Below are 72,089 nucleotides of genomic sequence, written 5' to 3' on the forward strand. Positions count from 1 at the left end.
GCGGGGAGTCGTCCCGGCTCGTCGAGGCCCTGGTTGATGACGTATCTATGTGCGACGGCCCAGGAAGCTTCCCGTCCTCCTCGGAGCCTTCCGTACCTCTTTCCCCCGGCAAGGTACACGGCGTGGAAACAGCCTGAGAGGGATTCGTTCCTTCTATTATTAGGCCTACAGAGTTACGAGGAGTGGATATTAGTACACCGCATTTATTATCACACCAGTCTCGCCCTAGTATCACCGGAAAAGGTGGGTAAGGGTGAACCGCCACGGGGATCTTTCTCACTGTTTGTTCAAAGCTGATGACACACAGGGCGATTTTATATGACTGTGTTTCGCCGTGTATACAGCGAATACTGGTCTTTTTCTCGTTTTCTGTCGCGGTAGTACATAACGACAATCAACAATGGTTATGTTGCTGCCGGTATCCAACAGTGCTGTAACCTTAAAGCCATTTAATATTACCACCCTCGTATGCCCAATAGCCAGGGGGTTCGTAAGTGCACACAACCGTCCTCCCTCCTTCCACTCGCATTCCCCCGTGCTCCCGCGCGAGCGGCCCACCCCGCGCCCCGGGGACATCGGAACAGGCTTCGGGTTATATGGAAGGGACTTATATAGTGGGACATAATCCCTACGGAGTCCACTAGAGGACCGTTCTGCTCTCACAGATTGTGAGGCTGGTTTGATGCTTATTTGAGCTATGAGCTCGTCCATTGAATGGAAGTCTCCCCAGACCGGCTGGGCAAAGTTCTTGGGAAGACCTTGTAGCAAAATAAAGCAGGATATCTGCTGCACAATTTGCCGGGTGTTTAATTCAAAGGGCCTCAGCCATTGAGCCACTGTTTCCCAGAGAGCATAAGCTTGCTCCCGGGCTGATCTCTCTGGATCATATTCCCATGTCTGTAATATTTTTGCCTGCTGGTCCGGTGACAGCCCATGTGTCTTTAGGACCTTGGTCCCAACGGGCGGCCCAGTCCTCTCCTCTGAGAGAACATAGTAAGCCCTTTTCGTTTTCCCCCCAGAGACCAGCCCACGTCGGTGGGTCTCCTCCACATTCTCCCTGTGTAGGATTAGGGGCTCATTTTCCCTTGGTGGGAGCGAAGCCTGCACCGAGCCACTCCGGACCACTGAGCACGCCACCCACCCGGAAACACGGCCCCGGTACTCTCCTACCTGAGTACTTTTAGGGTTCTTTCCCTGTCTCTTCTGGGAAAGCTGCATCCTGCCGACTACGCCACTGTAAGAAGAATGAGTCGAAGACATCACAAAGGTTTGGGGCAGCCACCCGTATATTATGCTTGGCTGCAATTGCTCTTTTTTAATTACACGAAGTGAATCGTTTGGAGTCCAAAACAGAACTGATTCTTAGGAGACAAGATGGCAGCTTTAAAGGCCCAGAAGGGAAATGACGTCTTCATCACAGGAAGTGGGAGTGGTATCCTGGTGTTCGGAAGTGACGTCATCCTTGGGGCCGTCCAGAGGCGGGATTTCCCGGGACAGGTCTGCAAGGGACTGAGAGAGATAGTCAGTACACTCCGCCGCCCCCTGGCCTGGCGTAGAATTACAAGTGTCTAGGCCCTTCAGCTGTTTCCCATGCGCACGTGTGTGACAGTGTGTATTGATTTATTTATTCATTCATTATTATTTTAATTCTGATTTGTTTCTTTTCTTGTAGCTATCTATTTTGCATCTTGTAAAGCACTCTGAGCTATATCATCTGTATCAAAATATGCTATAGAAATACATGTCATTCTAGTTGTGTGTTTATGTCAATGAGTTTGTTGATTGACCATCTGGAAAAAAGCTTAATGTATTTAGCAGGGGAGTATTACATTTGCTAAAAGACCCAGTTTCCACATCTATGTGGTTATCAAAATTCCCCAAACACTACATGATCACAATTTATAGCAAAACCAGATAAAAGACTGTAAAATGAAGTAATGAATAATGAATTTGGCCCTGGTGATATGTAGACTAGTGCTACACTTTTGCTGAAATCTGTTTTAATATCAGAGAACTTAATAGTATGTAAATTTGTCTAAATCTTTCAAAGCAGTATAGTTCATCTCTTAGAATTATCCCAAGGCCACCTCCCCAATCAAGATCTCTTGATTTATGAAGGAATTTATAAAATATTTTGATGCTGCCTGAGCTAAAGGAAAAATGTTAGGCTTACTAAACCAGACATGCAGGTTAGATGCATTGGAGATCCCATATTGTCCCTAGTGTGTGCTTGATGTGTGGGTGTGTATGTGCCCTACGGTGGGCTGGCGCCCTACCCGGGGTTTATTCCTGCCTTGCGCCCTGTGCTGGCTGGGATTAGCTCCAGCAGACCCCCGTGACCCTGTGTTAGGATATAGCGGGTTGGAAATGACTGACTGACTGACTGATGACTTAATTTGAATTAAGTTACTAATACAGGTGTCTCTAGTTAATATTATCTGGCTATTAACTGATTTAGAATTTTATTTCATTAGAATTTTTATAAGATTCCCCTCAACCAGGGATTGTGGGTTGTAGCTATAGAACAATAAAAGACAGGACTAAATAAAAAAAGCATGTGATTTAAGATCACAAGGCTTGCAGCTTGGGTGGTGCTTTAATGAGTTGAGTTAGGTAATGGCTCAAACTGGTAGGAAAGTGGTGCAGCCAAAATTTGAGTGAGAGTGTGTTGGTGTTTTTGGAAGTATGTGGCAGACAGATTTATGATATGTTGTGCAATTTTTTCAGATATGAGTTTGTGGACCAGCTACCCCACTAAATAACCTAGGTCCAATGCCATACAGCGGACTTATTTTCTGTTTTAATTTCTTACTAACATTACCTTTATTTGGGAAAAAATGTCATTCATTTTAGTAAAACCTGTTTTGCTCCTTTTTTTCAGAACAAGAATGGCACACAGATGTACTCATATGTCATTATAAAGTGCCTATAAAAAGTATTCATCCCCTTGGAAAGAGTTGTTTTCCTTGTCCTTAATAAATATCAGCCAGTACTGTTAATGAATTTTTTTCAGGCCTTTTTTATAGCATTTAAATGTTTGTGTATACTTTCCAAAAAAATGTATAGCAGCCTTGAGAGGCATAGGCACCCAGGATGGTTCAGAGTCATAGTCCTATACCTTCACTCTCTCTTTCTTGATCGCTCTGTCTGCCCTGTATCTTGGTTGGGCATTTTACAGTTTTTCAGGCTGTAGAAATGCTATAATGATATTGTCTGAATCTCTTTTCTGCAGGAAGTCTATCCACATAGGATGTCTATGCACTGCTATACCATACTTTTTTGCATTAATTGCTATTGGAAAATATATTTAGATTAATTATTATTGGTTAAAATATATAGCTGATTAAATAGTGGTAGTACCATTTGTTAATTTGTTATATTTTCCTTAATTTTATGTCTTGACATTTGTCCTCTCGATATGTCTAGCTTATTAATCTGGACATCTCCAGAAAGGTTTGGTTCCTTCCCTCTTTATTAAAATTAACATGATAAATAGATATAACCTCATATCACCTCTTGCGACCTGCAGTCTTTTTAAGTGCTGCTGTCCCATGTATCTCTTATGCCACTTCAAACTTTATGTGAAGCAATGATGCTGGATAGCTTTGCTTGTTTCCACTGCACTACAAACTCCTTTGGGATTTTTTTCAGGCAAACATATAAAAAAGTGGAATTTCCAAGCAGCAATTTAAAATATGTATTTGCACCTACCCAAGTGAAAAGAACAACATGATACTACTATATCGAAGTGGTTAATTACCATTTCACTGTGCTCATCTCTCTATCATTAAAAGGCAGTCTTCTCTTTTAGGCAGAAGTTTAATAAATCAGAAGGCAGAAGTGAAAGAAATGGGTGTGCAAACAGAAAACAAGAGTCAGGATAAAAACATCTTGCAAAATCTGCACACACAAACATGCAGAAATTAGTCTTCTTTCTTTGTTGTTTATGACTAAAACACTGTAAGACATTCCTAATTATTTAACTGCAAAGGTCACACAATAGCGTTTGGGGTCACACGGGGATCCTTTTCTTCGATCATGTCTTTTATATCATGAATATTTATAGGAATTCCTTAACCATCTTAAATAGACGCCAAAAAACCAAATGTATACTGTTTTCTGTATCCAGGCTAGGGTTACAAGGGTCACTGTCAATCACCACTGCAATGCTTCATGTTATACGTATTTTTGGATGTTGCTAACTGTGAAAGGTGTTATATTATAGAAAGTTGTGTATAATACTTTTCATTTGTAGTTAATTTATGTAGCATTTCAGAATTTTGAATAAATAAAATGATTTAAGACAGAAATAACTTCCATTGAAAAGTATAGCACAATTTTGGCTTTATTCTATCAGATTGTATAGCAACAGCCTTGTTTTGGGCATATTCAGTAAGGGTGATTTATTCATGTAACTGGGTGCATAGAGAAGTACCAATATGCCATCTTCATCTCTTTTCTCATGCAAGAAGTGTAATTCTGAATGGGTTAAGATAGGTATTTGTTCAGTAGGCATACCTTTCAAGAACATTTTTGTCACATATAAGAATGTTTTGATTCCAAGACAAATTATGTATTACAGTTTATACAGCCAAAGGTTCTGAAACTTTAATAATCACAGTCAGGTATGCTGCACCATAGAGTATGTACAGTACCTGAATAATTATTTGCACCTTCCTATCTTACTTTATTATTGCAGATTTTTTAAATAGATATTTTCTATGTGGATAGCGCTTTGAGTACCGAGAAAAGTGCTATATAAATGTAATGAATTATTATTATTATTCTTCAGCCAATATATAGTATCATATAAAGTGCATCTGAGTTAATGAATTTTTACTGATGTAATTTTTTGAATGAACAAAGTTGTTCACTACCAGCTGACACTCCTTGAAAAAGTAATTTACCCCACTAGTTAAATTGACATCACTAAAAAAGTTAATTAGGATCAGCTGATTGAACACACCCAGTCTACGTTAAAACCAGTCCCGCTCAATATAAATCCAACTTTGTTTGATCCCCCTACCACCACAGTCAACATGTCAATACCAAAAATGATCAAAGTAATTTTTTGAAGAGAATAGTAAAAAAAAAAATTAATTGTTGATATCTTCAAAGCCAACTCTAGACTTTCAGTCTCAATCTAGTCTCCTTTACAGGTCCTCTTGGATATGTCATGCTTTTTATCATCAACTGACCTCTTCTGATGTACCAGAAAAAATGTAGTTGGTGGAATGTCCTCACATTTATTGAAGGGTCAGTTTAGCCACTAACTAACTTAAACCTAAGGACTGGTCCATGAAGATATCCCTAGCAAGCTTGGTGACCTATATGGACTCTTAATTTTACAAAGCACTGCCTATTTATTAGACAAGTGCAACTTTATCTTGCAACATAGTAAACAAAAATGGATGAAGAAGTGAAGCAGTTATCCATTCCGTCCAGCATAGATGGAATTAAAGGGGTTGCTGGCGAGGAGGCCTAGCTCGCCACAATGGGTACACTCTTGTACTAAAATAAATCTCAGATACAGGGTACTTGAGATTCATTTTTAAGGCTGCAGCCAATGTAAATATATAAATAATAATTCATGAATATGATAATTAAATCCATTCTGCCCTAAACAGCTTTCTCTTGCTTGTCACATATCCTTAAACAGACTGTTGTTCTGGACAGGCCTTAAGAGGTCATGGACTTATCAAACTAATAGACCATGTCCATTAACGTATCACTGTGTGGATATTAGAAAGCATATCAGAACACTTTTAAGACAAGACATGATTGAACTGGACTTTGCCTCCCAACTTCTTATTACAGCAGAAGACCCTCACAATGATTGTGATTTCGGACAAAATGAAGCTAACATGTTTTGAACGGGGCTTTTACTAACATTAGCTGTGAAGGAGGCACCAAGCAGAACCAGACTAAATATGGATGACGTACAGTAGAGAGAGACAATTCTACAGTAATACTGAACACATACTGAGGGAGCACCAAACGTGGTGAGTTATCATGTTCTTTTTTCTCTGCTTTGCTGTATGTGGATGTATCCTGCACCCGCCATGGTGTTTGCACTGCTTAGACTGTATGAACGTGTTTGTGTGCCTTGATGATGGTGTGAAGTGCATAATTATTATAGAGTAATGAATAAGATTGATATTAAATTTGATAAATGCATTTTTATACTATGGCTTCAGCACCCGCTATGTGTTCAGAATGTTTAATGCATTTATTCTCAGGTTGAATTTTTGTGATTTTCTTTGGTTAACTCTGGTGTGGCTTTGAATTAAATAATCTATTCTGTTGATGTTAGTTTGTCTGCTGGATTGTATGATGTCTGCCCATAGTGGCATGGTCGTCTTGTTACAATGATGTCTTTAATCTAGTGCCTAATTGATTACAGTGTCCGGGTTAGTGCTGTTCACAAACCTGAATGTTACATCATGCATATATTTTAGAAGACATTTAACGAATGGGAACGTGAATGTTTTGCTACAATTACAATAAGTAGACAAGCAAACTAAAAAAGCTATGTTTCCTGTCACTTAAATATCATTAATAGTATTTGTGTACTTCTTTATAATTTTGATGTTTGAAATGTTTAATGTAAGTCAGATTTACTTTGTATTGTAATTTTACATTCAAAACAATTGATGATATTTGATTTGGGATGTGATGTAAATATGTAGCTCCACAGTTGTGACTTTAAACAATGCAGTTATCTTTATGGTTCATCTGCCAATGTCTTTCAGGCTTTAAAAATGTAAAATCCATGATTAACTTTCTCACAGGAATTAATATAGAAAAAGGTTAGAAAGCCTTGAAAAAGACATAAAAGACTGAAAAATCATTTCTGTATTTCAGAAACTGACAAATTGTTAATCAACTTTGGCTCTTACCTTGGTTAAATCAATAAGTGATCAATACATAACCAATATGTGAGGATACTTGCTCACCATTAATGTCATTCTTCATAAAGTTCTTTAAAGGAAAAATATCACGTTCATACCTTTTTTAAAATTTACCTCCTCTACAAATATAGATATGTTCACAACATTTAACTGAAAGTTGCTTAAGAACAACATATTATGCCGTTGAGCATGTAAATAAAATGAAGAACTGCCTTCACAAGACTAAACAAAAAATAAGTAAATGAAAAATTAAATAAGAATGATAATATGGATATTCAAAGTTTGAGAAGAGTTTGAGTCATGTCAGAGAATTTCATGTTGTGAATGGATTATGGAAATTTAAATGAATTGCAATAAACTATAGAAAAGAAAGATAGCAAAAACATAAAATGGTACAAACTATGATATGTAAAGAATCTATATAAAGAAATGTACAGATAATTAAATAGAAATTTAGAAAATACAAGAAAATTCAAATGCAAAATTGGAAACATGGCAACATTAGAACCTCTCAAAATAAATTGTAACTAACATGGGTCTATTTGTGTCAAACAGAAAAGTTTATACTAAATAGTAAATAAAACATATTAAAAAAAGAAAATAGTTCAATTCAGTTTTCAAAGACCTAGACTGTTGGACAAGATAACTGCACACAATGCAGATAGAATTAAGTTCACTGTTCTCTTCCACTATGCCTGCTCCATTTTATGTGATAAAACATATCCATAAAAAAGGGATCTTCCTCAGATTCGAGGATTGGTACAAATGATGAAAGAAATGAGCAAAAGATAAACAAGGATTATTAAATCTAGAGATGAGAAACCAGGGGAAGAAGGTCATAACTCAACTGAAGCACAATAAGTGTAGAACAGTTCATGAAAAGGCTGAAGACAGGAGCAGATAACTGAAAATTGCTTATTGGGTAAATGGACATTACCAGCTTAAATGTCAACGTCTAATTAGTAAATGATTGAAGATATCTAACACGTTAAGATTCTCTGTAATATAAGAAAGGATAAGAGCACTGCCAATATGCTTTTAAACTGCTTTCTGTCATCAGCTATGTATGAGTCATGTACGAATACCAAAATCTAAAAGGACGTGCATATCTGAAGAGCCTGATATTCAATAAATTTTACATCTTAAGGTCAAGAACTATGTTAGGACTTTTAATCTAGTCATTCTGTACTTTACCACTTATGAAAATGGCGTTGTCCTTTCTTTTATGTTAGGATTGCTTCTTGTGTGATTTTCAGAACAACTGAAATTTCATGTTTACAGTTGCATCTACCAATTTCCTGTTTAGCCAATTTTGAAATGCTATTTAAAGTTCTAACAAAGATTACAATTAGATGTCACTAATTTATTATTTTGAAAACACATTCCTCCTTTGCTTTAAATTATGATTGCTTTTGATGTGATCTTCAGATTATCTAAAGCTTTACTAAATGTGTCTACACATGCTTCTGCTAGCTATTTAACAACAGCTTAAATTTTGATGTTCTTATCTTGGTTTCACTTTTATCATCAGCAGTGTCAAACAGATTCAGAATACTGCATTAACAGTCTTGATACATACCAAATGGCTTGACAACATAATCCCTCGATTTATCCCCTTATGTTTTTTTGATTCATTTCAGAGGCATCCTCAAGACCCTGCTACTCCCTTTCATAGCTAAATGCTCTGTCCTGAACTATATAAGACTAATCACTCTCAAGTTGACATGTAATTAATGGTACTTAAGTGTTTTGGCAGAAAGTATGAGGCTATGGTTCTCGTTCTTGTCAGACAGAAAAGTTACGATAAACAGTCCCTAATATAGTCTTATTAATTATCTTACATTCTGATTGGAGCCTTAATGCATTTTCATATTGTAGTGACAAACAATAACTATACTGTTTTTCTGGGTATGGCTTTGCAGAGTTCGCCAAAGCAAGCATATATAAGGTTTTTAGGATGTTGTAAAAATTTAACTAAGTACTGCATACGACCAAATAATCACAATTAAGTACATGAATAAGTTGATGGGGTGTAAAACTGAGGCAGTAGGCACAAAATAAAACATACACATAAAAATACATAAAGAATATCAAAAGCAAACATAGAGCATACTCAGAATTGTCACAGGTTAGAAAAAAATACCTTAAGTCATAATAATTATATTAACACTTACTAAAAGGTAGCCTGTTTAACTTGGCTGGCATAAAGCACAATGAGACAAGACAAGAGTAATTGGCTTCTTTGGTTAGCTAAGTAATGCTGTGAATGCAGTGATGGCAGTTGGTGGCTAATATACAACTTGGCCCAGTTTAACATTAAAAAATAATCCTTTATTTGCTTGAATGTAGAGCACCAGGCAGCACAGCTTTGACCAGTATGATTCCAACTACATGTCCCCTGGCCCATAGCGCACGATGACCTTTAGCTCTGCAGGTTCACACATCTGACAGAATGATGAACTACACCTCTTGGTCTCAGGGGCAATTGAATTCTCTGGGTTGATTTTTAATTTCGGTATGCCTTGTGTGTGCACATTGCATATACATGTATTCATTTTTCTGACTGAGATTTCACCAATCAAAATCAACAGAGCAGTAAACCAGATGAATGTGCTGGGGAAGCGAGCCTTGCTGCTTTCAAGTCTATTTTGCTAGTCAGCATTTATTTTCATATAATATGACTTCAGAATTGTCACATTATTTTTCTACTAGAGGTCATATTCCTAATAGATGCAATATCCCAAGTGAGAATTCTTTTTATCATAAGACTAGTTTATATCTGTATGGATCTATCATAAACCAAAATATTTTTCAAACTAATAGAAATGTGTATGGAAAGAGTTATATCAGTGTTCTTTGTGGTATTAACAGTTATATTAGTTCTTTGGTATATTAATTCATCACAAAGAAAAAGTTATGAAGAAATTATATATATATATGACTTATATGTATTAAGTACATGACACAATGCACCAGAGAATGGGAATATGTTGCATGTTCCTACTCACAGACGTCTGTGTTTTTTGTATATAAATTTGTTTTTTTCATTGTTTGTGCCATGCATTACCTTGATTATTACTTATGCTCAGTTAATCTTTTTAAACAGTGAGTATTCTGGATTCAACATTTATCCTATTAAATATAGAGGTGCTGTCATCTGTTATATATAGCCAACACAACCAGTAACTGGGAGACAGGAGACGGGGACAAAGCAGTTGAGAGTAAAACAGTGTGGTAATCAACATACTTTGCCCAGCATTTTTCTTGCCAAGATGTTGTTGAAGGATAATAAATTAGACAACATTTAGGCAAGATGGGTTTCACGAACAGATATCATGAAACTGCTGTGTTTTTGGCTTTTTAGATACATAGCTAACCACTGATACACTGGTTTTTGGTATGGATCAGACTGAACTGTCAGTTAAAAGAGGAGGCAGCATGTGTTTTATGATAAATAATGTGTGATGCACAAAAGTCGAAATTGTCTTTAAAAACTGTTCATCTAATCTGGAATATTTAATGATCAAATGTCATCCATTTTTATCGTTCAATGAAGTTCAGTGTTTTTCTGGTCACTGTTGACACTCCTTTCCCAGCCAATACTGCAATGTACTAAGTTATCACTATTATTATGGAATATATAGTATGCATTTACATTCTGAGATATTATTCTTTTGTTGCTGGGGACGTCAACAAAGCAAATTTAAAGTTTGTTTAACCTAAATATCAATAGTATTTCACCTGCCCCACGAGGGGTGAAAATACTCTGGATGATTGCTATACCCTGATAAAAGAAATATATCTGCCACTACTGTGCTTCAACTTTAGACAGTCCAATCACTTGTCAGTGCTTCTGCTGTCATTACACAAGCAGAAACCGAAGTGTGAGGAACCAGTGAGAAAAGTGTTTCAGTGCTGGCCTAAAAGGGCAAAGGAAACACTGCAGGACTGCTTTGATTGTGTGAACTGGGACATGCTTGGAGACTCCTCACTAGATATGAATGACTATGCAAAGACTGTAATGTAATTCATCACAAAATGTGTGATTAACAAAAGCAATTCAACAACCATTTTGATTGCAGTAACAAATACTGCACCATTGGATTGGCTGCAGCTTCAAATGACTAATTTTTCTCCATTTCTGTACCTGACATAAAAAGAACTTTTAAATGAGGAAATATACATAAGGTATCACACCTGGGGGTAGTAGTTCATGATGCATCTCAAAACCCAATTAGCTTCATTGACATCTTTAATATTTCACTGAGAGAATATGTGGTCGCTGTCTGCTTCAAAAGTATAATAATCCCTGGTCTTAGAAAACAGTAGTGGACTCTGTGACTACAAGATGGTGGTATTCACTCATTTAAAATGAAGTGGTTTGAGAGACTGGTGCTGGGACACATTAAACAGAATTTTACAATAGACTGAGCCAACTCCAGTTTGCATGTTGTTACATCAGGTCCACAGAAGGTGCCCTATTCTTTGCACCACATACCATCCAAGTACATCTGTATAATAGACATTCTCATGCCAGCCATTCTTATACAACAGCTCAGCAATTAACACCATTGAACCATCAAAGTACACCACCATACTCCTCAGCTTGAGACTTAGTACCACCCTGTGCAATTGGATTATGGACTTTTTAACTTGTAGTCCCCAGCATATGTGAATGTGTTGTAAAATGACACAAAGAATACAGATAAAGAGTTGGGTACCAATCTATATATAGTTTGGGTAACCTCATTTAATTTGACAGGCTTTTTGTGTAAATTAAAATGTAAATAGTTGCAGAGATGACTTTACAGAACTAAAGCAGGTAACTGGTTTTCTGGATTATGAAGGAAAATGATAGGAAGGAGGAGGACAGACACCAGAGATGATGTCAGTGATGGAAGAGCCATCAGTCACCTGGGCCCTCACGTATAACTCCATACGTAGAATTCACACTAAAACATGGTGTATGGACAAAAGTGGAAATGTGCGTATGCACAAAAAAATTCAGATGCATAAATCTGTGCGTACACCAAGTTCCATGCACTTCCCATTTACAAATACCAATGAACGTGCAAATTAATGCACATGCATATGCCTTAATTTCAGTGAATGCGAAGTGGAGGCCAAGGTAAAACATACAATTTGCTGGCTTACACAGTAGTATAAGCTAAAAAAGCATGATGGAGACACTGGAAAGTTCAAATTAAGATATCACAGTCAACAACATTTATTTATATAGCACATTTTCATACAAATTATGTAGCTCAAAGATGAAGAAAGAAAAAATAAGATTAGACAATACTAAGTAAAAAAGAATAAAGTAAGGTCAGATGGCCAGGAGGACTGAAACAAACAAAAAAAAAACTCCAGAGAGCTGGAAAAAAAAATCTGCAGGGGTTCCAAGGCCATGAGGCCACACAGCCCCCACTGAGCATTCTACTTAACATAAATGATCTAAATCAGTCCTCATGGTTTTCAGGCTTTACGTGGAAGAATTAAATGATGACGGTCATGTGGACATCTGGTCTTCAATCCATCAATGTAAGGACTGCATGGCACCTTGATCAGGTGGTGGTGGTGCAAATTGCCACCACAGAAAACCAGAAAAAGAACAGCAGAGAAAGTAGGGGTTAGTACAGATTGTAGAGCCATGAAAAAATGATAATTCAATGCATATATAGAATATCAGGGTTACACTAAAATGAAGTTATAAGAAAGCCATTATAAAATAATGGGTTTTAGCTGTTTTTTTAAAATGTTCCACCATATTAGCCTGGCAAATTTCTGTCGGTGAGCTATTCCAGATTTTAGGTGCATACCAGCAGAAGGCTGCTTCACCACTTCTTTTAAGTTTAACTCTTGGAATTATGAGTAGACACTCATTTGAAGATCTAAGGTTATGATTTGGAGTGTAAGGTGAGAGGCATTCCGAAGTATAGGGTGGAGCGAGATTATTTAAGGCTTTATAAACCATAAGCAGTATTTTAAAGTCAATTGTAAATGGCACAGGTAACTAGTGTGGTGACATCAAAACTGGAGAGATGTGCTCAGATTTTCTTTTCCTAGTGAAGATTCTGGCAGCTGCATTGTGTAGCAGTTGCAATCAATTGATGTCTTTTTTGGGTAGTCCTGAGAGGAGTGTGTTAAAGTACTCTAGTTGACTAAAAACAAAAGTGTGAACAAATTTTTCAGCATATTGCAAAGTTATAAGGGATCTAATTTTTGCTATATTTTTTAAGTGAAGAAATGCTGTCCTAGTGATATGATTAATTTGTGATTTAAAATTTAGGTCAGTCAATTATTATCCCTAAATTCTTCAGCTCTATCTTGACTTTTAAGCCTAATGGATCAGGTTTATTTCTAATGTCCTCATTATATCCATTTTTGCCATTCACTAACCAATGTTTTAAATTGGTTTGAGTCTTACTTAAGAGGTAGAAAATTAATTGTGGTAATTATACTTCGAAGACACGTGATATTCTATATGATGTTCCACAAGGGTCTTTTCAAGTGTGCAGTGTAATTCACAACTTTAAGAATTTTTGTTCAATAACCAAGCCATTCACCATTTATGTGAAATCCTTTGTTTTTTTAATGGGCACTCTGCTTTTTTTGCACATCCCAAAGACACACAACAGGTTCACTGACAAGTTTAAATTCACCCAGTAAGAGTGGCTGGGGGTGTATAAGTGTGACCTATGATAGAATGATGTCCTCTATAAAGTGTGTCTCCAAACTTTGATTCACAAACTGAAAAAAGACTATTCCCTGCAGTCTTATAATGGAATAAAAGAAATAAGAAAATAGATAGGCTGGAGGGACGTATGTACAGGTGCTGGTCATAAAATTAGAATATCATGACAAAGTTGATTTATTTCAGTAATTCCATTCAAAAAGTGAAACTTGTATATTAGATTCATTCATTACACACAGACTGATGTATTTCAAATGTTTATTTCTTTTAATGTTGATGATTATAACTGACAACTAATGAAAGTCCCAAATTCAGTATCTCGGAAAATTAGAATATCAATTAAGACCAATGCAAAAAAAGGATTTTTAGAAATGTTGGCCAACTGAAAGGTATGAACATGGAAAGTATGAGCATGTACAGCACTCAATATTTAGTTGGGGCTCCTTTGGCCTGGATTACTGCAGCAATGCGGCGTGGCATGGAGTCGATCAGTCTGTGGCACTGCTCAGGTGTTATTAGAGCCCATGTTGTTCTGATAGTGGCCTTCAGCTCTTCTGAATTGTTGGGTCTGGCGTATTGCATCTTCCTCTTCACAATACCCCATAGATTTTCTATGGGGTTAAGGTCAGGCGAGTTTGCTGGCCAATCAAGAACAGGGATACCATGGTCCTTAAACCAGGTACTGGTAGCTTTGGCACTGTGTGCAGGTGTCAGGTCCTGTTGGAAAATGAAATCTGCATCTCCATAAAGTTTGTCAGCAGCAGGAAGCATGAAGTGCTCTAACACTTCCTGGTAGACGGCTGCTTTGACCTTAGACCTCAGAAAACACAATGGACCAACACCAGCAGATGACATGGCACCACAAACCATCACTGACTGTGGAAACTTTACACTGGACCTCACGCAACGTGGATTCTGTGCCTCTCCTCTCTTCCTCCAGACTCTGGGACCTTGATTTCCAAAGGAAATGCAAAATTTACTTTCATCAGAGAACATAACTTTGGACCACTCAGCAGCAGTCCAAAGGCGAGACGCTTCCGACGCTGTCTCTTGTTCAAGAGTGGCTTGACACAAGGAATGTGACAGCTGAAACCCATGTCTAGCATACGTCTGTGCGTGGTGGTTCTTGAAGCACTGACTCCAGCTTCAGTCCACTTTTTGTGAATCTCCCCCACATTTTTGAATGGGTTTTGTTTCACAATCCTCTCCAGGGTGCAGTTATCCCTATTGCTTGTACACTTCTTTCTACCACATCTTGTCCTTCCCTTCGCCTCTCTATTAATGTGCTTGGACACAGAGCTCTGTGAACAGCCAGCCTCTTTAGCAATGACCTTTTGTGTCTTGCCCTCCTTGTGCAAGGTATCAGTGGTCGTCTTTTGGACAACTGTCAAGTCAGCAGTCTTCCCCATGATTGTGTAGCCTACAGAACTAGACTGAGAGACCATTTAAAGGCTTTTGGAGGTGTTTTGAGTTAATTAGCTGATTAGAGTGTGGCACCAGGTGTCTTCAATATTGAACCTTTTCACAATATTCTAATTTTCTGAGATACTGAATTTGGGACTTTCATTAGTTGTCAGTTATAATCATCAACATTAAAAGAAATAAACATTTGAAATACATCAGTCTGTGTGTAATGAATGAATCTAATATACAAGTTTCACTTTTTGAATGGAATTACTGAAATAAATCAACTTTGTCATGATATTCTAATTTTATGACCAGCACCTGTAAGTAAACATGTGAATCTACATTGTTTAGTTTGATATTAAGCTTAAATGTGATACTTTCAAAATAAATTACTTTAAATAATTTAGCATTGTATACCATAAATGAAAATGAAAATGCTTCAAACACAAGCAAACATAAATGCTAGACTGTATAATATTTATGTGATTTCTGAAACAAAAAACAGAAATCAGCTTAGATACTGTATGTCTGCATATTTTATTTTATTCCCTTTTTGACCTTTAATTAAATAAGAAGACCTTGCATGAATGTCACAAAGTTGGATGTAGAAAGTGTTTTAGATTGATTAATGAAGATAGCAGAAATTTACCTAGATTCATTGTCAACAACCCATAAGGATCAAGGTTTCTTGAAGGTGACAGAGGAGACGTAAATTGTCTTTTGCATGATGCTTGAGAAATATAAAGCAGGGGAAATATCATGTAATCATATTTACGAAACAATAAATCAAGACAGAGCTTTTATTTAATAACCAAATAATTCTTATTTATTTTCCATCTATACCTTGGTGTGTTTAGTACATACCAGTGAAATCAATAGTCTTTGGCCAAGAAGTCTGACACTATTAGAATAATAATTACTATAGTGAAAAGAGCTTCTCACGTGGAGCTCTAATTTCAAAGAATGGAATCGGCCAGCTACAATCCCAAAAGCACAAGCTTCCCACAGCACTGCCTGACAATATTGACAACTTTTCATTGCAGGTAAGTGCATAGAGCTGCATGCAATAAATGAGCACCTTATATATAAGTAAAGTATAGGAGAATGATGGAGCAAACTCCATCTTTAATGCAACATTTATTTTCAAACTATACACTCAATATTCAAACAACATGCAAAAATGCAATAAGTAAAGCAGCCAGTAATATAAAAACAGTACAATACGAACCAAAGGCTCTGCAAAGTCTACTGAAGTGTATATCTGGAAGATAAGGAGAGATGCAGTTGGCACTCATGAGGTGCATCATTTTCATAGACAAAACATGCATCTTTTTTAAGATTTATTAAACAAATATAGCTGATTAGTATTTTTATGTTGGCTACTGAGCACTTGATATGGTTGTCATACTCAAGTTATTTAATTTGCAGGAGACAGCATCATAAGGGTATATGATGAAATAACCACGTCAGTAAACTTTAGCTCATGTTGCCCATACTGAGCGCACCAAGACTGGCTATAGACGGAGACAGAATACAAGTGTTTGTTCAGCCTGCACCTACCATACTCTGACTGATACAAAGTTCGACTAGCAAAGAGGAACTGCGAGCCAGGAATTTTAGGAAGCACTCGAATACACATTCAAGAATAAATAATGACATTTACCACAACACCGAATAGCTAGATATGTCATTGAATTAACGAAAGCAGAACTCAGTTACTAGAGAGAGTGTCAGAAAACACTTCAGAAATATTTACATGTTCTCTCTGCTGATTTTACTGTTTGTCAGCTATCACTACTGGTATTGCAGCTTTCAAGTGATTTTTTTTTTTTTATTTAACAGAGCGAGACTTATCCAATTCGGAATATACTGTAGATCATCCCTTATAACAGTGTATGGACTGGGCACCCAACACACTGAAAGGGATTTGTTAATTAAACAAGCCTTATGCTAAATTAAAGGGCTCAATTTCAAGTCTGAAAGAGAATTACACTTTTTAAATTAACTCATTTAGAAACACTTTGCACAAGAGGCCCTCAAGGATCAGCAGTCCCCTTAATTGAGAAGGTTAACGGCTCATTAATGAATTACTGACAACTGTTCCCAATTTTTAAACATGGAGAAATGAGGTTACTTGATATAGTTTTTTGGGATAATTGTTCTCCAGGATGAGAGTAGTAGAATCTAAAATCTAAGCTGAAAAGCAGATGCTTTTGATCAATGTTGTCAAAAGTCACTTATTTATACTAACAATTGTAAAAAAAATTACCAGAACTTTCAAAGTTATATTAAAATAACCCCAAACAGTTTCTTTGTATCTATTACAACTTCAAAAATGTATACTGACACATACTGTTGTTCCTGACCAGCGTCAAACTAAAACTTTCATTTGCACGTTTGCTTTCTCTCCCCAGCCAAAGTATTATTCCTTTGACTTAGAAAATGACTTTCATTCACATATTTAATCTAATTGATTATTTGCTAAATCCTTGTCCATTTGTTTCAGAATCTGCACATTGTGACAGCTAGAGGAACTCGGCAAAACAAGATGATCATCGCAGCTTCAGGTTCAGGGTTAGAATTAACTCTGCATTGATGGGCTGATCACACATGGTCAGTGTAGAATCAAATTACTCTAACAGGGATGACTTTGAATTGTGGGAGGAAAACTGGAGTATCTGTAGATAAACCAACCCAGAGATAGTGAGAACAGGTCACACAGACAGCAATGGTGTAGGGATCAAACCCAAGGCAATCCAGGCAGCAGGGCTGACCACTGCACCACTATGCTACTCCATTACATACATATATACATATACACTATTAATTTAAGACAAATATTAAGAGAAATACTATGTAAGAAACAGAAGACACAAATAAGGATAAACAACAGAGAGTGAGAATGAGATATTTTTCTCAAATGGTTTTAGAGACTGCTAGCAAGCTGATGCTTTTTGATATGTGCAGTGTGTAGCAGTCACACATGACTGCATAATGGCTATCCATTGCTTGTAAACAACTGTAAAAGAAAAATTAAATAAAACAAACGTCTTGTTGAAATTTAAATAAAACTTCTAAAAAAATGTATTCTACCTAATAAGACTTTTGAAGTCCAAAATCTATGCATCGCTGAAGTATAAAAATATTGTGAGGTTTTGCACTTGATTTAAGAAGGAAGTTAAACTATTCTAAAAAGAGGGGATAATTAAAAGGCCTTGTGTCATATACCTCAGACTGTTTTCATGCTTGTGTTTTGTGCAAATAGATTTACTTTCAAAAAGCTTAAACTGTCCCTTCCCTCTTGGTCCCTCTTAGTATCAAAAACCTTCTGTATATTACTGTATATACAGTCAACACACTCCTTCATGTAGATATAAACTGAGTAGGCATTATGAACTTTACTTATAAATTACTTCAGTAACACAAAATTGAGGTATTTTGTTTATATTATGTGGTGCAGTAAGTAGCCTTAAAGTACATAAAACTGTTGACCCATCCAGGGTGGGCTCCTGTCTTGCAGTCAACTCTGCCAAGATACACTCTAGCCCTCCACCATGTAGAACTGTATTTAGCAGATGTGAGAATCTCATGTTAATATAAGAAGTAACATATTATTAATGAAGGTGATTTAATCTCTTAGACCACACTCTAAAAAACTGCTTCTTATTGTCAAAGATTGGTTGTGTCTGTCTATTTCCCATTCTATTTGATTCCATTGCTGTGTAACACTAATTTTGCAGCAGTCACATAAAAGAAGATACAGGGAAATAAAGGGGTAGCATGGAAAGTGGCTTTACTGAAATACTATGAGACGGTAGTTCATTTGCTAAGCCACAATCAAGTTTCCTTAAGTGTTCACCTACAATATATCTTTAAGTGTTAACTAATTCTGCAAAATAACTTCCTCTGTTTTAGTATCTACTTACTTTGGCATGACCTTCTGCTTGTTCTTGGTGACTCTTTTTGGAACTGTGGACTTTAAATAAAACAACCATTGTTTTCTTTTCAGACATGGTGGCACAGTGGTGGTGCTATTATATTGTTGTGCCAATGATGTCCCCCCAGAGCGACTTCTAAGGCTGCGGTTACTATCAGTAGCCATCACATCACAGCAATGAAGTCACAGAATGATAATGCCTATTGAAAAACAAACTGGATTTGCAGTATTTTCAAATTAAAATGGTAAAATAACAAATAAGTAAGCGTAAAATATGAAAGTGAATTCCCCACATTGCCAAAACATAAATGAAAAAATAACATTAAGAAAAATTTATTGAGCTTTAAAGAAAAAGAAACATCAAAGCAAATGCATTAATGACTCTGTGAAGGTAATATCAGCAATGACTTTTATCACATCAGAACAATGGATATACAGATAAAATATGCCCAAAGTATAAGCAATTTGCAGGCTCAATAATGCTAACTATGAGTTAGGTCAGGTCAGGTTGGGTAGCATGCACAGGTATAGGGCATTGCCACACCCACCATATGACAAAACAGCTCAGGATCCTGGTTGGCAAAGGCAGACACACGCTCCAGTCACACCCCCTGGAAATGACCATGTATCTGTCGCAGGCAGGTGTTATGTGGTCATCCCCTAAGCCTGGTCCAGCCGCTCAGGTCCTAAACAAAAAGATCACTCTCGGAGAATCGTATCACACGCACCATATACCAAGACAAAAAGCACCAGGACTTGGACCGTTGTCCACTGCAAAATATTGGGAGCATCACAAACCATTTTCCAGCAAGCTCATGGCCCCCATTGTGATAATGCGGGTTTGCTGCATGCTCCCGTCTGCTGTCCGGGAGCCTTTAACCCGACATCGTCGGTAATGTTACCGATGCGCTAAGCAGTGAGGCAACTACATAGCAAGGGGATGGTGCAAAGTGTCAAGTGCTTTTACTTAAACCAACACAACAAAACAGTGTTCAAATAAATAAAGTGCAGTGCCTTCCAAAAAGAGTCATTCTTTAAATAAATAATCCATTAAAACAAACGTGAAACTGTGGAGGTTAGAAACAATAGAAAAAAGTCTTAAAAACAATGAGGTTAAAATAACGCAGGAAGCATTCCTTTTTTAAAAAAACAACAACAACAAGCCCGGTGTCTCCTTTCCTCTGGTGGCTCCCCTGCTTCACCCGTCTGGGCCCTGCAACAGGAGAGTCACCCTCTCAGCAGCTGGCATCCTCTCCACTGTCCAACTGTTCGGTTCACCTTACCGATCCCTGGCTATGGTAGGCCCCGCCAAACAGTGACTTGGGATTCCCCAACGACCAGGGCTCTCACACTGGAGAAATCCACATCCCAAGTCCCGACTCTCACTGACTTCCGCGGCCTTATGTGCCCTTCATCACTGGTCACTCCCGCTACATGATCACTCAGCGGGAGCGACCACTACTACTACTCCCGGGTATCGGCCCAACACTCAGGCTTCCTGCACAGCTGCATGCGCGAGCCTGCACTCGCTCGCTCGCTCTCCCACACTGGCTTTCTCTCTCCACTTCCTGCTTTCTCCAGCAACCTCCGTTCGTTCTCGTTCTCTCTTTTTCTTTCCCCCTAGCCGACTCACGTTTCTATTTTATCAAGAGGGCATGGCAGCTGTAGCAAATTAGCAGCCCCAGGAACAATCACGGATGCGAGCGGACTCTCACCTGTGCACTTATGTGAGAAACTCCCACATCGCAAATCGCCCTGAGAACTGCTTCAGCCACACAACCACCACGCCCCCTTCACTAAGAGCGCAGTGATTATTTATTTTAAAACGGGCCTTTGATGGGAACTGGGGACCTGCTATACCACACCCATGCTTGTCCAATTCATCTACTGACTTCATAGGAAGAGTCACCAGAGACATGAATGTTGCTGCCGAGGTAAGTAAATATCTCCACAAGGTCGACACACTCTCAGCAGACAGACACGCTGCTGAAGACTGTGCCCAAGAGGTCATTAAAGGCCTGGATCTTGGTTTTTATCCGGGCCACTCACAAGTCCAGATACTCAGACTCCTTGCTTAGTCTCATGACAGCCCCAATCAGAGCTTCCATTGACTCCTCTTCAATCACAGCATTGTTGAAAAAGTCATTCATTCTTCATTCTTCACCAACACATGTCCCACAGCCGCTGCACCTACCATGGTCCTGCCCAGCACCCAGTCCATGCAAGAATTGAACAGAGTAGGAGCAACAACACACCCCTGACGAACCCCAGGTTCAACTGGGAAAAATGCAGAGGTTCTGCCTCCACTCTGCACAACACTCAGAGTACAGGATGACCATGATATCCAGCAACTTTGGGGGGATCCCGCGAAGTCTCAGGATGTCCCACGGGGCAGCTCGATTAAGTGAGTTCAATGTTTTACAAAAATCGAAAAATGAATGACAGCTCTTAAATCAGTAGAATAATATATATTTTAAAGATGTTCTTTGTTGTGCAGAAGATTTAAGTTGTCTTAAAAAGGCATATCATAATCATGAAAAGTTCTGTTCATTTTCAGTCTTTCCCATAAAACCCAGAAATCTATTAACATTTTAACTCACCTGTACATTTCACAAAGCTGTAAATAACAGCTGCAGTGTCTATTCCAAGAATATTGGAAAATAGTGCCTAGTATAATGGTGATTGTTGATAAGACAATCAATATATTTCTAAATAAATCCACAAATTCCTCACCTGGACATGAATGCTTACAAGATGCCTTGGAGGACAAAGTCAGATAACAGTGATGCTGACACTTATTTTCTGTTTTAAAGACGATTAGTAAACAAACATTACTTCTTTCTGTTTCTTTTACACTGCAAATAACACTATATACTTATAAGATTTTGAGTGTTAAGTCAAGCCAAAGATATACAGTATGAATAAATAGAGTGAGATTTTGAAATCACAACAACCCCCCAAGTGCGCTACGTGGCAACACCTGGTTAATGCAGGCAGGGACTGGTTGTCTGCTGCCAGTGCAACTGCAAGTTTGCAAGCTTCCTGCGTAACACATCTGTTGCCCACTGGTAAATGCAGGGAACATTTAAAACCAGCCACTGACCTGGCCATGAGCGCACTGTCTGTCTCCTTGCATGTGCAGGAAGGCTGTCTGTTCTTTTGATCTGAGATGGGAGTGGAGGCAGGACGATGTCATCATCCCTGCTTGCATGCTCCATGTGTCTGAGTGACAGCTCCTATTTGGATAAAGGCTTTGATAATGTTCCTGTCTTAACAACAATAAAGCTCCTTTTTTTGGGAAACTGGGACTCACCTCTATCTTTGGCAAGTCTGTGACCCACACATCACAAGTGGTACCAGATTTTGGGCCTTGCACAGAAGGATCCCCAGCGGGTGCAAAACTTTTCTCTTCCACCAGAGTCTGATGATACACCTGCCGGCACCCCTGCCCTTGTCCGTCCCAGAGATGTGCTTATAATGGTGGCTTCTGCGACAACCCCGAGTGTTTCTATTCTGTTTTGAATACACAGCCATGTTGATGCACTGGGACAGGAGAGGGTGAGCGGATAGCTTAGCCCCTTTTTTGACCAGGTCTTCCCAACAGACTTGATGATTATGATTTCCTGAAGCAGCAAATCCTCCTCTGTACCTTTCTAAACCCCTTGGCCAAGGGGTGTAAGTTTCAGCTGTGGCAAATCGATCCAGACCATCCTATAGGGGGACAGGTGCAGGACTTAGTCGACCTTATTCAAAGCTGATTCTGTGGGGACACTTCAAGTGTATTGTAGAAAAGCTCGCTATTGACGCAGTCTTGTCCAGAATAAGCAATGACCTCTGTGATGAGATGCTCCAAAGTGACGTCAACTCACTGCTGGATTTGACGCACAGATTAGAAGGGGCCCAAGCCACGTGGAGGCAGAGGGGCTACCCTAGTCTGGCTCCTACTCCTGTAGCTGTCCCCTCTCAGCTGGGGGAGACCCTCTGACCAATGCCCCAGGCTGAAGACGCCACCAGGGAAATGCCACGGTAGGGACTGACTGCAGATGCTTTTGTTGTGACCATTCTGGACATCTGGCTAGGAAGTGTTGTCTCCCACCTGTTCAATCCCTGGACATCAGCTTGGCCAAGGTCTGCTGCCCTTAGGTCAAGCTCTTGGAAAAGGGTAACTTTAAAGTCTCGGTTGGCTTAGCTGGGTGTGTGGTCCCAGCTCTGTTGGACTCTGGCAGTGATCTCTGCGTCATCCAATGCGATGTGCTCCAGCAAATACCCTGTACAAGCACGGTACGTGTAAACATTTTCTGTGTTCTTGGAGATGTTAGTATGAGACTATACTACTCCCACTGAAATATAAGGGAAGGAACTTTAAAGTTTGGACTGCCGTATTAGACTCTTAACCCTAGCCTTTCTTATTTGGAAGGAGAAATGTCCTGTTTCCATGGATCTTAGCCATCTGCAAAGCTCCTCTTTCTTAAGTAGAAAGAGAGAGGCTTGCTGCTGACAAGGTTGGCCAGGAAACCAGCATGGAGACTAAACCTGATTTGGCCAGTGGGAAGGGGGATGTCCACTCACTGCTGAGTTTCTGGGACAGTTGGAGGGCGCCATGTAGCAGGTGCTTACATCTTTAGCCTTCCCAGACAGTTCTGTTGCAGGTCAGGGGCTTTTGCGACGGGCTTTGGTGATGCAGAGGCTGACTCCCAGTCCAAGTTTGCGCATTTGCAATGAGCTGATTGCAGCTTAGATTTTGCATTTGAACAAGCACATGTTGCAGATAAGTGTTACTATGGGGAATGGGAAGGCCTTAGTTTCAAAACTGCGCACTTTTTAATTAAGAGTGGCTTCTTGTATTAAGTAATTTCCAATCATATTTTGGGCAGACTGATTTACGAACACCCATGTCTGGGGGCTCATCTCGGTGCTGAAAAGATGAGGGATTGTATTTCAGAATGCTTTTATCGGCTGAATATGGGCAGGAATGTGGAGCAGTTTTGTAAGTCTTGCTCCGAATGTCAAGTTGTTTCCACTCATAGATCTGCTGAAGCTGATCTTTCACCGATGCCTCTTTTGGACATCCCTTTCAAGAGAGTTGGGTTAGACATTGTTGTTTTGCTTCCCAAGAGTAAGAATATCAGTATATGCTCATGTTGGTTGATTATTCAACAAGATATCCCGAGGTGACCGCTTTATGGAAGGCCAATGCGCTGACTGTTGCAAAGCCTCTGTGAATTGGCATCCCTTGTGAGATTTTAACTGATCAGGGCACACCCTTTACTTTCCACATCATGAAGCAGCTATGTGAGAGCCTTGCAATTAAACAATTAAGCACCACTGTTTATCATCCCCAGATGAATGGCCTGACTGAACATTTTAATAAGACTTTAAAGCAGATGATTTGGTAGGTGGCTCATGATGACCTGACTTCCTGGGACACAGTGTTGCCCTTTCTCCAGTTCGCTGTTTGGGAAGCTCCTCAGGCATCTGCCTGCTTCAGTCTATTTGAATTGTTATTTGGCAGGAGGCCACAAGGGGTTGTTATACATTTTTCAAGAAGAATGGACAGGGGTTCGCCCTGACACTCATGGGGTAAAATTTGTTGATTGGGTCACTTTGCTCCAAGAATATATTTCTAAATTGTCCTCTATCACTGTGGAGCATCAGCAACACAAACAGGAAGCCCAAAAATGTTAATATAATAGAAATAGCAAATTCCATGAATTCAAAAGGATTTTTGTTTTCATCCCATCCAACCTACATAAGTTTTTGGAAAAATGTCTGGGTCCTGCAGTAGTAGAGGAACACATGAGTCCTGTGAACTGTAAAGTTAGAATTCCCAGCCAGCGCAAGCTTGTGCAAATCCTACATGTTAATCTTTTGAAGGAGTGGCACAACCCTAATGAGGTATGGGCCACATCTGTGGCAGTTTCTCAGCCTGAAGTTGCTATTGGTGTTAATTTGATGGACATTCCGAAGGCTGAGTTACTGTCCCTGACCAGAAGGAACTCTAATGTTTTTTCATCTGTACCTGGCCAGACTGAAATTGCTGAACACAAGAGTGTGACTGAATCTGATTGTGCCCATATCGTATTCTGAAAGCAACGAAGGCTGTGATATACAAGAAGGTGAAGCAGATGCTCAATTTGGGTGTGATTCATGCAGAGTAAATGCAACTGGTGCAGCCCAATTGTTCTGGTCCCAAAACTGGACAGCTCCACTTGGTTTTGTATAGCCTTTCAATGCTTGAATAAGATTTCCAAATTTGATGCTGCATATTGATGACTTACTGGAGAGGCAAGCCTCATCTATTTCCACCCTAGATGTCACAAAGGGGTTCTGGCAGGTGCTGCTAGATGAATCCAATTGTGAGAAGACTGCATTCACCAAAATGGGCGGGTTGTTCACATTCACCCCATTCCCATTTAATCTCCAAAGTGCAACTTTGACTTTTCAGCAGATGATGGATCAGATTCTGTGACCCATTTCATGTATTCCGGAGCATATCTCGATGACATAGTCATCTTTAGTAAAGATTGGTCATCGCATCTCAACCACCTACAAGCAGTGCCTGACAGTTTGAGGCTGGCTGGGTTGACAACTAACCCTAAGAAGTGTCAACTGGGGATGTCATAAATGCATTATTTGAGGTACTTTATTAGGATTAGTTTGATTAAACCTCAGCTGGACAAGATGGGAGAGGAGCTTGCATATCCACATCCAGAAACACAGAAACAGGTTTGTGCTTTTCTCAGACTCGCTAGCTATTACCGGTGGTTCATTCCTAATTTTGCACAGAAAGCCACCTCTCTCATGGGCCTGATGAAGTGCAGAAAGCACCACAGCATTGTCTGAACCGATGATTGTGAAGGGTCCCTCAATGACTTAAAGTCCACTTTGGACTCTGGACTTTTCTAAGGAGTTCATTCTACAGATTGATCTGAGTGCGTTTAGTTTCAAAGCTGTACTTTCTCATAGTTTCAATGGGGAGGAACATCCCATCACGTTTCTAAACAAGAAGTTGCTGCCCCGGGAACGTAATTACTTGACCACTGAAAACAATGTTTAGCTATCAAGTAGGAGGTGGAGGCAATCTGGCACTACTTGTGGGGTAGGTAGTTTACTCCCTACTCCAGTGGCTCTACAGGCAGAAGGATATGAATTCCCGGCTTACCCGGTGTTTTATTAGCTTGCAGCCATTTGATCTTGATGTTTGCCATCTATCTGTTTCAGCACATGTCAATGCTGACATTCTCTTGCATCTGGCTAAGCAGCTTTGGACTGTGTCTTCGTTAAAAAAATGATTTGTCCTAGTCTAAACTAGTTTGGCCTGCAATCATATTTTCCTTAGCATAACCGATTCATCCTATTGCACTTCAGACAAACTGACTTGGCCTAATCTAAACTAGTTTGTCCTTAAATCAAGTTTGTTTAAATCAAATATGTTTGTTTTGCTTGTCTTGTTACTGTTACTACTCAACACATTTTTATGGTTTAAATTCAGTGTCACTCAGTGTTTGGTTTTTTTTTTCATAGTTTAAATTCTGTATCTCGGATGAGACACATAATATGTCAAACTTCAAATTGGATTAATTGCTCTCTAAAATGAAACAGTGAACGTCTCCCTAGATATCCACTTCCTGAATTTACTTCTGCAGCATGTGCTTTGTAGAAAATATTTTGTGAAAGGCTGTCTTGTCATAACATTGATTACTTTTCACTTACCAAAGGATACTGGGAGAAATGATGTGCTTACAACCTGAGATGCTCTAAATATACAGTTTTAAGAGAAGTAGTTTGGCTTGAGCTCAGAATGGAAGTAACCAACACTGAATAATCCATTGATTTGAGAACCTATTATTCCCTGACACTATTACAGTACATAGGTCTCAGTCTGCACTGTGTATGCCAGATATCATTTTATTTTGAGTTATGGGTATCCTGAATTACCCATTTAGTTTATTTTGAAGTAATGCTTATGTTTCACTTGTTTTTTAATATATGTAACAGAGGTGGTATCAGTCTTTATTACAGTATCATCATTGAGCAATGGATAAAAAACAGTAGAGACTGAATGCCCCAGCTTTGTAGTACTACAGACAAATGTCTCATGTTACACTAAGCAGACATGTACAACAAATGGATTCATCTTTAATTCAGGCGAAAACCCCAGTGACCTCCTATCCCCTCATATGTGTAGTCTGAAAGATTTTATATTTGCATGGACCCCACTGCTAACAACTCATTCAGCAATTTAAAAGGATGTAAAGTTTAATAACACTTTTATTCCTCTTTTATAGCAAAGGCACACTCTTTTTGTGATTTTAGTGGTACCCTGGTGGGTAATAGCAGCAAAATTGAACATTTACCTCTCCACTCTTATTCTTGTGTGTAATGTTAGAAACAGCAACTGTGTGGTGTAACATCTGGGCATTTATTATAATACAAGTCATATCTGACAGATGGTTCATTATTTGCCATGATATCTTCAGCCTCAGTGCATCTGAGTATAATTTACTGTAATTTATGTCATAGAAACACAACCAAATAAACCTAATAAGCATTTTTAGCCTGCAGAACTTACTGCTGGTTAGTTTAACTTGTTCTTAAAATACAGTTATGCTAAGTATCAGTAATTCCTTTTTTTATTGTGGCCTATCTAATAATTTTTTTTTTTTTGTTTTATTTGATATGGAACACAATTAATTTTATTACGGGAGTAACTTAGGGGATTTTGGGTGCCAGACTCAGATCTGCAGTGGGTTGAAGCCTGTTAGTGCCTCTTAGTGGAGCTACTTTGAGACATCTCACATCGTAGTAGCATGGTGACTTGGGTCCAGTTCACACAAATTCACTGTTACTCTTTTCATGTGAGTATTAAACTCTCCTCCATCCCAAGAATGTAATGCAAGTCAGTAGATGTGCATTCTTATGGAATAAGTGACTAATGAGAACTTGTCCACACCCCAGAATGGACTGGAGTCTTGGGCAGGGTGGGTTCCTGCCTTTGTATCAATGATATTGGTGGTTTATTATATTGTCTATCAGCTCCAAAGATCTGAATTTAATTCCCAGCTCTGGCATTGTTTGTGTGACATTTTCATATTCTCCCTGGGTCAAAGTGTTATTTTTCTTTGTATTTAAGTTTCCCTAAATATTTTGTCCATTAGTTACATCTAAATTGAATTCATTTGAGATTATGTGCATCTGTGTGTGTGAGTGCCAGTGAGTGCTCTGTGATGGACTGAACTCCAATGTAGGATTCTTTCCTGCCTTACTGCCCTTGTAATTGAAAAGAATAGTTTTACTAACATTTAATGATAGCCATACTAAATTTCAACATCTTTCCAGCTCGCTGCCTGTTTAAAGCTTGGGACAGGTGTAGGTTAATTGAAAAAGTCATCAATCACCATCACTTTGATAAATTAAAATACTTAAGGCAACATTTAGACATTTATTCATTTGTTTTTAAGTCTTATAGTATGTCAGGAGTCAAGGTGCCATATTCCAACATACCACAGACCTAGAAATCTTTTTAGCTTACTCATGGTATAATTGTTTCAAATTTTAATTTCCCAGTGCAATTTAAAATAGAAGTAAATACTACTGAATATAAATAAAAATGCACATTTTATCTTACCACTAAAATTAATGAAGAAATCTACATTGATATTTAGAACAGGAAAATTCTTTTCAAGAATATTTTCCTGGACATTAATATTAGAAACAAGTGTCTGTATGAACAGGAAGAGTCACAAGGCAGGCCCTGGACTCACACAGACATGCTTTTTTTTTTTTGTTCTTTATTTCGCCTTATACAATTTCTTGTATTAGGAATTTGTTAGTTTTCGCATACCCCTTGGGGTCAGAGCGCAGGGTCAGCCATTGTACAGCGCCCCTGGAGCAATTACAGGTTAAGGGTCTTGCTCAAGGACCCAGCAGAGTAGGATCTCTTTTGGCAGTGATGGGGATTTGAACCGGCAACCTTCTGGATACCAGCACAGATCCTTAGCCTCAGAGCCACCACTCCGCCCTATATGAGTGGTCTCATTTACGGTCACCAGGTAACTTATTATGAAAGGGTTTATTATGGAGGAGAAAGTCTCCAGAAAAAGTATAAAACTAACCCCTTACAGATGGTGACGAACTGAAATTAGGATCTGTTATACCAAAGTAATGCTATCATGGCAAACTACGCAGGTTAGGGTTATAGTATAGTATAGCACTTATAGTAGGCGGCTTGCTTGACAAACTGAGAGGTGAATGGATGGATGGATGGATGGATGAAGTTTCTGAACTGACTTTATCAAATATAGGGTTGCAGTCAAACGCTGTCCTGTAGTGATGTCAATATTATTTAATGACCAAATTCAAAATGATGGCATGTGCAAAACATTTTTGTAGGTCGTCACAAAACTATTTGTAAAATCATTAATGTTTTGATCAAGCATTTTATTTTCCTTTCATTTTCTCATCTCTGTGTACTAATTATGAGGCGTTTACAAATTGTTGTGTTTCAATGTCTGTGAATTAAAATCATGAGTGATCCTGATGTGTCACTTTGACGTGAACTCCTCAGAATAATGCTTTGAAATGTATTGATTTAAAAAGGACTGATTTTGGACCATGTAAGTCTAACAATGAATATTGCCTAACTTGGAATTCTGCCCTTGTTTTAGTATGCCAGGGACTGCTATAAACTAAATAGGAAATCATTCAGATAAAGTATAAGAGAATTGGAAGACAAGACTGTTTTTTAAACTGCCTTTTCTTTGGTGTTTATCAAAGTGCTTTACAGGTACAGATCCATAATACAAATTATAACATATCCTGGAATCTTTCTTCAATCAAAATAATGCCACCATGATCTAAAATATATAGGGAAATTAAGTATGTATAAACTAAAAGCAAATGCAATGTATCAAAATAAGTAGCATGTAAATAGACAATTCTGAAGCAGCTTCCTAATGCCATAGAGGATTTGTGTGTGCCTTTTATCAGTCTTTCTGAGTTTCCCTTCCTTCTGGTGCTCTAGTCGTGCCAGGGTGTCTTTTTTCTCCAGTACTATGTAGAGATGATAACCAGTGCAAATTCCTATTGCTTTCCTTGAGTATTGTAGACCTTTTCATTGTCCAATTTCACTATAATACCACTTTTGTTCCAGTAATTCTTTGTCAGCCAGGTGAGTTTCCATCAGTGGAATATTAAGTGAATTATAGAATTACACAAGGTCACAAAACAATTCAGAAGTGACGATCAAAGTGGCAACTCTGTGGCTGAAAGTCCAATGACTGCTTGTGGGTACTTTGGCTAATGGGCCACACTAATTGCCAGGCATTCACATGATGAAATTTGTTATAAAGTGTTAGCCTTTTAACAAGTCATTCACAAACATTATATAAAATTAACAGGTTACTTATATAAAAGCCACATCGAAGTTATTTACCTTTATTTATTTAATTATCTTCCTACAGCGTAAAGTCACAAGCAGACTGCAAAGCTTCCTGTGTTTGACTGACAAGTGCATGCTGACAAAGTACATGTGCAATGCTACTTCAGTACGCAAAAGACTTTAGCTGCAGGTGGAAGCTCCTGTTGCACTTTACACAACTGTTATTACAGTTAAGCCTTTGTCTAAAAATTATTTCATAAGCTTTATGACCTTAGTCTCAGAAAGTCTTTCTTCTGTGGGACAAGTGGGATCCTGGCATTGCACATGTACTTTGTCAGCATGCCTATGTTGATCAAACAGAGGAAGCTCTGCAGTTCACTTTAACTTTATCCTGTAGGAAGATAAGTAAACAACATTTGGTGTGGCTTTTTTATAAGTTACATATAAATGTTTTTCATATAAAGACCATCAAGAAACATAATCAGAAAAGGAACTTTGCACGATACCTTGGGGAGCTCTGTAAGCTGTGCTGCTTCGTTGAAGGACATCTGTGTGGCAGACTGACTGGCAGGATGACACTCACCCTGTTGCTGCATCCAAACGGTGCTATCTTTCGCCTTTATGCCTGGTGCAGCTGCATCGTTCTTATGTGTGACTGGACGTTTGTTGCGGGGATGGCTTCTGTTCTCTTTCTCCGATGAAGAACCCTTAGTCATCTTTTGAGTTCACCTCTGTTATAGCACGTCTTTATTTGAAAACAGCAGTGTCAGATCAGGGGGAGTGTGAACGTGACTGAAAGAAAAAAACTGAATAAAAAAAAAAAATGCTAATCTTTGCAAGTACTATAAATTTACACCGGCTGTTACAGACACAATTCAATATATGTTTTTATTCTATAATAGTAACAATAAGAGCAGCTCACTACTCAAAACGGTAATACTGGAAAGTGCCCGGAATCGAACCGGTGACCTCTTGATTAAGAGTCAGCAGTTCTTACTGCTGTACCACCCAAGCGGTCATGTCAGTGTCGTACCCTAACCTGATTTCTTTTTCTTCAGTTATATCCTTGAATAAAATCAAACTTGTTTTATTATACGAGTACCTTTTGTGAAAGTATTTATTTGATATTTGGACTTCAGTCTTGATACATTATATGCTTCATGTCAAAATTTTGTCATTAGTACAATAACATGAAAAAGTCTCTGTTTTAGGTATGTGTTCAACATTTCTTGCCTCACATTTCCTGTCATCCTACATTTACATAGATCGTTGCAGACACGGAAAGCACATGAAATGCATGTATTCTAAATAACAATATATTATTTACCGTATACAAATCCAGGCACCTCACACCCAGATAAACAGACTTGAGCTGGAAGAACTTTTTGCCCAAGATGAACTGCGGTGGGCGGTGTGGGATAGCAGGCTGCTTGCTGCTTGTGCTGATCGACACATTTGCAAAACAAAAGATGCTAATGGAGAGATGCAAAGGAATTTAAGGTGGCCTGGGATTACGAGTTTTTTCGTAGTCTCCAAGGATTTTAGTGTTAAATGTTAATTAATTATTTATTACCACTTTTTGCAATGATTTTCATTAATTGGCCATTATATATACTAGAATTAAATACTACTAAATATAAATGCTTCTTTACATCTTACAAATCATTCATGCCGTTTTTGTAGTACCTAATCTAAAGTTAAAGCTATTCATCCATTCTAACGGTTTGTTTAATAATAAAAGAATTTAAATTATTATAAAATGTTAACCAAGAAATTAATGAAGAAATTGCAGTGGTGGCACTGCTGCCTCGCAGTAAGGAGATCATGGATTCACATCCCTTGTCATCCCTGTGTGGAGAGCACATTGAGTACTGAGAAAAGCACTATATAAATGTATAAAGAATTATTATCATTATTATTAAATCACAGAAGAATAAAAATAAAGTGGAATAAAATACAGTTAGCAAAAGGATTGCTAGTCTAAATTGTACAGCCTTTCTCTGGTGTTTAAAAGAATGCTAGGAAAAGACTAACCTTTTAAAAGGCAAATTGTTCCAAAGAACCTGTTTCCGATTTTATTTTTCAGTTTCTGAGCTTTAAATCTTATTACGACAAATGCAGAATTTTACAATTTATCAGTGGGGGAGATGGGACTGGTTAAATAAAAGCTGACTGACTGTAGCAAAAGCAAAGGGCTCCAGCAGGGTTAATGTCTATTGCATTATGGGCATTGAGGAGACGTGGTTAGATTAAAAGTCTTCTATGCATTTAAGCTTAACCCCAAAGTGCAGGTTATTTATTTTTATTTAGCTGAAGTCAGGGGTCATTTAATAACCTTCTATTATGATTTTAATTTGAATCAAAGTGACAGGCAATGCAAGGATTCCAGTTAAAGTAACATACTGTGCATTTCAATAAGCTGTGAAAAAAGCCTCCTGGGTTTATTGTCTTAGATCCATTTCTCCCTGACCTGAGCTCCAAGGTGGAAATTTCAGAAAATCAGCCTAAGGCTACATACTTTACAACCTGCCTGGCACATTAGTAGTGGAAAGATGTACTTGGGATGGGAGGTGGTTAATCAGAGACTTTTTCTGTGGATTACTGAACAGAGGTTTTCTTCAGTCTTTTGCGTTGACCATTCTCGTAGAGGTCAACTTTATCATGTTTATTTTAAATCTGCCTAGGCAAATACGCAATCTCTGTGGAAGCTTGGAAAGTAAGGTCAAAGTGAGCAGCTGTTTTCTTTGGTGATAACAGCTTTGTTTTCTCCCACCCACACTCATTTAAGACAAACGTGAAAAGTATTATAATAAACAAGAGCAGGGAATACTCCTGTGTGAGTACATACATATATTCACAAGCTGGAAAATGCAGTGGAATCTGTGTTTGACCTGGAGACTGCACAGGCTTACTACTATTTGATCTACTTAAACTTCACACTGTCAAGTATTGAATAGGAGAGAATACTGAACTAAAAGAATATTGAAAATTTTATATGGAACATAATGCATAATGTGCTGCAAGAAAAAAGCATCCTTTTACTATAAAAATTAGGGGATTATTTTTTATTATTTGCATGAAGGAGAAACACACAGCACAGCAAGTAAATACAAATATATGAATAGTTTGCAAAATATGGCTCAGTAAGACACCTGAAAGTTATACCAGTGAATGTCACTCCTATCAGGTACTTCGCTGACATTCGTCTAACATGACCACTGCCTCTCTCTCTCTATACCTTTTTCTGCACATGTCTGTCCATCCATCCATCCATTCATCTATCTTCTCAGGCTACTTCATTCGTTAAAAGGGAGACAGCTGTTGGATTTTCTTCTAACAGCATTGAGCTTAAAGGATAATATTTGAATTTTTCAAGTTAAAGTTTTTTTGTCACAATCACTGTATACTGTATATTAATTTGCTACATGAACTATTATTCTAAAGTGATGCATTTTTTAATAACCTTTAGAAAATACCTAGCCTATTTAGCATTATACAAAAAGGAGCTCAAGGGACCAAGGGGCCTCATGTATAAATGGTGTGTACACACCACAAACGGCCATTTTCACACTCATATTGCGATGTATGAAAACTAAACTTGGCGTAAAGCCACGCACATTTTCACGCCAGCTCAATCCCTGGTGTATGCAAGTTCTCCACTCGGTTTTGCAAAACGGTGGCACCCAGCGTCAAAGCAGTGTTTTTGTTCCAGTGTGGTTTCCCTTTCTTTTTTAGATCCACATTCCTGACGCGGCTTTATTAAATACACTAAAATTAACCACATATTGTTTATTAGTTTAAGGCATCTGATTGTAATTAACCTGTAACAATGTAATGGTCCTGGGAATGGCCAAACTATTCCAAATACCATAGCTGCTCAGAGTATTTATCTCACTGTATCTGAGTGTGGAATCACAGCTCTACAGCAGCTAATCGGAAAGAGAATTATCGGTATACAGCATCAAGCACACGCTGCCTCAGCCATGCGCACAGTCTATTGAACTGCTCTCATACGACAAATGCTTCAGAGCCTTTCCTGTAGGGACATCGCGATTCAAAAACAGTTTCATCCCAACAACTATAAATACACTCAATCTTCTTTTTTATTTTGGGTACTGTGCAACTTTGTGAACTTGAACTTTCGAGTTTCTTTGACACTATGTCACTCGATCAACTTCCTTTTGTTGTTTATACCACTGTTTTAAACCAACAAATAGTAATTTTTTCCTTGCCTCCACTTGGTATTCACTGAAATTCTTTTATATTCCCCCAGGCTTTTTCTATTGTCTTTTCACAGAATGTTGAGCTTAAGGGCTATTTATATTGATTTGCATATTCAAAGAGGCATAATTCTGGGAGGAGTTGGGGAGTGGTAGCAGGTGTGTACACGTGCGTTACTTTTCACTCTGACTGGGATTTATGTAGCAGAAGAACATGGAAGTTGGCATACACACAGATTTATGCATCTGGATTTTTTTATGCGTATGCACGTTTCTGCTTTTGCCATGTTTTAGTGTGAATTCTACGAATGGCGTTATGCATGAGGCCCCAGGTCTAAAAGTGAAGACAAAAGCCTTAAAATGTATCAGATTTGTTCACTTCAAAACAGCAAATGTTTTGGTTTAATGAAAAAGACTTCTGCATTTCTGAGGCATTCTTGTGACAAAAAAACCCAGCTGAAAGTAATACATTTATCACAGATTCGTGGTACTTCTTTTGTTGAGGTTGTTTCTTGTTCTCTTGTCTGCTCACAGCTGCTGTCATGGGTGGTGTTTTGACATTTTCCACAGGTGCACCTGAACTTCAAGCTGAATATTATCCTACTTTTGTCTCCCCCATTTTGATTCATCAGCAATTAAGGTCTGCCATTGCATAAAATAAATGTTTCTCTGCACAAAAGTGTGTCGCGTGTCTGATATAGCATCAGAGCTATGAAATCATCTGATCTGAGTTTGTGTCTGCTGTCATACCTAGCAATATGAAATATGCCTTGAAATGAAAACTTTCATTTTTCAGTAATCAAATCATCTTTGTAATTGGTTGAGTAATTCTAAAAGTGGGTCATGCTAGTAGCCACAAAATTCCCAAGACAAACTTAAAGTCGTGACTGTGTGTGTCCATTGCACATAGATGTGCAAAGAAGTTACCCAGAATTACAGCACAAAGTGGCAACTTCAATTCAAGAAGCTCTGAATTCATTACGAACAGTACTTGCTAGTGTAAAAATGATGATTTTCATTTCAAGGTGTATTTCATGTTGTATTCAGTGTCATTGAAATAAATAAAGGGATTACATACTGTAAATACATTAATAAATAAGCAACAAAATACACAATTGTAACATATTTAATTATTCATGCTTCCATATCATTTCATTATTATTTATTTAGTGCCACATTTCACAGTACATTTACTTATTTGCCTATTTATTAATTTATTTAATTTTGTCCAAAATATTCTTCCATATTGTTTGACCCAACCTTTTCCTTACAAATGTTGGCTACCGCTACATTTCTTTTTCATTCACAGTCTTTTTGTTTTTTAATGATTCTGTGTTCCATTACTTTTTACTCTGTCAAAGTATGAAGTATTGGTCAGTAGTTAGGTCCAGTTTATCTCTCTATTTGTGTATTACAGTTACATTTGCTAACTTTCCAATCATTGGGCGATTCTACCTGGTGAAGTAAAATGTAAAATGGTTCAGAAATAACATATTTCTTTTCTTTCAGTGCTGCTGGTAAAATAAAATTCCATTTGGCCTAGACGTTTTTTTTAGTTTAATACACCTTATACCCTGAAGCACATCTGCCTACTTCATTTTAAAATCTGTAAATGCAGAGCTATTTTTTTATTTCTACCCCAGGCATTCCATTTGGTTTTTTTTTTCTCATATGAACTTTGGGGAAATATTTATTTAGATCAATTGTTATTTTCAGCTCATTATCGGTGATGTTTCCTTATGCATCTCAGAGACATTTTACTTTTTTGATGAAGTAGTGCTGCAACAGTCCTATACTATTTGTCATTTTATTGCAATACTTTTTACCTTTTCAATTACTTTTTGTTCCTTAGCTATATTTTGTATAAATCCTTATGAATTCCTCTTTTTGGTTTTTATGTATCTTCTTGTAAGAGTGATCTTTTTCAACTAATTTTCTTACATTTCTTTATTTGTTAATGTTGGTCATTTATGAGTTTTCATTTTGTTTATTTTGGAATATACATATTTTGCATAATAGCAAAGGGGTAAAGGAGAATTACAGATGTAAAGGGATTTGTCTTTTCCCGTTTTCACTGCAAAATTATATTAATTTTCTTATTAAAACCATTAAATAATCCTCAGCTCTTAAAGCCTTGAAAGCTTTGTCAGTTTACTAAGAGCTCAGAAGTTCTTTTTTTCTCATTATTAAAAAATTCTCATCTCATTTATATAAAATTTGCTCACTGCCAGCTATGTATCAGTACAAAGAATTTTGCGCAGTCAAAGTCAGGGTCATTGGGGGCCTAAGCCTATCCTGGGAGCACTGAGCACTAACTATAAATGGGAGTGCAGTCCATCGTAGGGCTCAGTCTCACATAAATCCACACACACTCAGGATCTGCCAGTTTGGTGTTGCAGATTACCCACAAAAGCATGTCTTTAGGACAGTGGTTGTCAATCCCTACACCCCTACAAAATGTTTAATTTATGTTCACATCTCCTACAAAAGTAATATCACATTTGAAGATGAATTCTAATTTTTGAACCAGCAGCCATGGACACTATGCTAAGGTCTTTAAAATCACAGTGTGCTTTATGGACAACTTCAAAACACAGCAAGAGAGAAAGGAAAGGGAATTTTAACTTATGCTAAACTTTAATAAATTACAACATAGTTTAAAGAGAAAAGCCAAGCAAAATGACACCTTTTATTGGCTAACTAGAAAGATTACAATATGCAAGCTTTCGAGGCAACTCAGGCCCCTTCTTCAGGCAAGATGTAAAGATGATTACATCTTGCCTGAAGAAGGGGCCTGAGTTGCCTCGAACACTTGCATATTGTAATCTTTCTAGTTAGCCAATAAAAGGTGTCATTTTGCTTGGCTTTTCTCTACATTCATAATGGCTAACACGGTACAACACCCTAGTACTACAAACATAGTTTAAATGAAGACAAGAGTTGTATAACCAGATATGAGGATTGTTTACATCTCTTGAACTGACCTAGATAACCTGACTACAAATCTACATTGTATGGAAAACTCTTTGTCAGACATTTATCATATCAAAAGATCTTGACTATACATTGTTCTCCGCTCATGCTAAATGAATCTTAGCCAATTAGGTCTATTATTTTTTTAAGTTGACCCACTTAAAGGTTTGCCAATGCTGTATCTATCTATCTATCTATCTATCTATCTATCTATCTATCTATCTATCTATCTATCTATCTATCTATCTATCTATCTATCTATCTATCTATCTATCTATCTATCTATTTGTCCAGGTGTCTATATAAACACAGGGAGTTCCAGTCTCTGTATTACATCTTACCTGAAGAAAGGGCCTGAGCTGCCTCGAAAGCTTGCATATTATAGTCTTTTTAGTTAGCCAATAAAAAGTGTAATTTTGTTTGACTTTTCATTTTTGAACCACAAATTCAACCACATACTGTACTGTGTACTATAAAAATGTTTTTACCTCAGTGCATAAAATGAGCAATTTACTTTTATAAACCTCAGTAATCTTGTAAATGTGTCCCCCTTGAAGCGTAGACCCAACAATGCTGTGGCTGGGGTATCCCACAAAGCATCAAGCCCTACGAGCAAATGACACATGATCAATGAGGCCCCTGCGAACCAACAATTCCTCCACACCCTAAGCAGTGAAACACAGTCAATGAGCTTTATCCCCCAATAACAGTTGCATTTCAATTTAAAAAGCAGATGCTCCACACAATTAAAATTGCTGTGGTTCAGCTAGGACTGCCAGCTAGAGAGAGTGCCTCCAGTTCAGTCCACCTTACCTGACCCCTTGACAAAAATGTCAATCAAACCTCAAAATCAGGGCTTGCACAGAATTCAATACTAGATCTCGTCCTTCCCTATGGATCATAGCAAGGTCCAAATTCTGTTCTCTTAGAAAAAGTTATTTGCCTTTATGAACACTCTACCCACAGCAAGGAACCCGAGAGAACGTGCATTTCTACAGCTTATTAACTGGTGACAAATGTGCTCACGTTGTTTGATTCTTTTCATATCACAGAACAGAAGCACTAACAGATAAAGTCGGACAAAGCACCTCACTCAATTTTGGGGAATCACAACTCTTTGTCACACCCCCACAAATGCCATCTTGCACCCCATGGGTGGGCACCCCAGGTTTTGAACCCCTGTTTCAGCATATAAGAGCAAACCCCAAATAAAAACTTACAAATCCATGGCAAAATGGTGAAAATGCAAGGGATGTGAACCCATGACAATGAGTGGGTAAATCCCCCACATAATGGAAACTTTAATTCTAAGTAAGTTGCACTAAAGACTCAGACATTGACCATTCAGGTCCAGCTTCCAAAAATCACTGAAGCAGGATCCCTGGGCGCTGCACCACCCTGTTACCCCAAGGCGTTTGATCTTCTTAAACATTTTAAATTTAAGCATGCACCTAAAATCATGGATAATAATCATGTTAATAACAAAAAAAAATAAATTATCAGAGAAAATAATACAAACTGTAGCTAAGCACTCATTTTGTTATTAGAGTTGCAATCAATCAACTATTCTTTATTTCAAATAAGGCCATTCACAGCATGCACAGCCATATAGCAATTTACTGAACAAATAACATTATATTATAATAGCAAATTCAAAAACACAGGAGTATAATAAAATCAAATATTATACTAGCAGTGGACGTCAAAACAAGGATTCAGAAATGACAAATAGAAAAAGGAAGAAATACTCATTTAGATCTAAATCTCTTTTCTGCAAAGGAGGGAAATATTTACTTTAGAAACATGCAGGAGGCTACAAGGAGGTGTAGGATCTTACATATTCTTATCAGAACCTTCTGTCCTTTTTACATCAGCTTGTCACCAGAACACAGATTCAGTGGGAAGGAAGATCAGCGTGGTAGATCAACAGCCTGACAAACATCTGTCACCTAGACCTGTCTTACTAGACACCAGCCAGGTCACTCATTAACAGTGTTCGGGGCTATTTTATATTTTTTAATAGTCTGTTCATCACCATTTCACACTGCAAAGCTGTATTATAATGCAAATGAAATTCAGATTTTGAGTCTGCTCTGTTGAACTGAAAAGGTAAACATTTGCATAATAACGCTCACAGGCAGGCCTATACACCACAGCATTATTTCATTAACCTGAGCCATCAAGCAAAACAACATTATATCAGCTCTAATCAGCATCCTATTATGAATGTGAAATCTTTTCTGTTGCTTGATGCAGGCTGTTTAATTCCTTATGGTAATTAAGTTAGTGGAATACATTGTGCAAACCGGGAACTATTTAATGCTGTTTATGAAAAATAAAAGTGAAAAAGAAAAAAATCAATGAAAGACAAATGTGTTTGATTGTGGTGTTTAAACAGGGCCATTGTGTACTTGTATGTTTATTTGTTTATACATACATCCATGCAGCTTTAACAAGCAGCATTTCTGCATTAAGGGCAAGGAGGGTACGGTCCCACTAGATGTTGTGCAAAATAAACAACAAAGTTCCCTCAGTGATTTAAGTTATAAGTTAGAATAACCCTCAAATGTATCCATTTTTTTCATATGATCAGTATAATTTCCATCCATCCATTTTCCCAACCCGCTGAATCCAAACACAGGGTCACGGGGGTCTGCTGGAGCCAATCCCAGCCAACACAGGGCACAAGGCAGGAACCAATCCCGGGCAGGGTGCCAACCCACCACAGGACACACACAAACACACCCACACACCAACCACACACTAGGGCCAATTTAGAATCGCCAATCCACCTAACCTGCATGTCTTTGGACTGTGGGAGGAAACCGGAGTGCCCGGAGGAAACCCACGCAGACGCAGGGAGTACCTGGGAAGCGAACCCGGGTCTCCTAGCTGCGAGGCAGCAGCGCTACCACTGCGCCACCGTGCTGCCCGTATAATTTCCTATATGGAAATATTTTTTTTAGTATGTGAAGTTGTGCTCATGCTGGGTGCTGCACACCTGTTCCCATCTGAGAGCTCATTGGCCCTGCAGTGTTCTAGTTTTACCCTTGGATGTGTGTGCACATGTGCATCCTGAACTTTCTAGTTTAGTGATGAAGCTTGAAGACTATAACCCTTCTTTTGGCTTCAAGCTTCAACTGAACTAGTCAAGGCTATGTCGCTCAACCAGCAAAGAGCTACAAAAAGTTGTCACAAAGTGGATGCTTGGTGAGCTGTTGCTCACCTTTACCCCAACAGACAAACACTGGACACAGGTTAAAAGTGCTAAGAATATATTATACTTTCTTCTATAAAGTGCCCCAAAGCACCTCCACCACAACAAACAGGCAATAACTATAATAATAATACAATAATTAAACAATTCTCTCCTCCCAGCAGCTCCGTCACACTCCCTCCCAACTCCAGCTCCCCTGCTGGGTCTTCACTAGTCCTTTATATTGTCCTTGACCCGGAAGTGCTTCTGCCCTTCCGTCCATGTGATTCACCAGCACTTCCGGGTTAGATGGAGACTTATATTTTCTTCAGCCCTGAAGTACTTCTGTCCTTCTGTCCTGATGACTTGGGAGTACTTCCGGGCTATATTGGAAAAAGAAGTTCCCGTGTCTTCCTGCAGTCTCCCTGAACTTCATCTCCCATAGTGCCCTGCGGGAATCTGGGGCACCGCTAAGTTGCAGGGAAGTCGCCATCTAGTGTCCTGGAGTTTCAGCCGGGTTGAACTGCCAGCTGTCCATCACAAAGTGTAGTAGTATTTGTCCCCATAAAGAATGGCAACATAATTTGCAAAAAAAATAATAATAATAAAGCAGATCACTATTAGGAATGCATCAACCACAAGACATTTACTGATCGGAATAGCTGAAAACACTAAATATGTAAAAGTCATGAAGGTAGCCTTACATCTTCTCCTTCCCCTTTGTGGAAAAGAAACACGCAGTGTTATGCGCCTGTTTCAAAAAAGCCTGGAGTCCTGGTACAGAAAGAAGACAATTGTTTATTCACTTTTTTGTCAAGCAAACATGTAGTTAGCACTGCTACAGGACAGCTTGAGAGTCTTTTGTTTTAGTTGTGCAATATTAGAAGTCTAATGTTCTTTCCATGTTATTGTGGCTTAACTTCTTTCACCTCTAACTCATTTGATTCTTAATTGAGATGTTGCTGTTTTTAAAGCAGATTACAGTTCATAGGCAATGTATTTTCAAAGGTAAGTTTCACTTTACTTAAGGTTTAAATCTATATTGCTATATTTTGCCAGATGGTATAGTAATGATCTGATCCCAACTGACACAGACCTGGCACTCATATCCTATTTATTTTTTTTGTGACGTAGAAAGTGTGTGAGCTTACATGTCTTCCTAGCAAAAAAGGGACAGATATTATTCATTGGATATGTTCATGTTAATGTTAGCAAACTCAAAAATGCCAAAAAATACCATTGTTGAGGTACAATCAGGAGAATTTCTAAAAGACTGTGAGCTATACAGTTTATCAATGTATATAAAAGATGAATTTTTCTTCAGGCACAGAGTCCAGCACTCTCAATAATGATTATACTGTCCGCTGTATAGTGTAGTGCTCGAGCACTGTGATCTCTTCCCTAAGGTAATGCAGCCCCTCTCCTAGCTTGGTACTATTACAGGTCAGTTCTAGGGCACTAGGCATGCTGCTAGATTCATACTCTGTCATACTCTATCCACCTTGGATTTGTCACATTGGCATTCAAAGATGTACTCATTTTTGTGATTTTTTTCTGTGGACAATCTCTAGAAGTGCTCTTTACTTCAGCAACAGTTGGACAGACCTCCACATTACCCTTACTTTCAAAAGCTTTTCAGAAGGTATTCCATTAAAGGATAATTATCAAATTATAAAAGAGGCAGAACCTGTGGGTAGGGTACGGATATCTGTGGAATTGACACAGACAGAGCAAATAGTGGGGTATGGCACAAGCAACATTATCAGAATTAGGTAAAGTCAAAATTGGGGTTCTGCCATGATCTGTATAAACAGGAAATATAATTTATTGGTACATAAGTATATGGTTGGGGGTGAGGGAGAGTTTGAAGCTAGAAGGTACATCTATACAAAAGACATGGGTATCCAAAAGGGCACACTATGGTTAATTAAAAACTAATAAGATGTTGGGTTTCATAGCACATTGAAGGGAGAATAAGTCAAGTGAGGCCAAATTAAGTTATTTGACTTGTGAGGCTTCATCTAGAACTCTGAATGCAGATTTTGTTTCCATTTTTGGTGGGATATAGCAGACAATCTGGAAAACTGCTTCTAGACTACTAGGAAATAGAGATTAAGAAGTCACATGATAGAGTTATGGAGTAAGTATAGTTCATGACAGCTGTTATGTTAAAAATCATTTCATTAAAAAAATGGTGACACTTGTTAAAATATTTTTCACCGATATGGTAAGACATATTTTTATTACACCAGCAGCTGTGGATGCTTGAAACAACTTACCAACTAATGTAGTTGCATATGTCATGTTAAAACCCTTCCAATACTGATGGAATTTTAAAAATATTAAATGAACATAAAATGAAAAGCTATGTTGAGCAGAATGGGTTGCTCTCTATAAACCTTTTTTTTATGTTTTCATCTATTATTATTACATTATAAGAAATTGTCCACAGAGATATTGAACAATCAGACTTACACTCCTATGTCTGCGTGGACTTTCCCTAGTGTCTTGTTTTCACAAATTGTGAAAAATTAAATGATGGCGAGACTTTTTTTAAGTATGCAGGGGAACTTTATTTATCACAGCTCTTACATCCACGGCATCCATGCTCTAAAATAACTAACACAGAAAACATCGAGGTCCCTTTTTCTGGTACCTTCCTGATGACATAGGTGCCTAAACCATGCTTGATAATAATAATACATTTCAATGACATATAAATATTACATCCCCTTCCTTAACATAATGATAGAACACAATCAACGTAACATTGTCCTATGACTTCAGCATATATTATCAAATACTGCAACCTACAAATACCAATGTTTTAATAATTGCCTGTCAATATAAATAACAATACAAACGAACATGTGGCAATGCAAAACAGAATTTTGGTATCTTACAGACAAATACTCATTATATAATGTCAAACACATTCTAAAAAACACAAGAACATTTTTATTTTTAAATATGGCAGAAATCCACCTATACTCTTTACAACTCACAGATCTAGGACTGTTCGTGGTTTGACTTCTCGCCCAGATCTAGTGTGATATGAAGGTAAATGTGATCCTGAACTAGGCAATGATTCAGTGGTGCAAGTATCAGGTAACGGTGGTGTGTTTTCAGGTGTGCAAGCTTCTGGTGAGACTGGTGCGTTTACATGTGTGGATTTTAATTGTGTGTCACATTGTTCATCTGGTTCTGTGTCTGCAATGTTGTCGTTATTCAAACTAAGCTTTTCCTTAGTACTCCGGATGTGCCTGCGGTTGCGGCGATACACCTGTCCATCTGAAGTGCGGAGGATATATGATCGATCATTCCAGCTGGTTGGATGACAACCGCTGGTTTCCAATGTCCCTGTTCTTGGAGTCTGACAGTTGCTCCAGCATCAAGTGGTGGCAATGGCTTGGATGATCTGTCGTAGTAAACCTTTTGGTGATGTTGTCTTTAGCTCCTTCTTATGAATTCTTCCTTATGGCTAACAACTTGCGGTTGTAATTGCTTGCTTGTTGTTGGCAGAATTGAGCGAAGTCATAGGCTCATCAACAATTGTGCTGGGGACTTAAAATTGTCCACTGGCGTGTTACGATATTCAAGCAGACTGAGATATGGGTCTTTTCCATCTGCATAAGCTTTGTCCAAAAGTGCTTTGGCTGTCTGCACAGTTCTTTCAGCAAGACCATTACTCTGTGGGTAGTGTGGACTTGAAGTGATGTGTGTGAATTCCCACAACTTGCCAAATGATTCGAACTCCTTTGATGTATATTGGGGTCCATTGTCTGATATTAATGTCTCTACAATGCCATGTCCAGCGAAGGCTGCTTTGAGCTTGCGTATCACAGTTGCTGATGTGGTGGTGTTTGGTGTTTGTCTAATTCAAAATATCTGCTATAGTAGTCAACAGTTACAACGTAGTTTCCACTGTTCCAAGTGAATATGTCTGTATCTACAACTTGCCATGGCCTGTCTGGGATGCAATGAGGTATCATGGGTTCTTTGGTATTCGATTGGTAACGTTCTAGATAGATTTGACACTTTGCTACAATTGCCTCTATTTGCTTTGACATTCCAGGCCAGAACATTATATCACGTGCTCTTTGTTTGCATTTTCCATGCCCATGTGACTTGCATGGATCTTCATTAGCATTTGTTCTCTAAGACTTGTAGGAATGACCTTTTTTTCTCCCTTAAAGACAATTCCATTGATTTCGGACAACTCATCTCGGTGATTCCACAACTGCAAAATGCTCTGGGGGCACTTTCTCCTCTCCTCAGGCCATCCATTGTTAATAGGTGTTCTCAGAGCACTAAGATGTTCATCTTTCTCAGTTTCAACTTGTATCTCCTTTAATCTGGTGTCATTCACTGGTAAGCTGTTGAAAACTCTGTGAACGTGCACATCCATCCCTTCACTGAGGTTGCTGTCATGGGAGGTAATGGATTGTCTTGAGAGTGTGTCGGCAACAGGAATGTCTTTTCCTGGTCAGTGAACAATGTGGAAGTCATATCTCTGCAGTTGAAGGATCATTCTCTGCAGCCTTGGTGGGGCTGTGGCTAATGGTTTTCTTAAGATTGACTCCAACGGCTTGTGGTCTGACTCCACACAAACTCGACGACCATATGCATATTGGTGAAAACGCTTAAACCCAAAGAGAACTGCATACATTTCTTTTTCAATCTGGGCATAATTTATCTCACTGTCTGTGAGTGACTTGGAAGCATAGCTGATGGGTCTGTCTTCTTGTAGCAGTACAGCACCAAGCCCATATTTTGATGCATCTACTTGCAAGTAGAGTTCTTTCTCAGGATTGAAATAGGCAAGAACTGGTCCTGGTTCTCTAGTAATGATGTCTTTTATTTTCTGAAATGCTGCATCATGCTGCTTATCCCATAAAAACTCGCTTGACTGCTTCAAGAGTGACGCATTGGCGCACTGACCTCAGACAGATTAGGTGCAAACTTGGCGAGGTAATTTGCCATGCCTAGCACTGTCTCCAGTTCTGCCCGATTCTTTGGTGACTTCATCATCTTGATAGCAGAGATTTTCACTGGGTCTGGTTTGATGCCTTCAGCTGAGAGGCGATGACCAAAGTAGCTGACCTCAGTGGCTCCAATGGTGAGTTTTTCAGCATTGAGACGGACTCCTTTCTCCTGTGAACGTTGTAGCATGGCACGGAGGTTCTGGTCATGCTCTTTGCGGGTTGTGCCATAGGTGAGGATGGCAATCACTCCGTTGAGGCCTTGATATGTCTCATCTATTTTCCTCTGAAATTAATCCTGGGCAGAGATGAGGCCAAACGGTAAGCGCAGGAAACGATTGTGTCCAAACAGGGTGTTAAATGTTGTCAGCAGAGAAGATTCTTCCATGAGCTTTATAGCCCAGTATCCCTAACGGGCATCTACTACGCTGAAGTAGCGTGCTCCTGTCAGCTGTGGCGTGATGTCCTCTAGTGTTGGCAAAGGGTAGTGGGGCCGTTTAATAGCTTTGTTCAAGTCTCTTGGGTCAAGACAAACTCTGAGCTTGCCTGTTCTTGGTTTTTCAACGACCACCAATGCATTCACCCATGCAGTTGGATCTGTCACCTTGCAAATAATTCCTGATTTCTCCATATTCAGCAGCTCTTCCTTTAGTCGACTTCACAAGGCAAGGGGAATTCTTCTTGGCGGGTACACTACTGGAACTGCTGCAGGGTCAAGGTGAATACTACACTCCCCAGGGAACAGACCAATGCCCTTAAAAACGTCAGCAAATTCTTCTTTTATGGACTGTATGTCAGCTGCTGAGGTCACTGCTAGGACTAGCTTAATCAAATCTAAATCTAGACATGCTTTTAGCCCTAACACTGTAGGTGCCTGTGTCTCTATAACATAGAAATCCAAAACCATACTGCGCTCCTTGTATTTACAATGCAGCGTACATGTACCTCTTACTATAAGCTGCTATCCTCCATACCCATAGTTTGCGCACAGTGGACTGTAGCTTGCATTCACTCAGTAGACTTTTGTACTCACTCACAGGAACTACATTAACTTGTGCATCAGTGTTTAATTTAAATTTAAGTTTTACACCTTGCTTTCCTATTGCTATGTTCAGCTTCAGATGGTTGTTCCTTTCTTACTGCATCAATAAACAGCTCGTCTTCCTCTTTATCTGAGACATCACACACTGCATCAACGGGTTTACCTTTTCCAGTCCTGCAAACTTTAGCGAAGTGGTTCAATTTACCACATTTTTTACACTGTCTTCCTTTAGCTGGACATTGACTTTTTCCACCGTGTGCTTTGTTTCCGCAAGTAGTTGCACTTCTGAATATGCTTGTATGCCTCACTCGCTTCATATTCTTTTGATGCCTTCTCAATTGTGTACTAATGCGTTTTTTGTGCAGCGCTCTTTGGAGCTGTTGCTTGTTGTCTGCGTACTGCATTCACAGTTAGTTCACGTGAGCCGCTCAGAGTGCCTGCATTGAAAGTTCTCAGCTGTGCTTGCGCTATCTCATGCAATCTTGCGATGTCCACGGCTTTATTTAATGTTAGCTCAGACCCGGCGCTTAAAAGTTTCTCTTGCACTTTCGATGAGTTTGTGCCAAACACTATTTTATCCCTGACCATCTCACCTTCATTTGCATATGCACAGTCCATCCATCCATCCATTTTGTAACCCGCTGAATCCGAACACAGGGTCACGGGGGTCTGCTGGAGCCAATCCCAGCCAACACAGGGCACAAGGCAGGAAACAATCCTGGGCAGGGTGCCAACCCACCGCAGGACACACACAAACACACCCACACACCAAGCACACACTAATCACCAATCCACCTAACCTGCATGTCTTTAGACTATGGGAGGAAACATATGCACAGTCCTTCACCAGCAATTTTAACTGCGTTACAAAGTGATCAAAAGTCTCGTTTATCCCCTGGGTCTTCTCATTAAACTTGTATCTCGCAAATATCGTATTCGTCTTAGGCATGACATACGCCTCAAAGCGGTCATAATAAGTTTTCAGTACCTTGGCTTCCTCCTGGGTGAGAATCCATGTGTTGAAAATGTCTCTTCCTTTTTCCCCAGTCCACAGGAGCAGGTAGCAGCATTTCTCACTCTCGTCTTTGCCTTTTAGCAGGCCAGAAAACATCAGCTCCATGTGCTGTTGGAATTTTTTCCATTCTCCCGGCAGGTTAAGAGAATCCCAGTCAATTTGTGGCGAGGGAACTCCAGCAAAATCCATGACTGTCCTCTATTCTGACACCATGTCTTGTTTTCACAAATTGTGAAAAATTAAATGATGCGAGACATTTTTTAAAGTATGCAGAGCAACTTTATTTACCACAGCTCTTACATCCACGGCATCCATGCTCTAAAATCACTCTAACACAGAAAACATCGAGGTCCCTTTTTCTGGTGCCATGACCCAAAGTCATGCAGGGTTGACTGATTTGTGACTCTTAATTGCCTAATGAGAGTCACCCAACCATGGCTGTATGATTGAAAGTACCCTGCAATGACCTGGTACTCCATCCAAAATGCACCTGCTATAGTATTTGTTTGCTCTTAACCTTGGGTTTGGAAAGTGGAAATATCAATGGATTAATCAGATGGCACTGTATTATAGTCAGTGCCTTTTGGATCCCATTTCAGTTGATTGCAAGTAGCTGCCTTTTATGAAGAGCTTGTCGGTTGTCCCAATTTTCTCTAAGAACTTTTGCATGATTTTAGGTTGATTGAGGACACAAAGCTGGCCAGTACATACTTTATTCTTCAATAGATTCTGTTCAGCCTATATACATCGGACTTCCAATACAACTCGGAGTCCTGCCACGTGCAAAAGTTCACTGAAGACACTGCTATCATGGGCTGCATCAGGAGTGGGCAGGAGGAGGAGTATAGGGACCTAATCAATGACTTTGTTAAATGGTGCGACTCAAACCACCTACACCTGAACACCAGCAAAACCAAGGAGCTGGTGGTGGATTTTAGGAGGCCCAGACCCCTCATGGACCCCGTGATCATCAGAGGTGACTGTGTGCAGAGGGTGCAGACCTATAAATACCTGGGAGTGCAGCTGGATGATAAATTAGACTGGACTGCCAATACTGATGCTCTGTGTAAGAAAGGACAGAACCAGTTATACCTCCTTAGAAGGCTGGCGTCCTTCAACATTTGCAATAAGATGCTGTAGATGTTCTATCAGAGGGTTGTGGCGAGCGCCCTCTTTTACGCGGTGGTGTGCTGGGGAGGCAGCATTAAGAATTTAGACGCCTCACGCCTGGACAAACTGGTGAGGAAGGTAGGCTCTATTGTTGGCATGGAGATGGACAGTTTGACATCGGTGGCAGAGTGACGGGCGCTAAGCAGGCTCCTATCAATTATGGAGAATCCACTGCATCCACTAAACAGTATCATCTCCAGACAGAAGAGCAGCTTCAGCGACAGACTGCTGTCACTGTCCTGCTCCACTGACAGACTGAGAAGATCGTTCCTCCCCCAAACTATGCGACTCTTCAGTTCCACCCGGGGGGGGGGGGGGGTAAACATTAACATTATACATAGTTATTGTCTGTTTTTACCTGCATTATTATCAATCTTTAATTTAATATTGTTTTTTGTATCAGTATGCTGCTGCTGGAGTATGTGAATTTCCCCTTGGGATTAATAAAGTATCTATCTATCTATCTAGATTGAAAAGAGAGAAGGAAAGAAGGTCTGTGTTTTGGTTTTGCTGCTTTGTGTACTGTGCTCTGTATTGGGGAGTGTAAGAAAAAGTGCTGCCCTGCTTGAAACAAACATGTGTGCTAGACAGAACTTGTGTCTCGCGTCTGTCTGTGTCGAATAGGGTGGCTGGTATGCCCCCAGGTGGTCCACAACTAGCTTCCCTGAATTTGTTGATTCAGGATTTGTTTAATTAAAGACTTTCCATAATAGCCCTGCCATTCATAAACTAGCCTTTGCAAGAACTAGGATTAAGGTAACAGAGACTGTGAAATATTTAAATGACTTTTTCTTGTATTCAGAAAAACACAGGAAGGGGAAGAGTTTCCATATTGAAGCCCAAGCCAATCTGTCCTTTCCCCAGAGAAAAGGAAAACATTTTCTTGAATGACTGAGCTCTTAAGGCCCAATTTTAGTTATGTGCAGCTGTCTAACTGTAAAGAGCTTCTCTACATCACTTCTGGGAGTCCATCAGCCCAAGAGGTAGGTGGATCAGGAGGAAAGAGAGTGAAAGAGAAACAGGTTAAAGAAGGCAGGAACATCCTTGCAAGTGACAAGAAAAAGTAACAGAAACTCACTCAAACCCCCCTATCTTGTAGGCAGTACTTTTGAATTTTAGATGATGTAAAAGATTAAAACTTTCCTATTAGTGATTCATGTTTCATTGCTGAAAAAGTTGCATTACAGGGTAAATTACTGTCTTACGTAATGTAAGACGTGGCTTGAATGGTTAAGAAACAGATTATACTGTATTTCTGCATATATTCCTTTTTATCAGCTACCGCCACAGAGGATTTCCAGATGAATTAATCATCTTTCTTAAGAGGTCATGTTTTGTATACATCAGACAGGAGCTGTGCAGACAGCAACAAAGCTCTCTGAGAGATTGAGAATACTAATCCTGAAGTGCCATTCTAGCATTTGGTGGATGGAGCGGGGGATAAAGGGAGGGATAAAGGAGAAACCATTTTGTGCAGTTTGCTGAATACATTGCAAAGTATGCTATTTAGTAGTGAATTTTAGAGAGTTAATTTACAAAATAAGATGTAAGCTTCCTACAAAAATCCTCACTTAAGGTTTCAGAATTCAGCCAGTGAGGTTGCTTAGTGAACAGAATGACCTTAAAGGTTTTTTTTTTTTATAAAAGATGTATGTGGGGCTAATAAATGACAAAGTGGGCTTATATAGATGTGTGGAAATTAAATACTACAGGCAAAATACTAGAAGACAGTGTTGATTGGTATGTGGTGAAAGGGTATTGTAAGTACAGTAGATTATATCACACTAAGTAAACTGGGATCTCATTCCAGAGGCTTTTGCTTCTATCATGAAATGCCCCTACTGGGTCTTCTGGTTTCTCATTCCACACAGAGAACAGAAACCATCTATCTTTGTCTTTTGAGTGAATGGAGAATTCTATTAGCTGAAGTAATTAATTTGGCTCCTCACCAGGATGGTGTCTTTTCTCCACAGCAGGCTTGCCCCACTTGAGCTCTGTCACATGCATATAACAATAGATTTGAACTTGAGCTTACATTAGAAGTCCACCAGCCACCAGTGGTAAAGTGTTAGTCAAGGCACCAGATACCACAATGATTTTAGTTTTATTTCACTGTTTGCCAGCATCCTTTTAAATGAAGACAGTTTTCCCCTCCACAAATGATTTTTTTTTTATTAATTTAGGGTTAAATTTAATAATTATGTCAATTATCACATTAAACACAGCCTCCTTAAAACCACAATTCAGTGCCAGTTCAAGGCATATTTTTATGTTGGAAAATGTATTTTTTTAATTGTGAACTGCAATATGTGTACAAGGACTGACAACACTTTACATTAGGTGTCTCTTATTAAAGTGTAATTACATAATGATTATTCAGTAATTACATGCTTAACTACAGTAACAAGGTAAAACTACAGTACACTGTGTAATTGGCGTAGTTATGAAAGTAAGCATGCAATCTGGCATGGAAGAAGAGTGAGAAATGTGTATTGACCTATACTTCTATTATAGTTACACAATACATGCACACTAGTAATAACTAGTTACTCTGTGCTTAGGCACTAAGTAATTACAGTGTAAGTACCCTGTAGTAGGAGACACAATATAAATTGTGGCCAATGTAGGAAATAATTTAAATTATTTTTCCTTTGATAGTATACCTACTCTCCAATAACAACATAACATAACATTTATTTATATAGCACATTTTCATACAAAACATGTAGCTCAAAGTGCTTTACATAATGAAGAAAAGAAAAATAAAAGACAAAGCAAGAAATTAAAATAAGACAACATTAATTAACATAGAATAAGAGTAAGGTCAGATGGCCAGGGAGGACAGAAAAAACAAAAAAAAACTCCAGACGGCCGGAGAAAAAAATAAAATCTGCAGGGGTTCCAGGCCACGAGACCGTCCAGTCCCCTCTGGGCATTCTACCTAACATAAATAAAATAGTCCTCTTTGTATTTAGGGTTCTCACGGAAGGACTTGATGATGATGGTCATGCAGACTTCTGGCTTTTAATCCATCAATGTTGGAACATCACGGTGCTTTGAGTAGATGGTGGTGGCGCAGGCCGCCACCACAAAGAAACCGGAAAAGGAAACAGAAGAGAGAGTAGGGGTTAGTACTGATTTTAGAGCCACCATGAATAGTTACTATAATGAATTGAATATACAGAGTATCAGGATTAAATTAAAGTGAAGTTATGAGAAAGCCATGTTAAAATAATGGGTTTTCAGCAGTTTTTTAAAGTGCTCAACTGTATTAGTCTGGCAAATTCCTATTGGCAGGCTATTCCAGATTTTAGGTGCGTAATAGCAGAAGGCCACCTCACCACTTCTTTTAAGTTTTGCTCTTGGAATTCTAAGGAGACACACATTTGAGGATCTAAAGTTACGATTTGGAATATAAGATATCAGACATTCTGATATATAAGATGGGGCAAGATTATTCAAGGCTTTATAAACTATAAGCAGAATTTTAAAGTCAATTCTGAATGACACAGGTAACCAGTGTAGTGACATCAAAACTGGAGAAATGTGCTCGGATTTTCTTTTCCTAGTTAGGATTCTAGCAGCTGCATTCTGCACTAGTTGCAAACGATTTATGTCTTTTTTGGGCAGTCCTGAGAGGAGTGTGTTACTGTAATCTAGTCGACTGAAACCAAACGCGTGGACTAATTTCTCAGCATCTTTCAGCTATATAAGAGGTGTAACTTTTGCTGTGTTTCTTAAGTGAAAAAATGCTGTCCTAGTGGTCTGATGAATATGCGATTTAAAATTCAGATTACAGTCAACAGTTACCCCTAAGCTTTTTACCTCCATCTTGACTTTTAATCCTAATGCATCCAGTTTATTTCTGATAGCCTCATTGTATCCATTATTGCCAATCACTAAAATTTCAGTTTTCTCTTTATTTAGCTTTAGAAAATTACTATTCATCCATTCAGAAATACAAGTAAGACATTGTGTTAGTGAATCAAGAGAATTGGGGTCATCAGGTGCTATTGATAGGTACAGCTGTGTGTCATCAGCATAGCTGTGGTAGTTCACGTTGTGCCCTGAGATAATCAGACCTAACGGAAGCATGTAGATTGAGAAGAGCAGCGGACCCAGGATAGAGCCTTGTGGAACACCATATAGGATATCATGTGTCTTTGAGTTGTAATTACCACAACTAACAAAGAATTTTCTCTCTGCCAGGTAGGATTCAAACCAATTTAAGACACTGCCAGAGAGGCCCACCCATTGACTAAGGCGATTTCTAAGAATATTATGATCAATGGTGTCAAATGTGGCACTCAGATCTAGGAGGATGAGAACAGACAAATGGCCTCTGTCTGCATTTACCCGCAATTCATTAACTACTTTAACAAGTGCAGGTTCTGTGCTGTGATTGGTTCTAAAACCTGACTGAAATTTATCAAGAATAGCATGTTTATTGAGATGGTCATTTAACTGCATAATGACTGCCTTCTCTAGAATTTTACTTAAGAAAGGCAGGTTAGAGATGGGTCTAAAATGTTCAAGAGCAGAGGGGTCAAGATTATTTTTCTTAAGTAGGGGTTTAACTACAGCAGTCTTAAGACAGTCTGGGAAGACCCCCATATCAAATGACGAATTTACTATGTCAAGAATATTATCAATTAGCACACCCGATACTTCTTTGAAAAAACTTGTTGATTCAGTACCTGAATCAATTAAAAAGGATAGTCCACTAATTTCATTTACATTTAGTAATATAAAGAAAATCTGCAGTGGGCTGGCGCCCTGCCCGGGGTTTGTTTCCTGCCTTGCGCCCGGTGTTGGCTGGGATTGGCTCCAGCAGATCCCCGTGACCTTGTAGTTAGGACATAGCGGGTTGGATAATGGATGGATGGAATATAAAGAAAATGCAATAATTAAATGCTACAGTATCCTTTACACCATTTAAGCTATATTCAACCTAAAAATTGCATATATATTTTTAATATGTTACTTACCACATGAACTTTGTAGTGAAGGTTGAGAACATTTTTTAATCTCATCTTTTCATACAGAGGAGAGATAAAAAAAATTCTGATAGAACAAATGTATACAGCAACTAATGTGACTGGATGACTTCACATGGGAATTAATATGACATTTTTTTCATGGACGTTTTGATATTTTTTACATTTGTCCAATGTTGGTAGATGATGTAAAAGGGAGAAGATAGTTTCAATACCAGCTATTAAAGCAAAGCACAAAAAAGCTTTGCTGAGCTGTGCAACAATTAAATTAACAGTTATATAAATAAAACAAATAAACAGGCAGTCATATTGCAGAGAGGTCTTAAAAGTACTTAAATTACAAACAGTTCCATGTCCTTGTTTCAGTTTTCAGGATAAAAATCAGAGGTAAAAAGGAGAAGTTCATCTCATTATACTAATTAATCCCAAGGTGCTCAATCATCTGATGAGGACTAAGACATGTCTCTGCAGCTTCAGTCTTTGTGGTACATGTGAAGAAGGCAGCCACAAAGTAGAACAGCCTACATGTTTTGGGATCAGTTGTCCCTTCTTCAGGGCAAACAGTCATATACAAACAGAAAAAATATTCAAAAAAGAATGCTTATTTAGTCTAAATATATTGAATAATAGTTACAAGTTAAATTTTTTTAAGTGTATCTTAATTTTGTTATTATTCATACCCTTCTTGTGGAAAAATAAGGATCACTGGAAATATTACTAACCAGTGGACTATATAAAAACATATAAATAACTAAAACAGTTAAGGGCCAATAGTCTGTATCAGTAAAAAAGTAACACAGAGAAAATGGATTCCATCAGGTAGTATACAAAAGACACAGGACTAGCAGAAAATCAGATAAGATGTGCTGTGAGCAACAACATCAGTATACACTAATCTTCAGTTGCTTTTAATAAATGTTTTATGGGTAGCAGGCTAATTCAATGGTCTCATTAAGATCTTGGGGTGATACCATAATGTACTTAAAGGTCTCAGCTCCTTCAGTTTGTAATAAGCGATTGTCAAAGTCTCCACCCTTAATGTAGGGTGTAGCTATTTTCAACACTGAATCTGGATGCTGAGTAGCACCAGTACGAATATCGCTTTTATGGTCTGCCATGATGCTATTTTTGACACGTCATAAATGTTTTTCCAAGGCAAATCAATACACATAATACCCCTTTACTGTTACAATCAGATGGTTGGCAACCATAGACTTCTGTTCTAATGGAAACTTTTATTTTACTGTATTATTGCCCTGCATGAAAACATTTTTTCTTGGCCATCACTACAAACTATAGGTTTTAAGTAACATATACAAAAAAACATTTTTGGGTGTAATACTCCTTTAAGGACCACTAAGAAGTGATGGTTTAATTTATTAAATAAATATCACATCATTTGTGTATATAAACATGACTTTCTTTGTGCAGATGTATTGTGATTTTATATAAATAACATTTCATAAATGAGGAATTGATCCAGTTTCTCTTATTAAACATACCATCCATCCATCTCATAAGGAAGGCTGATATGTGTCAATTAAGGGAGAGCCAAACAAACCCCCCAGCAAGCATCGGAAAGCAAAGCAGAGACCAAGCCTGGGATTGTTGCCACTGTTGCACTTACCCTTACAGTATGAACTTATTCAGATGATACATTTTTGTCACATAGAAGGAAACCCTGGTGGAAATTTGAAAAGTTCACATAGACAGTAACAATATTGGGAATCAAACCCAGGACCCTGGAGCTGTGAAACAGCAGTGCTAAACACATTATCTCTGTGTCACTCTAATTTCTCAAGGTATAAATTAAAATTACAAACTATAAGGTAAATAATAACAAGAAAAAATAATGAAGAATCCAAGAGCATGCTCGTATTAATGCCTGCCTTGTTCATCAAACACAAACCTCTCAAAGGATCTGCACTGCTTAGCCCCATCAAAACTACAAAGATAAACATTTAAGGATGTCAGCTATTAAACAGTCTTAATGGAAAAACATGTTTAATGCACCTTTGAGTTTGCTTCAGATGTGTTTCTGAAAAAAATCATTAAAGCATTGACTGTTGCTGTGTTTAATTAACTAATTGAACTAAAATATTTCTTGATTCAAAGGTGTAAATGATTAATAACTTAAAGATTAACAAAAACATTGTTTGGTATTGCTGAGTGCCAAGTGTTAAACAAGACAGTCACAGGGTTCATTTGATGTGACTTAAGAAGTATAATGAATAAATGCATGTCCTAGACAGAACAGAACATGGCAAAGTAAGGTCAAATGTAGTTATGGAGTCGTATGGCTTATATTTTGAGAAATAGACTGGTTCATGTTGAAAGAGGACTTCCTTACATTTAGCTGTCAATTGACATTATGAGCATATTTATGTCTATGACCAAAGGCTGATGAGGCCTTTCTGGGGGCAGGCAAGTTTGTCAGATTGCAATTTCAAGAAAATGCAACGGCTGCAGCATTAGCATAAGGCACATATCCAAGGGCAGAAGGTGCACTTATATTAGCCTGAGTGTGTTTGTGCTGCTGGGCTTGTGGCAAATTACAGGATATAGGAATGACTCTGATAAGAATACATCAGTAAGTCTTAGAATTAGGATCCATGGTTTACACATTTCAAATAACCATTTGACTCTACTTTATATTTTGTCCTCAAAATGAATGTCTTCTCAAATAGAATACTGGCTTGCAATCAGGTTAATGTAAGCTCTCTCAGCCGTGTGTCTCTGAGTCACTTGGGATGGAAATGACAGTTTAGTCTGCGTGTTTGAGTATACTGCATGGGAGTTTTTCTAGTTTGCAGATCTGCTAAGAAGGGCAGCACATTACCCAATATTGAGTCAAACGTAGTGAATGCACTTGCTGGATGTCATTACCCTGAGGATGTCAAATTATGCGACTAAAAATTGCAGGGGGCTGATGGATTATACAACTGCTTCACGACTTTTCAGTGCAGTCTCAAAGTATCAAGAGCTCGTAATATTTTGGTGGCCAATTAATGTTCTTCCCGGTCGCCCCAGTGGCTATACAAATGTTTTCCAGGTATTGTGAATTCAGCCTAAAACTCTGCCCACTTTTTTTCCTTTTTCCGTTGTGTCATGGTACAGCAAACTTGAGAGAGCGGAATATCTATTCTGCTCATGTGGACTAAAAAATCTGCTTTCCTTCATTCCTTGTGTGCACTGTACTCCTGACTAAATGTTCATTGGTCATCTCTCGCACACCTAAGGGCCCACAACTACAACTTAACATAAAGCCTGATTTTGTCAGGGTGAGCCACAAGCCAGTAAGACACTGGATATGTCAAAATACACAGCCGATGGTCACAGGAGCATGCTGCAACTGCCCACAACTTGCTAAGAATATGTAAGTGAAGACTATGACCAACAACGATTGATGAAATGGTGAGAATTGTAATGCTAATAAAGTTCCTATGTTTGAATGTTTGTAAAAAGGTGGGGAATGTCTTTCTTTTATAATAGATAGTTTTCATTACTAGGCTGTCTGGTGTACTGCCTATAGCAGCAAAATTTGTTAGGTGAAATTACACAAAAAAACTGTGATGTTGGGGGCTTTAAGCACAGTAAGTGTGATGTTGTCCACACTCACACACACACATCAAAACTCTTGCAATGTGTGTGTAAAATGCTTGTTCTATTTGTATAGTTAGTGTGGTATTTTCAATAAATTTTCCAAAAGTAACAAAAAAAAAACACATTTATTGTTTCTCTTTCTGTTTTTCATCTCTTTGTCCTCCGAACGCTCTTCAGGTTTTGTATTTCACGGTCCTCATTTAGCATCCTTTTGTGTGAAACTTATCTGCTGAATGTTGAACAGTCCTGTTACCTGCACTCAGGTTTGAATAGCCAATGTGAGAATGACCCACTGCTGCTGCTGCACATATTTAACACAGAAAGGTATCTGGCCCTCCCATTGTTGCTTTTTGTTTTAATGATTAGTAAAAATAAATAGGTTTTAGCTATAAGTGGCATTTTGATTGAATTTGCTGAACTGTTTTGACATCTTTACATTCTTGACACCTTGGTGTAGATTTTTTACTGTTTAAACAGCTTCATCATAATTGCCTTGAGTTTTTTGATGTTCAAAACTGCTCTTTACAGTTTGTGCATTTTAGAGCAATACATAAGCTGCATCCTGACCAACGTACAACTTGTATATTATTGTAGCTGAATTTGAGCTTAAAGAAAAATATAAACACTTTGCAATTACTGCATGTAAATTTGATGAAATTCACACAAATGTCAGAATACAGCAGAATTATAAAAGTTCTTCAGTTTATCTCCAGAACACAGTGGGGCTAGCATTTTATTCATGAAATTCGTAAATTCACTGACAATAATGTCAATTCCCTGTTTATATTTTCTCCATCCATCCATCCATCCATCCATTATCCACTGCTTAACCGAGGTCGGGTTGCGGGGGGAGCAGCCTAAGCAGGGAAGCCCAGACCTCCCACTCCCCAGCCACCTCCTCCAGCTCCTCTGGGAGGACCCCGAGGCGTTCCAAGGCCAACCGGGAGATATAATCCCTTCAGCATGTCCTGGATCTGCCCCGTGGCCTTCTCCCAATGGTGCATGCCCGGAACACCCACCCCAGGGAGGCGTCCGGGGGCATCCTAACCAGATGCCTGAACCACCTCAACTGAATCCTCTCAATGCAGAGGAGCAGTGACTCTACTCATAGTCTCTCCCGGATAACTGAACTCCTCACCCTATCTCTAAGGGAAAGTCCAGCCACCCTGCGGAGAAAGGGCTCTCTCTTCACCATGATGGACCGTTGCAGAGCCCGCATTACTGCGGATGCCACACCGATCCGTCTGTCAACCTCCCGCTCCATTCTTCCCTCACTCGTGAACAAGACCCCGAGATACTTGAACTCCTCCACTTGAGGCAGCACTGTGCTCCCAACCCGGAGAGAGCATTCCACACTTTTCCGGCTGAGAACCATGGACTCGGATTTAGAGGTGCTGACTCTCATCCCCACTGCTTCGCACTCAGCTGTGAACCACTCAAGTGAGAGGTGGAGGTCACTGTCCGATGAAGCCAACAGAACCACGTCATCAGCAGATAGCAGAGACGAGATTCTGAGGTCACCGAACAAGACCCCCTCCACTCCTTGGCTGCGCCTAGAAATTCTGTCCATATAACTTATGAACAGAATCGGTGACAAAGAGCAGCCCTGGCAGAGTCCAACCTCAACAGGAAACGAGTCCGACTTATTATCGGCAATGCAGACCAAGCTCCTGCTCCTCCTGTACAGGGACTGAATGGCTCGTAGCAACGAGCCTTGTACCCTTTTTTCTCTTTAAAGTAAATTGTTAAAAGTGGACAGAAGTATCATGAGTTCCTTCTGCCACAATGTGATCCAATCTGTAATCTTCCTTATAAACAAAACCTGAAGGAACCTCAGCAGATAACAGGCAGACAGAAAGGCATACTGATTCTGACCTGGATAGTGTATGTCAGTGGGAAATGCTGAAGAAACTAGAAAATATCTCAGGGGTTGAAAGCTACCAATTATATGCAGCATTTTCCTCCTGTAAATCAGGAAAATTAGGCATTTAAAAACCCACACAAACTACTCCAAGACTTCTTTCTCCCCACTAAGTATAAAGATATAAAGTTAATTGAAAGTTTATTATTTGCATGATCTTTAAACACTTGAAACATAAAAAGTGTCTACAGAAAAACAGGCCATAGCTCGCCACTTCCTATTCTTCAAAGGTTAGAAAAATCTTGTCATGTTGTGAATTGAACACCCCAAGGTGCTACACTGTCAGCTACTCTACTTGATAACCTGTTCCATGAATTCTCAGTTCTCTGTGTGAAGAAATAATGTGTAGCATTTCTGCAAAATTTTCTCTAATGAGCTTCTGTGTCCCAGTTTTCATGCTGATTAACACACTTTAAACTGACAGCTGGCATCAACTCGATTAGCTCTCTTAATAATGCTAATAACTCCAATCAACTCACCTCTTAATCCTCACTTGCTTAAACTAAAAACAGCGAGCACTTCTATCTTTCCTCAAACCTCATAACCTACAGCTGATTGTGCAATTATATTTTAACATTTTTGTTATTTATCTGTAAGTCATTATTTACATTAAAGTTCATATCGACATTAACTGGCCAAATCTGAATTTTGTCTAGGCCCATCTGCACAGTATTTATTAACCCTGGGGTATCAGCTAATCTGCTTAGTTTTGTACTATCTCAAAATTCAAGGAAGTTTTTAATACTTAATTATCTACAGTAAATAAATTTTAAAAACTGACATGTGCAAAACCACACTTTTGTCCTCATCTCCTCAATGTTCCTTGCAAAATAAAATGCTATTTTCCTGTTCATAACCAAAGTCTGACCTCATCTCCTTGTTATATCCTGAATCCATAACTCTTTTTTAATATGCTTTTAGTGAAGAAGACCCTACCAAAGGCCAAAAAAGCAGACTCTTACACTACTCTCTAAAAGGGTTTATTATTATTATGCAATATACGTCTATTTTTATGAAATCTCTTTATATACAGTAGATAAAGGCATAGGACTGCGTTCTGTCTGTTTAACCCGCTGTGAATATTCATTCCCTTTGATTTTTCTTTCCAATTGGCTCAGGATTAACAGCCACCATCACCGTATGAAAACATTTTTTTAGCCAAATAACGGTTTGTTGTATTATTTATCATGCTCTCTTCCAACTCTATTGTCATTAGTTTGTATAATAATAAGGGTGATTTATGTTCTGTTCACACCTAACTGACACCAATGAGCAATTTTCAACTGATTTAATCCCTAATTAAATAGGTTTGTTGCTTCCTCATACAACTCTAGCATACAGTATTTATAAAGCACATTATCCCTTATCGTAACCCATTTTTAACTCTAATAACAAACCATCTTATGTTTTAGAAGTCTATCTTTTGGGTAAATGTTGTTTAGGCTTAGGGATTTTTTTTTTACTTTTATTATTTGTATTTCCAGTAGCTCTTTTTTAGTATACACAAATTATTTAATATTTCCTTAACAATTCTTGTCAGCAAAATGTTATACAAATAGCTTTTCAAAGTATCTCCCTTTTATGCATGTTCTGTATTATACTGTATATGTGTATCCGTTCTTAATAAATACAGTACACATATGGAAGAAATATTGACCTGTCTTTCATGCAGGTACTGCAAAAGTCTTTTTGAATGTTTTGTATGATTAGCAATATTTTTTCTCTAAAGCCTTTTCCATTTCTGTTTCATTTTTAATTGTTGCTTTCATATCCTCAAAAGTCCTATGGATAGAGTTTTATCTTCTACAGTGGTGTGAAAAACTATTTGCCCCCTTCCTGATTTCTTATTCTTTTGCATGTTTGTCACACAAAATGTTTCTGATCATCAAACACATTTAACCATTAGTCAAATATAACACAAGTAAACACAAAATGCAGTTTGTAAATGGTGGTTTTTATTATTTAGGGAGAAAAAAAAATCCAAACCTACATGGCCCTGTGTGAAAAAGTAATTGCCCCCTGAACCTAATAACTGGTTGGGCCACCCTTAGCAGCAATAACTGCAATCAAGCGTTTGCGATAACTTGCAATGAGTCTTTTACAGCGCTCTGGAGGAATTTTGGCCCACTCATCTTTGCAAAATTGTTGTAATTCAGCTTTATTTGAGGGTTTTCTAGCATGAACCGCCTTTTTAAGGTCATGCCATAGCATCTCAATTGGATTCAGGTCAGGACTTTGACTAGGCCACTCCAAAGTCTTCAGTTTGTTTTTCTTCAGCCATTCAGAGGTGGATTTGCTGGTGTGTTTTGGGTCATTGTCCTGTTGCAGCACCCAAGATCGCTTCAGCTTGAGTTGACAAACAGATGGCCGGACATTCTCCTTCAGGATTTTTTGGTAGACAGTAGAATTCATGGTTCCATCTATCACAGCAAGCCTTCCAGGTCCTGAAGCAGCAAAACAACCCCAGACCATCACACTACCACCACCATATTTTGCTGTTGGTATGATGTTCTTTTTCTGAAATGCTGTGTTCCTTTTACGCCAGATGTAACGGGACATTTGCCTTCCAAAAAGTTCAACTTTTGTCTCATCAGTCCACAAGGTATTTTCCCAAAAGTCTTGGCAATCATTGAGATGTTTCTTAGCAAAATTGAGACGAGCCCTAATGTTCTTTTTGCTTAACAGTGGTTTGCGTCTTGGAAATCTGCCATGCAGGCCGTTTTTGCCCAGTCTCTTTCTTATGGTGGAGTCGTGAACACTGACCTTAATTGAGGCAAGTGAGGCCTGCAGTTCTTTAGACGTTGTCCTGGGGTCTTTTGTGGCCTCTCGGATGAGTCGTCTCTGCGCTCTTGGGGTAATTTTGGTCGGCCGGCCACTCCTGGGAAGGTTCACCACTGTTCCATGTTTTTGCCATTTGTGGATAATGGCTCTCACTGTGGTTCGCTGGAGTCCCAAAGCTTTAGAAATGGCTTTATAACCTTTACCAGACTGATAGATCTCAATTACTTCTGTTCTCATTTGTTCCTGAATTTCTTTGGATCTTGGCATGATGTCTAGCTTTTGAGGTGCTTTTGGTCTACTTCTCTGTGTCAGGCAGCTCCTATTTAAGTGATTTCTTGATTGAAACAGGTGTGGCAGTAATCAGGCCTGGGGGTGGCTATGGAAATTGAACTCAGGTGTGATACACCACAGTTAGGTTATTTTTTAACAAGGGGGCAATTACTTTTTCACACAGGGCCATGTAGGTTTGGATTTTTTTTCTCCCTAAATAATAAAAACCATCATTTAAAAACTGCATTTTGTGTTTACTTGTGTTATATTTGACTAATGGTTAAATGTGTTTGATGATCAGAAACATTTTGTGTGACAAACATGCAAAAGAATAAGAAATCAGGAAGGGGGCAAATAGTTTTTCATACCACTGTATGTGTTATGAATCTGCCTTTTTCTAAGTAATTTCTTTCTTATTTACACACTCATCCACTGATGAGATCTATTACATCCCCTGTTCTAATTTTTAAAATGAAACTCCTATCCATTTAATGAGATATATTTATAAAGTTATCATATTCCTTCTTAAGTTAATTTTCAAGGCTTTGTTGCAGTTTTTTGTAATTCACTTTCACAAAATTATACTTAATGTTTGTTTTTCAGTCTGATAAATATTGTAAACTTATTAGAATAGCTTGATTTGGAACCTTCATTTCTGAATTCTGTTTTTATATTGTTACAGAATATCAAATTCAATTCAATACAATTTACTTTAGTGCTCTTCACTGTGTGTAGGCACAGAGAGGTCTGATAAGTTCTCCGGTAAAATGCAAGTAATCTTAAAATGCAATCTTAAAAATAATTAAATACAGAAATAGTACACATAAAGACACATATATATGTTAAACACACAGAAAACAAAATAGAAACTGATTAACATAAATGGAAGCCAACAATTTCTGTCCAGTAATTAATTGTTACCAATTGCCAACAGAGGATAGGAAAATAAAAACTCCAGTCAGCAAGATTCTTGGAGAAAATAAACTTCTGGGGGTCCAGAGTCAATTTTGTTGGACAAAGTCAAAAGCAAATCAGACACAGTCACAGGCCGCCCATCCCCTCCTGGACACTCTATACAGGAGTCTGTGCTGGCCGTCCAATCTCATGAGAGATTCTATACATCTGATGACTCCAATAATCCTTTCTCCAAGATAACTTTTCCATGGAACATATAGCAACTAGGCAGTAGAGCAGAGGCACCCAGTGCTACTTCAAGATACTGAGAAGAGAGACAGAATAGAGTTTTATAACGGTTTATAAATATTGTGGTCATCATATTTTTGTCCAAATAACTAACAAACAGAGATGCAGTATGCACAGCTAATCAAGCAGCTCTAATCAATTCAAGTTTCCTTTTAGTTGATAATTTGGCACACTGAATTAAAAACGAATTATTGATTACATGTATTAATGTTTATTGTTGTACAGTACTCTGCTACTTGTTGGGATCTCCGTAATTAAATTCATTCAAAAAATCACTGTACATTCACATCTATTTTTTTTTTTTTTGTAATTTAAGTAAAATTGATTCTTTACATTGTTACCTGCATTGAGAAACTCAAAAACCAACTTCCATTTAAAACACATCTATCCTTTTGATTTTTTGTTGGAACCCAAATAGCTGCACTAAGATGTGCCTCATTTCTTTTATTAAGAAAACTTAAGTTTTTTATGACTTACATTCCATCTTCAAATTGGACTTTCTTCTCTTCTATTACTAGTCATGCAATGAAGCCAGGTTTCTGTTTCTGCTATAAAATATTGTTAAGTACATGTGTATGAAACTCTAATGCATTTTTTGTAACACTTCTAGTCTTTAGGAAAGAAATTATTAGCCAACTACAAATATGTCTTGGTTATGTGGACAGATTCAGATGAGCTAAATTTTTTAGTTAATGGTGTTCATTATTGCCTTATTATTCACAAAGTTACCAGCAACTAAAAAACCCACTGATTACCCTTCTTTACCTCAGTAAAGCAGCTAATTAATGATGTATTATTTTATTTAAATTGTAAAGAGAGAAGGATGCCATTAGCATACAAATGAAAATGACTTGTCTTTCCAAATTGTATCTCCTAACGGCAATACATAGAGAAAGTAGAATTGGCCTTAGCGCAGAATCCTGAGAGACCACCTGACTAACTGCAGGCAGAAATGAGTGAGTACTGTCATCTTACTGCACTTTTGCAAACTGAAATTTATTTACACACTAAAGCAACATATTTAAATTTGTCCTGCAACATTAATGCATCCAGGTTTCATGGTTGCATACTTTCACAAGGGAGGGGAAAGTTGATATTTGACCATGGTTTTAAAATTTTTAATATTGATTTACATGAAGACAGGGAATCAGCTTTCTAGAAGTTTAGGCCTCTACCGTTACATTACCATTTCAGCCATATCGATAAAGAAGACATCTAGTAATTGGGACACTTATCATCATATGTCTGTATCTGTTTCTACTCTGAATAATGACATGAATAATACTTGGGTGTAAATAGGAAATAGCATTAAAAAAGGAGCTATCTGTATATATCCACAAGAAATGCAATAATTAGTCAAAATATACTAGTACAAATCAATAATAATAATGTATTTCAAAAAAATATACATATACAGTATAGGTATATATATACTGTGTATATATATATATATATATATATATATATATATATATATATATATACTGTATAAAGAGTATGGTAGTAATCAAGAAAATGAAAAGGGTAGCTACATAAAAATGTAAAACAAAATTAATATTTAAGACTGAATGTGTGATTCAAACAAATCCATATCTAAAATGAAAATTGATACAAGAACAGTTTCAACTGTTTAAAGAAAACAGCTACATTGATGTAAACATTTATTAAAAAGAAATCATAACATCAGAATCAAACAAATAATGAGAAAATCAAATTGCAGTAAATGGTCCTCATATCATCTACCTAGTGTCTTTTATCAGCTGAAAATCCATAATGCTTTGCACAGCGATGGGACAGATAGTTTTTCAACATTATGCTGGTTTCTTATGAGGAAGCATCAAAGACATTTTATTATAGTTGACTATGTAATATCATTTACCTTTGCTTTCAAAAACATTTTATTAAGCTTACAATGAGAGGCTGGGATTCAAGAAGTACTGAGCAGATACAGTAGGTGCAAAATTGCCTTAAACAGAGAAAAAAAACGAGTTATTAGGGATCCTGTAGAGATCAAATGTGATGCTGTTGATCTTTTTATTTATGTATTGTAAGTGATTTAGATACAAAAAAAATGTAAAGTTGATTATATTTAATATGACACAAAACCAGAGGGATTATGAATTGCACCTCAAAGTCGCACTTCTTTAATGAAGGAACATAATCAAGGGTTTTTATAAAAAGCTTATAACATTCCAAAATATTAGTGAAACCACAGTCTTCTGCATTTAAATCCATGCTGACTGTTGGCTAATTTAACTGTTCTTGCCATGTGATGCTTGATCTGTTTCCTTTATTTTACCTGTAATAAATGTTAGGTTTAATGGCCTATACTTTAGTTAGTTGGATTAGTCCAGTTGCATTTTTAATACAATACTAGCTTCCAATCTTCAGTGTGCAGTAAATGATTTTTGAAAAATATGTATCAAGGGTTTACATATGTAACCAGTAAGCTCCTTAAGCACTCTAGGATAAATTTGATCTCCTACTGTTGATTTGTTTCATTTCAGCCTTTTTAATAAAACCAGTGCTTTTTCTGTCTCTGATTTCTAAATCACCAATTATCTCTTTGGTAAGTCCAGTAACTTTCCAAAAAAGCAAGGATCAGGTTACTATTCAAAACCAATAATCTACATTAAAGAGACACTTTGTCGTATTCATTCAAAAAATGACAAACCAACAATAACCACAAATTAAAAAACCCAGATATGATAAATCTATTGCTAGTGAACACACCCTGTAGGTTCCAAAGGAGAACATGAAGCAAGATCCATGTATTCAGAGTCCTCTAGCAACATTCAAGAGCTGAAAGTGTATTGTCATTCTTAGATGGCTATCAGCTTCACAAGGCTAACAAATTTCAGGAATTCTTCCCATTTTCAGAGTCAAGAGACCAAGTAAGCCACCAAAGATAAAAGCTCACTCATCACTGTCAACATTCAGATAACTGCAGAAGCCATTAAGAAGACCAGCATAATGATAGCATGATACATATAGTACAAGTCAATTGAGGGGATGCTTAAATTTTATAAAGCACTGGTGAGGCTTCACCTGGTGTGCTCTTGCAGTTTTAGTCTTCAGGTTGTAAAAAAAGACATAGTAGGGCTAGAAAGAGTCCACAGAAGAGTGACTAGTCCGATTCCAGGACTGACTGATATGAGCTATGAGGAAAAATTAAAGGAGTTGAACCTTTTCAGTTTAAGCAAACAGAGATTAAGAGGTGCCATGACTGAAGTTTTTACAATTCTGAAAGAAATAAGTACAGTCTGGATTATTTTAAAATAAGTTCAACAAGAACACAGGGTCTTGCTAAGGGTAAATTTTGCAATAAATACCAAGTAGTGTGGTGGGAAGTAGGACTTTAGGGACCTTCAAAAATTGGTTGGATAAAATTGGTGAGCTTTGTTGGGCTGAAGGGCCTATCATTGTACAAAATTTTCTCATGTTCTAATGTTCTTACATTAATAAGAAAAAAGGAGTGTACTAATTACCATAAAGAATGGGCATGTATCACAAATACTGAAGAAAATATACTACTCAAAAAATTAAGGGGACACTTAATCATCACAGTCTAACACCAAGTCAGTTAAGCTTCAGGGATATCAATCTATCCAGTTAGGAAGCATAAGCTATTATGAATCAACTTCACCTGATTTGGTACAAATGAAGATGGCAACAGGTGCACTGGAGAGGCAACAGCAAGAAAACCCAAAAATGAATAGTTCTGCAGGTGGTGGTCACAGGCAATTGCTCTCTCTTCATCCTTCCTGATTGATTCTTCTCTAGTTTTGCATTTTGCTAATGTCCTTATCACAACTGGCAGCATGAGGTGGTAGCTGCAGCCGATTCATGTTGTACAGATAGTATGACTCCTCCAGGATGACACATCCATATGTGCCGTCCGTAAGAAGGTTTGCTGCATCTCCCAGCACAGTCTGAAGAGCGTGGAGGAGATACCAGTAGATGGGCCTTTACACAAGAACAGCTGGACTGGGCAGTAGAAGGGCACCAACCCAATAGCAGGACTGGTATCTGTTCCTTTGTTCAAGGAGCAACAGGAGCAGCAATGCAAGATCCTTACAAAATGACCACCAGCTGACTACTGATATGCATGTTTCTGACCAAAATGTCAGAAACAGACTCCATGAGGGTGCCACGATGGCTTGAAATCCTCAAGCAGGACCTGTGCTCACAGCCCATCACCAAGCAGCTCAATTGGCATTCACCAGAGAATACCACAGTTGGCAGCTCTGCCATTGGCACCCCCATTCTCTTCACAGATGAGAGCAGATTCACACTGAGCACATGTGACAGATGTGAAAGAGTCTGGAGACACCATGATGAATGTTTTGCAGCATGCAACATCATCCAGCATGACCAGTTTGGCCCGGTGATGGTCTGTGGAGGCATATCTTGGATGGTCACACAGACCTCCATGTACTAGGCAGTGGTACTCTGATTACTGTTATGTACTGGGATGAAATACTCAGAGCTATTCTCAGACCTTACTCTGTTGCAGTGGGCCTTGAGTTCCACCTGGTGCAGGATGATGCCTGACCTCACGTGGCCAGAGTGTGAAGGCAGCTCCTGGATGATGAAGGCATTGATGTCTATTGATTTTTGACGTTCCCCAGACTTAAATCCAGTTGAGAACCTCTGAGACTTTATGAATTGGTGCATCTGACGCTGCCAAGTAGTGCCACAGACTGTCCAGGAGCTCACTGATGCCCTGATCCAGGTCTGGAAGGAGACCCCACAGGACACCATCTGCTGTTTCATCAGGAGCATGCCCAGACATTGTCAAGACTGCATACATACACATACACATTACTGATTCACATTATGAGTTGACATGATGAAATTCACAAAATTTTGATCAGTGTGTGATTTCAGTTTTTGACTTTGATTTTTGGTGTGATGTTGAATCCAGTCTTCAATGGGTTAGTGACTTTGGTTTCCATTAACTGTTGCTATATCACTTTATTCTCAATGAATTACACAGTATTACTCAGAAAAGATTTTCCACTTGAATATTTCATTAATTGAGATCCAAATGTATGATTTAAGTGTTCCCTTAATTTTATTAGGCAGTGTAATAAACCTGTCTAAGGTTTATGACATCAGACAACACGGCTGGAAAGAAAAATAAATAAAATGATAAAGCATGCATTTAGTTAAGCTGATAACGCTGAACACAATGTAGACAACATAGAAACAAGGCAATTCTTATAAAGACAAAAGAATGTGGAGCAGACTGGATTGTGAGAAGGATACAGAATACACAATAAAACAGAAAGAAAATATTTACTAATATAAAAATTGTCAAGAGAGATTTACAGTATATTTAGATAGATTAAGGCAGTATTAAAAATTATTAATAAAAAAGACTTGTAAAAAATAAGACACAGGCTCTTTGCTGAAACTAAAAACCGCCTTTAGAACAATTGCCGTACTTTAATTAAACCTGCAACAGAAAACTCACAGAAACAACATGGTCCAAAAAGAAGGGTGTCAGCATGGCAGCACATTTATCAACAGTCTCAGGACACTTCTCAACAGCCTCAATGTCCATATATATATTGTGTACACATGGGAGGCAGTCTAAGACCATGGCCCTCTGCCGACCTCACTCACTGTATGCCCATATCTTGCCTCTTCCTGCCCAGCATGTATAAAGCTCAAGACCTTCACTCACCAAATCAGTCATCTTTGATGACTATTCTTTTTGATTACATCTGTTGTGATAATAATAATAATAATAATAATAATAATACATTTTATTTATATAGCGCCTTTCCCATGCTCAAGGCACTTACAGAATAAATAAAGAACGGCAGAATATACAGTATATAGCATTGTACAAACCAGATAAATAAACAAAGAAGATTAAGACAGTAAATTCTGAAAAAAAAAAGACAACATAATTGATGGTCTCGCACACACATACAGGTTACATGAGCATCTTGACAGAGAAGTAAACTGAGAGAAAGGTAATAAAGTCAAGTAGAGCTAAAAGCCTTCCTGAACAGATGAGTTTTGAGTTGTTTTTTAAAAGAATTCATGGAGTCAGCTGACCTGATTAATTTTGGTAGGTCATTCCAGAGTCTGGGCGCTATACAGCTGAAGGCCCTGTCACCCATGGAGTGTAGATTAGTGACGGGCACAACAAGATTACCAGAATTCGAGGACCTTAGTGGGCAGGCAGGCACATAGTGATGGAGAAGGTCACTGATGTAGTTTGGCGCGTGGTTATTTAAAGCTTTGTAGGTTATTAGTAGGATTTTATATTCGATTCTGTAGGACACAGGGAGCCAGTGAAGGCGGAGCAGGATGGGTGTGATGTGCTCGCTGCTGCTGGCTCGAGTAAGGACTCTTGCAGCTGAGTTTTGAATAAGCTGGAGCTGTGATATAAGATTAGAAGGGGCACCTGCCAGTAGGGAATTACAATAATCGACGCGGGATGTGATAAAAGCATGGACAAGTTTCTCAGCATTAGAGAAGGAGAGGAAGGAGCGAACACGGGATATGTCACGGAGGTGAAAGTAAGAAAGTTTCTTAATGTGATTTATGTGGGCGGAATAAGTGAGGGAGGAGTCAAAAATGACACCAAGATTTTTTACAGTAGAGGCAGGTCTGATGAGATCACTGCCAAGATGGACTGGGAAGGAGCTCATTTTATTAAGTTGCATTTTAGTCCCAATTTGCAGGAGTTCAGTTTTATTGCAATTTAATTTTAAAGAGTTCTGCTCCATCCAGGTTTTAATTTCACTAAGGCAGGTTGTGAGCTGAGAAAGCTCTGATGAAGTTCCACTTTTAACATTGAAGTAGAGCTGAGTATCATCTGCATAAAAATGATAACCCAATCCATAACTACGGATAATATGGCCAAGGGGAAGCATATAAATACAGAAAAGCAGAGGACCGAGGACAGAGCCCTGAGGGACTCCTTGTGTGACTGGCGCTGAGCTGGATCTACTGTTGCCAAGACTAACAAACTCTTGCCTATCAGTCAGATAGGACTTGAACCACTGGAGGGCAGTGCCAGAGATACCCAGCATGTTCTCCATTCTGAACAGTAGGATGTCATGTCTGACAGTGTCAAATGCTGCACTGAGGTCTAACAGAATTAATATGCTGGTTTGTCCAGAGTCTGCTGCCATAAGCAAATCATTGGTTACCCGTAGCAGAGCAGTTTCACAGCTGTGCCGCGCCCTGAAACCAGACTGAAAGGGTTCCATCAAATTATTAGAGGTTAGGTAATTGGTGAGTTGGGAAGCTACAACACGCTCAAGAACTTTTGACAGGAAAGGTAAGTGGGAAATAGGCCGGAAATTGTTAAGATTGTCAGCATCAAGGCCAGACTTTTTTAACGTTGGGGTTACAGAAGCAATTTTAAAAGTGAGCGGCACAGAGCCAGTGTCAAGGGATGAGTTTATTATTGTTGTAACAGTCGGGATTATGGCATGAAGGCAGGATTTAAGTAGTGTGGTGGGGATGGGGTCCAGTACACAAGTAGTCGGCCTCATCTTATAAAGCAGGTCATTAACAAACGCAGATGTGACTGGTGAGAACTTAGAGAAGGAGCTGGATGGAGTGGGAAAACAGGGAGAGATATAAACAGATGATGTATTTATGTTGGTTGAATTATTTAGATCTTTAATTTTGTTACGGAAAAAGTGGAGGAATTCCTCACAGACTTCAGTAGAAGAGGTAGTTGGACCAGATGCGGGTTCGAGTAGTTTATTAACTACAGAGAACAAAACCCTTGGGTTATCATGGCTACTTTCTATTATTCTGCCATAATGGGTGTTCTTGGCAGAAGTTAGTGCTTCTCTGTAAGCTCTTTGGTGGTCAGAGAAAGCCTGGATGTGCACGGTGAGGCCAGTCTTACGTGACATTCTCTCAAGGCGTCGGCCAGCTGCTTTCATAGATCGCAATTCTGAGTTATACCAAGGAGCTGAACGTTTAAAGGAAACCTCCTTATGTTTTAAAGGAGCTGTTTTATCTAATGCTGAGTGAAGGGCTGTGTTATAGTGGTGAACAAAACTATCTAGTGTTGATGGAATAGGTGCAGACAGTAAAAGATCAGAAATGGATCCAGAAAGGATAGAGGGACAGATATTTTTAAGGTTTCTGTAAGAAATTTGTCGTTTACAGGTAAGAGGTGGGAGAGGTAATGAGACAGTGAAAAATACTGCTTTATGGTCAGAGAGTCCCAAATCAGTGCTGTAAATGTTGGCAACAGATAGTCCAGAAGTGCAGATCAGGTCCAATATATGACCGCCACAATGGGTTGGAAAATCAACATGTTGTGTCAAGTCAAAACAGTCCAGTAAGGACAGGAATTCATTTCTCAGTTTAGATGTGGGGGGTGTCAATATGGATGTTGA

The sequence above is a fragment of the Erpetoichthys calabaricus genome, chromosome 12 (genome assembly GCF_900747795.2).
Source record: "Erpetoichthys calabaricus chromosome 12, fErpCal1.3, whole genome shotgun sequence".
Taxonomy (NCBI): Eukaryota; Metazoa; Chordata; class Cladistia; order Polypteriformes; family Polypteridae; genus Erpetoichthys; species Erpetoichthys calabaricus.